General features: G+C 39.0%; 5 protein-coding genes and 1 non-coding gene across 7 annotated transcripts; 4 read left to right on the forward strand and 2 right to left on the reverse strand.

Annotated features, from left to right (window-relative positions):
* Positions 1 to 36318: 36318 nt before the first annotated feature.
* On the forward strand, positions 36319 to 39569 carry LOC133796892 (protein ABIL1). 2 transcript variants are annotated; one of them, XM_062234583.1, is made up of 9 exons: positions 36322 to 36682; positions 37373 to 37455; positions 37734 to 37884; positions 37975 to 38074; positions 38163 to 38255; positions 38351 to 38438; positions 38578 to 38630; positions 38750 to 38817; positions 39082 to 39569. In XM_062234583.1, the coding sequence occupies exons 1-9, from the start codon at positions 36590 to 36592 to the stop codon at positions 39235 to 39237; spliced, it is 885 nt and encodes a 294-aa protein (XP_062090567.1). In that variant the 5' UTR covers positions 36322 to 36589; the 3' UTR covers positions 39238 to 39569. The 2 variants fall into 2 exon arrangements, with proteins under 2 accessions (XP_062090568.1, XP_062090567.1); XM_062234584.1 differs by lacking the exon at positions 38163 to 38255 and having other exon boundaries at positions 36319 to 36682.
* Positions 39570 to 40188: 619 nt separating this feature from the next.
* On the forward strand, positions 40189 to 43458 carry LOC133796891 (UDP-D-xylose:L-fucose alpha-1,3-D-xylosyltransferase MGP4). The gene is made up of 4 exons (XM_062234582.1): positions 40189 to 41012; positions 41786 to 41947; positions 42362 to 42577; positions 42910 to 43458. The coding sequence occupies exons 1-4, from the start codon at positions 40536 to 40538 to the stop codon at positions 43117 to 43119; spliced, it is 1065 nt and encodes a 354-aa protein (XP_062090566.1). The 5' UTR covers positions 40189 to 40535; the 3' UTR covers positions 43120 to 43458.
* Positions 43459 to 43572: 114 nt separating this feature from the next.
* On the reverse strand, positions 43573 to 43644 carry TRNAG-UCC (transfer RNA glycine (anticodon UCC)). Its single transcript has one exon. It is a non-coding gene; the product is annotated as a tRNA-Gly (tRNA).
* Positions 43645 to 44609: 965 nt separating this feature from the next.
* On the forward strand, positions 44610 to 50719 carry LOC133796894 (uncharacterized). Its single transcript, XM_062234585.1, has 14 exons — positions 44610 to 45258; positions 45408 to 45494; positions 45791 to 45900; positions 46282 to 46332; positions 46516 to 46687; positions 46914 to 47228; positions 47313 to 47513; positions 48155 to 48640; positions 48736 to 48945; positions 49076 to 49264; positions 49341 to 49504; positions 49599 to 49751; positions 49842 to 49920; positions 50016 to 50719. Exons 1-14 carry the CDS (start codon positions 44824 to 44826, stop codon positions 50469 to 50471), a joined length of 3108 nt encoding a protein of 1035 aa, XP_062090569.1. The 5' UTR covers positions 44610 to 44823; the 3' UTR covers positions 50472 to 50719.
* Positions 50720 to 50935: 216 nt separating this feature from the next.
* On the forward strand, positions 50936 to 53793 carry LOC133796895 (uncharacterized). Its single transcript, XM_062234586.1, has 5 exons — positions 50936 to 51247; positions 51832 to 52103; positions 52181 to 52419; positions 52796 to 52944; positions 53264 to 53793. Exons 2-5 carry the CDS (start codon positions 51925 to 51927, stop codon positions 53516 to 53518), a joined length of 822 nt encoding a protein of 273 aa, XP_062090570.1. The 5' UTR covers positions 50936 to 51247; positions 51832 to 51924; the 3' UTR covers positions 53519 to 53793.
* Positions 53794 to 56324: 2531 nt separating this feature from the next.
* Positions 56325 to 57666, reverse strand: LOC133796896 (acidic endochitinase-like). Its single transcript, XM_062234587.1, has 2 exons — positions 57257 to 57666; positions 56325 to 57088 (listed from the first exon to the last, which is right to left on the reverse strand). The coding sequence occupies exons 1-2, from the start codon at positions 57610 to 57612 to the stop codon at positions 56560 to 56562; spliced, it is 885 nt and encodes a 294-aa protein (XP_062090571.1). The 5' UTR covers positions 57613 to 57666; the 3' UTR covers positions 56325 to 56559.
* Between the last annotated feature and the right edge of the window lie 13659 nt (positions 57667 to 71325).

A 71325-nucleotide genomic window follows, 5' to 3' on the forward strand; every position in this document is an offset into this window, starting at 1 on the left:
CCTGCGCGACGGGGACCCCCTGAGGGGCCTGCGCCGGGGGTCCCTATGCATACGCTCCCAGAGGTGGGTATTCTCGAGGCGTTCCCAGGACCGTGGGTTGTCCGGGGCTTACTGACAGGCCCGGGACTCCCACGGGCATCCTAACCCATTGGTGGAGGTGACCCAGCTTGATGAGATTTTCGATCTCATCCTTGAGCTATCAGCATTCATCGGTGGTGTGGCCCACATCCTTGTGATAGGCGCACCTTTTGCTGGTGTCCCTCGGATTCCTTCCCCCTTTGAACATGGGGCTAGGTTTCCGGTAGTGAACCGCCCTTTCTGTGGCCAGGTAGACATTCTCCCTGGTGTCCACCAGATTGGTGTATTCTGAATATTGGGGCTCGTAGCCCCTCTTTCCCTTCTTGACCGGCTCGGGCCGGTTCTGGCCTCTGCCAGATCGCTTCCCCTGAGAGAGGTTCACGCTCACCTCAGTCACTCGTGCCTGTGACTGCAGGGGCAATGCTGTGTCCTGCCGACGCGAAGCCATAACCGGAGAAGTGGGTGGATTGGCCAGGGGCATACCCTGAAGTGGCAGGGCCATACACCGTAGGAGTGTTGCTGACCCCGGGCGCGACGAGCGGTCCCGGGGCAATGGGGGGCGCGGTACAGGACTGCACCAGGAACTGTCCCCCATATCCCAGGAATGCCTGGGGGACGGGCTGCGAAGCCGGAGGCCACCTGAAAGCCTGGATCTGAGCTTCTTCCCAATTGATGAATCCTTGGGCCCTCCTAATGAACTCTTCCAGGGTAGTGGCCTTACTACGTTGCATGTCATCCCAAAGGGGGGACCCGGCCCAGATTCTGGACTGCAGTGCCACCAGACGCTGTCCGTCGTCCACTTTCATCTTGGAGGCTTCTTAAGTGAAGCGCTGGATGTAGGCCCTCAGTGTCTCCGCAGGGAGTTTCTTGATATTTGCGAGGGCGCTGATCTGCATATCCATCCTCATGGCGACCACGAACTGTTTGCGAAATGCCGACTGCAGCCCGGACCAGGATTGGATGGATCCCGACTTAAGTCTCTTCCACCACTCTTCGGCGGGACCACCCAAAGTGATCGAGAAACAGACGCACTTGCCGTCGTCGTTGACATGGGCCACTGTCATGAGCCGGTTGTATCGGGACAAATTGTCCCTGGGGTCGGTGTTTCCAGTATAGGCGGTGAGGCTTGGCATCTTGAACCCCTTGGGGAGTATGGCGTCCAGGATGTGCCTTGCGCAGGGCTCTTTATCCTCTTCATTAGAGTCGGTGTCCGCGCTTTCTTGCTTGCAGACCAGACGATCTGTGACCTTTTTCAAGCGGCCATCTGCTCCATGAGCTACCTGGCCGTGCCATCTTCTAGAGGGATTCTTTCGTTCCTCCTATCGTTGATGTTGTTTCTGAGGTCGCCGCCTCGGGGGAGGATCTTTTCCTTGCGGGCCCGCTCTTTCCGAGCGTTCAGTCCGTCGCGTAAGTCTATCCGGGACGTATCGTCCCCTGAACTGAGGGCATGCGAGGCCGCTCCCGACGGTTATTGTTAACTGAGGCACTTGGGTGAAAAGATCTTTCCCGCCCGTCTCGCCCTGGGGCGTGCCAGGGCTGTGCGTTCCGCGGCCACGTCCCCTACGGATCGATCGGGTGGCCTCGTCCTGGGATGGGGCGCACCTTCTCTTTCCTAGGGAACGGCCGGGAATGGGTCCCAGCCTTTGCGATGGGGGTGGTCTTTTCTCGGGTCTTTCCACCGGCCTTCTTTTTCTCCCTGTTCGGGTTTCCTGGAGCTGGCACAGGAAAAGGCTCCAGGGGAGGGGCTGGGCTTGCTCCTTCGGGGACCCCGGCTCGCGCTTGTGGAGCAGGCTACTGCGCTCCTGAAAGTGGGCCAGTTGCAGGATTGGCTGTCGGAACCTGTGCGGTTATGAATGCCTGTAGGGCCTGGAGAGACTCTTGCATCCGTCGATGCGCCTCCGCTTGCTCAGCGATCCTGGCTTCCTGGTCCAGGACTTGCTGCCTCAGTCTGGTCACCTCCAAGTCCTGCTGGTTGGGCTCTCCTTCGGGGATCTCGGGATCCACATCTTCGTTGTGGTATTCCCCCTCATTTTCCTCTTCATAATATTCCTCCTCGTTTTCCTCTTCGTATTCTGTCCCACCCTCGTAGTCTTGTGACTCGTCGTGGTGAGATGTTTGAGGAGGCACGTTCTCGGGCAGATTCTGAGGGAGATGTTGTGAAGGTAGCGGGTCTCTGTTGCCCTGCTCTGGATTGCTAGGGTCGAAGGTTGTGTGTCGTGTGTTCACCATTATAGTAAAGGCGTGACGTTAGCACTAGCTTCCTTTAGCTCTCAATGAAAACACCAAAATGTTTACCGAGATTTTCAGAAACTATGTTAACGAATATTATTTAAGAGTAACGATAAGAAAAGTAGAAGGTTAACACGGGATTTTTACGTAGTTGGGGCGTTAACGAGCCTTAGTCCATGAGTCAGTAGTATTAGAGCTTGGAAAGCTTTTTACAATGGAGTTTCTCTCTATATTTCGATAGAGTAACTGTATCTTAGTGGAAGAGATCTTTCTTTCCAGTGTTCTATAGCCTGTATTTATAGGCTTATGGGAACATTGGGTCTGGGCCGGGTGTGACCCCGGCCCATCAGAGATATGGATACTCTTGACCTTTCTAGTGGGAGCCCGAGATAAAAGATAAAACATACATGAAGTTCAGACCAGTTAAGGTCCAAGAGCTATATTTCGCCCGACAAAATGGTGCTTTTGGTCTGGACACTTCGAGTTACGAGGTAGATTCAAGGGACAAGACCAGTCAGAATACTTGGCAGCACAGATCTGAAACAACGGCTTGCAATCCCGAGGTGGCTCTTTTCGTAGGTGAAAAGTAGGGACAACGCCCACGCAGAGTGGGGCGTCTTCAGGGTCCTGGATGCTTGGTCCCACGAACCGGGGACGATGCGATCCGGGTTCGTTTACCTTTGTCCCTCTTCATTTACCACAGGCCCGGACTATTACCAGGGTCCGAGTCCAGGACGCGTATGTCATGGGGGTTCGAACTGTCTGCGCGTCTCCCGGACGACTGTCCCGGATGTCTGTCCCGGACACCATACCGGACCTCCTTGTGGGCCCGAAATTGCACCCAGACCCGTGCCCCCTTGGACATTCCCGTACCAAGAGGCCTTGGGCCGGGCCCACATTTGGAACAGCTCTTGACCATGGACCTGGACGAATATTTCTGGGTCCACGGAGGAAATGGGGATAACAAATATTTTCATGGAATTAATATGATTTATTTTATAAATGAAAATATTTGATTATGATTTAATTTATTATTATTTTGTAGGAATTAAAATTGTATTTTGATACTTTGAAATGAAAAGAAAAGAAAATAATTAAATCTGAAAAAAAAAAAGAGAAAATGGTATTTTTGAAGATCAAAGCCCAAGAAGGAAGCCCATTTTTTTGGCCCAAGCCCAGCAGCAAGATCCCTCTTCGCCAGGTGTCACCGCCCCAGCGCGCCACGTGTCCAGACACCCATTAGCTCCTTTCAGCCTTGACCCACGTGACCCTTCACACCAAACTTCTTCAGCATAGCTCTTCCCAGCAGTCACGCCCAACGCAGGTTTAAGCCTCCTTTCCCTTCAGCCAGCCGCCTACGTGGCAGCTTTTCATTGGCTAAAAATGGGTCAATGGACCAGCTGCCACCAGCCACCTTCAACCCATATTTTGTGGGTATTGGGCCTTGCAAAATTTCTATTTTGAGCTTTAAAGCTCATCTTTTTTTGTGCTTTTGAAAAATGGCATTTTGACCATACACCAAAATAACTAGGTTAATATTTATAAGAAGATTTGATTTTTTTTAAAATCATATTTTATTATTAATATTTCATATTTATTTTGTAAACCCCATTTTGTTGTTTAATTTCTTTTTAGTCATTTTCTCCCTTTATAAATAGGGACTCTTTCTTCACATTTTGTATGTAATTTTTAGGTAGCAAAAATCTACCAAATTTTAGTCTCATTTCTCATATTTTCTCTCTAGAATTTCATGAGAATGTATAGCATAATAAGCTAACCTTCTTATGAAGGTTAGGATGATCCTATATGCACTATGACTTTGTTTGGTATTTTTGATTCACCATGTGCTTAAAGTTTATATATTTGAGTGATTTATTTTCTTTCATCTCTATTTCTTCATCTTGTTATCTATATTTATGTTTACTAATAGTATATAGATTTTTTCAAGCACTTTCTATGTATTATCAAATTAGTAAAAATAATATAGATAATATATTTATCATTTTCTCCATAACATTCATATATATTTACTTTTGCTAAAATCTATATAGAATTAGTCATGCTCTTTCTATGTATTTTATAAATGGTAAAAGCAATATTTGTGTTAGGTTTTATGTCCAATATTTTATTGCATTATTGCTAATGGTATAATGTCATTTTTAGATTTCTCATAAGATTTATCTCATCTTTCCATATTAAAGAATAATAATCACTTGAATACATTTTTTGTAAAATATATTTGTGCATCAATGTTAAATCTTCCAAATGAATAGTTAGGATGTGAACTATCCATTTGTGTCATTTTTGTGAATCAAATATCCAAATAAATAAGTATGCATATTGGTGATTGTTGATCTTTCCTACTTGTTACCTATTGTTACATCACACTTTAATCTATCTTTATTTCTAATCTTTAAATTTCAAAAACAACAAAAATATCACTTGTTCTATTTTCTTCATATTATTTATCTCTGACATTTATTTATTGATTAACTTGTTTATTTACCTCCTTATGGAATCGACCGCCTATCTATACTACGACTACCGCTAAGTGGAAATCACGTTTGGACGTTAAACAAATTTTGGCGCCGTTGCCGGGGAGGTAATAGTGAAAAAAAAAGTTTTTCAATAAATTTTGCAAAGAGGTAAGTAATTCTATCATTTTTTTTTTGTATATTTCTCTAGGACTTTTTTTTTAGATTTATCTTATTTACTCTTAAAAAAAGAGAAAAAAATCACTATCATTATTTTTTTTATTGTTCTTTTAGTTTTTCATTTTTGTTGTCATTGTTGTGCCAAAAAAAAAATTTGTTATCCTTTCTTAGTTTATTTATTTTTGTTATTTTTCTTAGTTTATTTTGTTGTTATTTTGTTAGTTTTCTTTTTCTCTTTTTATTTATTATTGATGTAAAAAAAATTTAAAAAAAAAACTTGTTGTGTGTTTATTTAGTCTTTTTTCTTGTACCTTATTTTATTTAGTTTTTTTTTTCTTGTAACTTATTTTATTTTATTTTGTTGTTATTTTTTTTTAGATTTTCCATATTTACTCAAAAAAAAAAGTAAAAAAAAAAGATCACTATCATTATTTTCTTGTTCATTTTTAGTTAGTTTTTCATTTTTTTTTTCATTGTTGTGCTAAAAGAAAAAAAAAGAAAAAAATTGCTATTCTTTCTTTTCTAGGATTTGTTATTGTTCCTTTTGTTTTTTTAAAAAAAAATTTTTCTCTCTTTTTTATTTATTATTGTTGTAAAAAAAAATTAAAAAGAAAAAAAGCTTGTTGTGTGTATTTAGTATTTCTTGTTAATTTTTTTTTCTTTTAGCTTATTTCATTTTTTTAGTTTTAGTAAAAAAAAAAAAAATTGGATGTTTATCTTTTGCTAGTTTAGTCTTTATTTATTTATTTTAATTATTTGTCTTTAGGATTTGTTACATTTTTCTTTATCTTACCTTGTGTTTTTTTTTTTGTAGGATTACTTTAGATTTTACTTGTTTTTTTTTTTTTTTGTGTTGTAGGATTTTTTTTTCTATTGTTAGATTTGTATCTTTATTTTTTTTTATTTATTTATTTTCTATTTCTTGTTATTAGTTTTTATTTTTTATTTTTTAGGTTTTAAATCTTTAAAAAAAAATCATAAAATACAAAAAAAATAAAAACAAAGCTTGTTTTGTCAACATAAGCAATTTTTGCTTAAAGATCAATTTGAGTAAAGTTCCATCCATGCTTACATAGTAACCTTGGGGAGTTCTAGTAAGTGTTGGTTGTAAGAGGACCGATTTTATGAATTGTGACCCCTCCCCAATTATCTAGTAACCTCAGGGAGTTCTAGATAAAGTATGGGTTTTAAGTGGGACCGTTCTAAAAACCTCAAATCGACCTGGAAATAAGTAAAACAAAAAAAAAAAAAATCAAACAAACAAAAAAATCAAATAAAAAAATAACAAAAATCACACAAGCAAAATAAAAAAAAATATGAATGAAGAAGAAAATAAACGTTTCAAGATGTATTTTCCAATGTATTATTCTTCATTCGGAAATAATCGTAATTCTAGTGCTACTGAGGGTACTAGCCATTTTAGGAGTGCACGCAAACTTAGTGTAAGAGAATACCGAGAACTTGAGTTCTTAGAAACTAAGTTTGAAAGAGAAAGTTACGAGGTTCCCGAGGTAGATTATGATGAACATTATTGTAAGTTTGAACAATTCAACCATAGGAATTATAATTCTAGTTGGACCAACCCCGTAGATTTTAGTTGGAAGCCTGAGTACAACTACCATGCACCGCCTCACATGAATTTTGAGCAAAATTTTCCTAACTTCCCACATAAACCTCCATATAATGTCTGCATTAATACAAATTCCTTAAAGGACACTTTACACACATTTATAGAGGAGCAAAGAGGATTCAATAGACAATTTGTGGAAGATTTTAGGGAAACTAGTACTCAACTTTCAGAATTGACCAACGCTATTCTTTCACATAATTTAAGTCAATTCCCGTCCCAACCTGAGGCTATAACACCATCCCCTAATCCTAGTTCAAAACCCGATGAGGATGATGTTATTACCATTTTGATTGAAACTCTTTCCAATACCGAAATTCTTCCAACCACTCCAAAGAAAAATAGAAGCTATCATACTGATGTGATAGACTTAATCGTTGAGGAAATCATAAACATATTTGCAATGAAACTTTCACCCACTTTCCTTCACGATTTTGCACCTAAACATTTTCTTTATCCTGAAAATGTTCCTAACGCTTCTATTTTTGAGACGCATGATAAAAGAAAATTCATTTTTGATACAGGATAGTACGCAAATCTGCAGTTGGTAGACTTACCTGATAGCGATGCTTTTGTCTACCAAAGACTGATCAGGTTTTATCTTTCTTTTTAGTGTGTTTTCTTTTAATTTGTGTTTTTATTTTATGTTGCGAATTTTACTTTTTGGGGTTTTGTTGTTTTGTTTTTGTTGGTGATCATATTCCCTTTTTCTCGCACAATGCGCGTAACGTTAGACATTGAGGACAATGTCTCATTTAAAGTTGGGGGTAGTAGGCATATTCATGCGTTGACATATATTTTGAAATTTTGAGTTAAATTTTTACAAAATTCATGACAACAAAATCTTGGTGAGATAGTTTTTGCTATTTTTACTATTAGAAAGTAATTTTTGAGAGTAATTTCATGCACAACCAAACATTGAAAAAAAATTATTAACACATTCAATTGAGAAAAATCTCAAAGTTTAAAGCTTTTAATTTTGTGAGTTGTGAGAATGAGAAAACAACTTTGTAAACTTTTATTGATCATTTGACTTGGCAAATTTAATTTTTGGGATTTAAAACATGACATTTACTAGAGGGATAATTTTTGTTTTAAAGAGCCTTTGTTGTATTTTATTGTAATTTTCCTTCTAATTTCTTGTAATTTTTTTTTTTATTATTCTTATGTTGTCTCTTGTAAAAAAAATTATAAAAAAAAAGAAAAAAAATATATATAAAAAAAAGAGAGAAAGAAAAAATATATAAAAAAAAATAATAAAATGAAAAAAAAGAGAACAAGAGCAACATTTTTCATCTTCATCTTTTGTAGTATTATTGAAAAAAAAAATCAACATTACTACATTTGTTTTCAATTTATATCATAAAAAACAGAAAAAGAAAAAAGAAAAAAAAGTTTTTGTATTGTTTATTTTTATCTAATTTTGTTTTGTTCTCTATTTTGGCTCTTGATATCATTTTGAAAAATCCCGAAGGTTCTTATGTCATTTAGATTCCAATTAATTGATCAGCCTATCTTTTGATCAATATTCGTTAACATTGTTTGTCCTAAAACGATAACATCCATTTTTGAGTGTTAATTGATAAATTTCCAATTCCAAGAGTGTCACCCATCTCCCATAAAAATACTTTCAATACCTTTGTGAGGATTTGGAGTTGAGACCTTATTCTTTGGTGATTTTTTTCAATATTGTTTGTGTTGTAAATTTTGGAAAGAACGATATGGTTTGGTGCACACAAACAAAACTTTTGAATTACAACTTTGATAGTTTTAAATAGCATTTTCTAAATCCTCACTAAAAATTTTGTTAAATGATTTTGCATAATTTAGTTCACTAATTCATCTTTGTAATAATTTTATTCGCTTGAATTGCTAGGGACTAGCATTAAGCTAGTTGGGGGTTGTGATTAACGATGAAAAATACACATTTATTGATTTTAATAGTCAAAATAAATTAAGTTTTAATTAATATTTTCATGGAATTAATATGATTTATTTTATAAATGCAAATATTTGATTATGATTTAATTTATTATTATTTTGTAGGAATTAAAATTGTATTTTGATACTTTGAAATGAAGAGAAAAGAAAATAATTAAATCTGAAAAAAAGAGAAGAGAAAATGATATTTTTGAAGATCAAAGCCCAAGAAGGAAGCCCATTTTTTTGGCCCAAGCCCAGCAGCAAGATCCCTTTTCGCCAGGTGTCACCGCCCCCAGCGCGCCACGTGTCATCGCCTTAGTGCGCCATGTGTCCAGACACCCATCAGCTCCTTTCAGCCTTGACCCACGTGACCCTTCACACCAAGCTTCTTCAGCATAGCTCTTCCCAGCAGTCACGCCCAACGTAGGATCAAGCCTCCTTTCCCTTCAGCCAGCCGCCTACGTGGCAGCTTTTCATTGGCTGAAAATGGGTCAATGGACCAGCTGCCACCAGCCACCTTCAACTCATATTTTGTGGGTATTGGACCTTGCAAAATTGTCATTTTGAGCTTTAAAGCTCATCTTTTTTAGTGCTTTTGAAAAAGGGCATTTTGACCATACACCAAAATAACTAGGTTAATATTTATAATAAGATTTGATTTTTTTTAAAATCATATTTTATTATTAATATTTCATATTTATTTTGTAAACCCCATTTTGTTGTTTAATTTCTTTTTAGTCATTTTCTCCCTCTATAAATATGGACTCTTTCTTCACATTTTGTATGTAATTTTTAGGTAGCAAAAATCTACCAAATTTTAGTCTCATTTCTCATATTTTCTCTCTAGAATTTCATGAGAATGTCTAGCATAATAGGCTAACATTCTTAGGAAGATTAGGATGATCATATATGCACTATGACTTTGTTTGGTATTTTTGATTCACCATGTGCTTAAGTTTATATATTTGAGTGATTTATTTTCTTTCATCTCTATTTCTTCATCTTGTTATCTATATTTATGTTTACTAATAATATATAGATTTTGTCAAGCACTTTCTATGTATTATCAAATTAGTAAAAATAATATAGATAATATATTTATCATTTTCTCCATAACATTCATATATATTTATTTTTGCTAAAATCTATATAGAATTAGTCATGCTCTTTCTATGTATTTTATAAATGGTAAAAGTAATATTTGTGTTAGGTTTTATGTCTAATATTTTATTGTATTATTGCTAATGGTATAATGTCATTTTGAGATTTCTCATAAGATTTATCTCATATTTCCATATTAAAGAGTAATAATCACTTGAATACATTTTTTGTAAAATATATTTGTGCATCAATGTTAAATTTTCCAAATGAATAGTTGGGATGTGAACTATCCATTTGTGTAATTTTTGTGAATCAAATATCCAAATAAATAAGTATGCATATTGGTGATTCTTGATCCTTCCTACTTGTTACCTATTGTTACATCACACTTTAATCTATCTTTATTTCTAATCTTTAAATTTCAAAAACAACAAAAATATCACTTGTTCTATTTTCTTCATATTATTTATCTCTAACATTTATTTATTGATTAACTTGTTTCTTTACCTCTTTGTGGAATTGACCGTCCATCTATACTACGACTATCGCTAAGTGGAAGTCACGTTTGGGCGTTAAACAAGCATCGAAACACCATAAATTTTGCATCGAAATTGCATTGAAAAAGCATCATTTTTAGGCCAAAAATCAAGTTTTCATGATTGTATCGCAACATCATCGAAACACCATCGATTTTGCATCGTGATTAGTGGTAAAAATGCATATTTATTGATTTTAATGGTCAAAATAAATTTAGTTTAATTAATATTTTCATGGAATTAATATAATTTATTTTATAAATGAAAATATTTGATTATGATTTAATTTATTGTTATTTTGTAGGAATTAAAGTGCATTTTGGCATAGAGAAAAAGAAAGAAGAAATAAAGAGATGAATCTAAAAATCAATTGAAAAATGACATTCTTGAAGCCCAAAATAGGCCCAAGAATTCGGCCCAAAAGCTCAAGCCCAGCCTCATTTTCCCTCTCTCCTAGCGCCACTTGGCGTGCTCAAGTCTTGCCAAGCGTCCCAACAACTCCCTTGACCCGTGCCCCACCTGGCGACCCGCTCCACCCACGTGGTGACCCGCGAGCCTAGCTTCCTCTAGCGGCCCAATCCAAAGCACCCAAGCCATCTTTAGCAACCGAAACATCCTCCAGTAGACCCAACACCCCAAAGCTAGCCTTCTCCCTAACCCAACGTAATTCTCCTTCAGCCAACTTGTTGATGTGGCCTCCTCTGATTGGCTGGGCTTGGTCAATGGACCAGCTGCCACCAGTCACCTTTGGCCCAATTTTTTGTGCACTTTGGGCCTTGTTAATTGCCATTTTGAGCTTTAAAGCTCATCCTTTTTGGTGCTTTAGAAAAATTGCATATTGACCATACACCAAACTAACTAGGTTAATATTTATAATAAGATTTGATTTTTTAAAATTATATTTTATTATTAATATTTCAGATTTATTTTGTAAACCCCATTTTGTTGTTTGATTTCTTTTTAGTCATTTTCTCCCTCTATAAATAGGGACTCTCATTTCACATTTTGTATGTAATTTTTAGGTAGCAGAACTCTACCAAATTTTAGTCTCATTTCTCATATTTTCTCTCTAGAATTTCATGAGAATGCCTAACATAATAGGCTAACCTTCTTAGGAAGGTTAGGATGATCTTATATGCACTATGACTTTGTTTGTTATTTTTGATTCACCATGTGCTTAAAGTTTATATATTTGAGTGATTTATTTTCTTTCATCTCTATTTCTTCATATTGTTATCTATATTTATGTTTACTAATAGTATATAGATTTTGTCAAGCACTTTCTATGTATTATCAAATTAGTGAAAATAATATAGATAATATCTTTATCATTTTCTCCATCTCATTCATATATATTTAGTTTTGCTAAAATCGAATTAGTCATGCTCTTTCTATGTATTTTATAAATAGTAAAAGTAATATTTGTATTAGGTTTTATGTCCAATCTTTTATTGCATTATTGCCAATGGTATAATGTCATTTTTAGATTTCTCGTAAGATTTATCTCATCTTTCCATGATAAAGAATAATAATCACTTGAATACATTTTTGTAAAACATATTTGTGCTTCAATGTTAAATCTTCCAAATGAATAGTTGGGATGTGAACTTCTCATTTGTGTAATTTTTGTGAATCAAAGATCCAAATAAATAAGTATGCATATTGGTGATTCTTGATCCTTCCTACTTGTTACCTATTGTTACATCACACTTTAGTCTATCTTTATTTCTAATCTATAAATCTCAAAAACAACAAAAATATCACTTGTTCTATTTTCCCCATATTATTTATTTCTTAACATTATTTATTGATTAATCTTATTTATTTGTCTTCTCGTGGAATCAACTGCCCGATCTATACTACTACCACTGCTTAGTGGATGCACGTTTTGGGCGTTAAACACATCGAAAAAGCATCGTTTTAGCCAAAAAACAAGTTTTCATGATTGCATCGCAAGAACATCGAAACACAATCAATTTTGCATCGAAAAAACATCATTTTTGTCAAACATCAAGTTTCATGATTGCATCACAATAGCATCGAAATTGCATCGAAAAGACATTGTTTTGTTGCAATTTAGATGTTTATATGGTGTTTTGATGCAATTTTGATGCAAAATCGATGGTGTTTCGATGCTCTTAAGATGCAATCATGAAATCTTATTTTTTTGGCCAAAACTATATTTTTTTTATGTAAAATCGATAGTGTTTTGATGTCAAATCGATGGTGTTTAGATGCAATTATGAAAACTTGATTTTTGTCTGTTGACGCCGTTTTTCGTCAATCAGTGAAAGGAGAGCACGTAAACAATAACTGATTATGGCCAATTAAAATATAACAACACAAACACACGATTTTTACGTGGTTCAGCAGTTAAATCTGCCTAGTCCACGAGTCTCTGTTATTAAAACTCAAGATTATCTCTGAGAATTCTTCAAGGATGAATTCTTCAGAGTTTTCTCTCAAGGATCAGAATTTCGGTCCATTACAATGGTGCATGACCTCTCAATTTATAGAGAAGGCTGCAGAATACTATCCCACATATTTTGGGTAGTTACTCTTTTTGTGAATAAAATTAATGGCTTTAAATGCCTATAATCAGATATAAAAGGAAACGTCCCCTGAAGACCAGGGGACGTATAACTGACCAAATAATATCCCATGATATTATGGGATTTACAACAATAAATGCAGACTGCGTCTCTTATGGATAACACTCATAGATATTCTAGGATTTTACCATATATCTCCAAGGCCTTAGCTTCCCAGATTTCTCGTCAGCTTTCGAGCTAGAGACGTCTCCCGAGGTCACATGGCTTGCGAGATCGTATGTGCGTCGAGCTCGGGACCCCTGATCCGAGGTCATCCCTGAAGATGGATGCGTCTCCGGAGCTACCTTTCGAGATCATGAACACTCCGAGGTCACCATACTCGAGGTCGTCTATGTCTTGCAGGCTCGATACTCAATTCTGGAGCATACTTCAAACCTTATGAGTCCACTTGCTGCGAATCCACCTTTCGAGGTCATATTTAACATAGCTCGAAATCTGGGTATAACAACTTGCCCCCTCAAAAGTATTTGTTCGAATCCTAAGAGAAGGAAACTTTTGAACTGCTTTCTTTGAGAACTGTACCGTCATACACTTTTGAAAATGGACACGCCTCAGCTGGGTATTGCTCATTTTTGGTACTTGAGTACCTTGGAAACATGCCCACGATCATCCGTCTGCCACCTTTTCGGCGTCATCTTGTCATTGACCCCTGACCGTTGGATTTTACAAGGATTTCATTCAACGTCCCGGATTAATTCCATTTTTTCATCTATATATTTGAGACCCCACTCTTCATCTTCTTTTTTGCCTTCGTTTACCAGGAGCAAGAAAAAAGGAAAAACAGAACCAGAGACCTTCCTACAAAGCTTCTCTCCCGTGCATGTTTTCTCAGCCAAAGAAACAAAGAAACCCTGGTTTGTTCGAGTCCGTGAGTTCTTATTTGCAACCTCTCCTTCAATCAACGATCTCTCTGCAATCTCCATTATTGTGTAAGTGTGCAATCTTTGTTTTCCATTTTGTTATTTTTTGTTCATACTGTTCTTGTTGTGTATGTGTTTATGCTAGTTTACATCCTTAGCATAATATGATAGGAGGTTTCTATCCGATAGGTTCTTGTGCTTTATTTTTTTTTTTACTCCCAACACAGAATTTGCATCACTGGTTCATTCCCAGTTCTGATGTTTGAGCAAGATTCTTGTTTTCTGGGTTTCAAAATTTTAAGAGACGTTTCTTGTACACCAAGATTTCGGGTAAAAAACATGGGCCTTGACAAATGCACGAAACCCAAGGCTGTCTTTTCTGGTTAACCGCCACTCTTTTTTCCCTTGATTTTCGGGATTTTCAAAAAATTATCCACTCTCCTTCCTTTTTCGTGGAACGCACGTCCTGACTCTTTAATAAGGGTCTTAATATATAACTTGTTTTGTTCCTAAACCCCGAGCTCGTCTTTTCGACCTCGCAACTCTTGCATGCATGGCCCTCACCATTTTTTCTTTCTCGCTAGATGTCACAGAATCTGGAAAGACGGTGGGGGTCGTTGCTGGAAATCCCTTACGAGCCAAAAACCCCGAGCCCAGAATTGCTGTTCGCCCGGAATCAACGTCGGATAAGGGAATACGAGCTTGCGCGCGAGCAGGAAGACATTCGAGCTCATTACCGCCGCCAGATAGACGAGGTCATAGAGGGGAAGAAGAGAGTTCTTCGGGAGGCCCTCTATCCGGAATCCAATTCAGGACCTAGGCCGATTCCCCTCGACCCTGCATTAAGGGTAACTGTCACGTACCATCCAGGAGAGCTCCGTTTTTCACTAATGGGGGAACCTTCTTCCTCGCAGCCGAGGAGAGAAATGTTTGAGGCTGAGCACTATTGGAGCTCGGTTACCACAACTAGTCAGATAACTGACATCCTGGCTTTCCACGGCCTTAGCCTGTCAGGCTCCTTGAAGTGTCGAGCTCCGGTCGACCATGAACGAAGCTGCTTCGCCCCTGGGGGCCGTGACGCCAATGTGAAATACGCAGCCTGGAGCCAGGAACACATGAGGGCGGGAGCACTATTGCCCTTGAAGTATTTTTTCAAAGACTTCACGGATTTCGTTGGGTTGGCTCCGTTCCAACTTAACACCAATTCTTACAGGGTGCTGTTTGCCCTGAGGTCCTTATACCACGAGATGGGGTGGAAAGGACCTTCGCCTCTAGAGATCTTGTATCTCTTTTGTCTGAAAAGTAACCCCTCCTGAGCTCGGGGAGGGGATGGCTTTTATTATCTCTCGAGCTATCCCAAGGAGAAGAAGGTCTTTGAAGATCTTCCCAATCATCCGCCTGATTTCAAGAGGGCCTTCTTCTGGACAGACGGTCTGTCCCAATCTCGACACTACTCGTTCAGGCGGATTCGTAAGTATTCTTGTTATCTTTATTTTTGTGCTCGAGATTTTAGCTCTTAGATCCGTACTTAGTAGAAATCTGTTGTCTTTCAGCCAATTTTCAGCGTCCCACTCCTGACGAGACAATGAAGGAGCATAGAGAGACCCTGCTCCAACTCCCACATGGCAGGAGGTCTCTCTTATACCTTTTACACGAGGATAAGCTCCAAAAGTGTGGACTTTTGGGGGAGGGCCAGTCCACCTTTGACTGGTCCAACAAAAAATATGAACACTGGGAGCAGGTGCCACTGCCCACAGGCGCCCTTCCTCCGAGGAGAGAAACGAGGCCGCCACTTCCAGTTCGCCTAAGGAGTCCGCTGTCTGGGAATGAGGCTAATGATGAAGCCTCGAGCTCAGATTCGGATGAAGGTAAAGTCCTCCCTACCTCGATAATGTGGTCCCCCACCTTACTAAAACATAGGCCCAATAGGTTAGTCTCATGCCCACAGGATAGATACCACTTCTACATATGGAGTTGGGTAGATGACTGTGTCCATAGGTTTGATAGTGGGCTCGGGAAATACGACACCATGTATACCACGGACGAAGTGTGGAACGGGATAGCTGTTCAGTACGGGACCAACGATTATAGGGACCTTTCGAGGTTATCACCCACATATAGGGAAGGCACTCCCCCTGCCTCCTCTGAAGACGGGGAAATTTCATGGTCCCCAAGCTCGAGCTCGAGGGAGAGTTCCAGTTAGGTTTCTTCTATCATCACTTTATACGTCTGTGATACTGCAACAACTTGTATGCTTATATTTTATTAAGTCACTCTGTGTTGTGACTTGTGCAGGCAAGATGGAGTCCGACCTTGACAACATCATCGATGGTGCTGGCGCCAAGAGGAGCAAGCGTCCCAGAGCGGGGTCGCTGAAGACCGACCGGCCGGGCAAGGGCCCCAAGAGGTCCAAGAAAACCCCTCCTCCTGCTCCGCCGGTTTCGAGCTCCATCACTGCGGCGACTTCCCAAGCTGGCGCCGTCCTCGCAGGTCGTCGCCTCTGCAGTGGCGCCGACTTCGCTGGTCGGTCCCTCCGTTATGGCTGAGTCCCAACCTCCTGTGGTGGTTCAGTCATCCTTAGGTCCACCTTCTAGAAGGCCTTCTGCTTCTCGAGCTCAGAAGCTATCAGTTTCCACCCACATGGATGCCTATGTGGTCGACAATGCCGCTGGGTCCCATGGATCTACGCTGGTCTCGGATGTCATGTCCCGGATCGGCCAGAGCTTTGGCAGTCTCGAAGCTCCCCAATGGCAATGTTTGAACGATACTCAAGACTGCACTGTCCTCTATGAGAAGAGTATCGAGCTCGCTGCCGTGGTAAGTATCCTTTTATAGTCCTTCTTCTTGGTTATAATCACACAGACTTGGTGTTAATGATGACTTTTTTCTTTTTCAGTCTCTTGCCTTTACCGCCCAGCTCAATTATAAGTTGAACAACGAGATTCATTCGAGCAATTCTCATGCTCAAGAGGCGAAGAATCTCCACCTCAAGGCGAGCAATGATCTGAAGGCGGCAAATGCGAAGCTTGAGGCAGGAGTTAAGGAACGTGAGGACATGGTCACCGAGCTCGGGAAGCTGAAGGCTGAGCTCGAGGAGCATAAGAAGGAGATCACCCAGCTCCAGGAGACCAACAAGAAGCTTGAAGAGGAAAAGGCTGCCACCTTTGACATCATGGAGGATGAAAAAGCTCGTCTCCTTGCTGAGTACAAAGAGAAGAAGGATCAAGCGGTTGACTCGGCCATGTACCGAATGTGGGCCTACAATGAAGATCTGGACACCAGCTTCTTAGGTCCTCACGAGGCGACACTCCTTGACAGGTGGAATGCTCGGCTCGAGAAGGAAGAGGCTGATCAGCTCGAGAAGGAAAAGGCTGCTCGGGATGCCGTTTCGGAGGGAGCCCAAGAGGGTAGCCATGCTATTCGTCCTGAGGAATCCGGTGCTGCTGATGTTGGGAAGGCCAAAGAGACTCCTCTTCCTTAAATCTGATCTCGGGGAAACCATTTATCGGGGCTGTGCCCCCTTATTTTTGTAATTATTTATGCCCTCGGGGCTGATACAATTCCTTTAAATATTCCTTATATATGCTTTACATTTCTTCGATCGAAATATTTTGCGCATTTTTTATGAATGAATCATTTATGTTTATTTATCATACAAACATATTGTGGATTTAGGTTCGAAGCTCAATGCATTCATGCACAGTTTGTTCAAATTATCCGCTTCCGACCTCGTTATTTTTCAAAGTCGGATATTACTTTAACCATGGACCCAAAAGTACTTATATGGTATGTAATGTGAATGATTTGGTTATATCTTATTTGCTTAGTCACTTTTCCTCATCCTCAGTCTTTGCTCCAAGGCTAAGAGTTCGAAACTATTTTTCTTTAAGATATTCCAGCCTCGATCTCGACTTATTTCGAAATAGGTTTAGGTTCCTGCTTATCATCGATTAGTTTTTTGGCTGGTTTGTTCCAAACCTGTTACGTTTGCACATCTGGTTAACTCCAAACGTTTTTTGTTTTTGATAATTCGGTTATGTCCGAACTATCTAAGCTCGCGTATCTGGTTACATCCAAATACTTTATATGTTTTTGATAATTCAGTTATGTCCGAACTATCTAAGCTAGCGTATCTGGTTACATCCAAATATTTTATATGTTTTTGATAATTCGGTTATGTCCGAACTATCTAAGCTCGCGTATCTGGTTATATCCAAATACTTTGTATGTTTTTGATAATTCGGTTATGTTCGAACTATCTAAGCTCGCGTATCTGGTTATATCCAAATACTTTGTATGTTTTTGATAATTCGGTTATGTCCGAACTATCTAAGCTCACGTATCTGGTTACATCCAAATACTTTATATGTTTTTGATAATTCGGTTATGTCTGAGCTATCTAAGCTCGCGTATTTGGTTATATCCAAGTACTTTATATGAGCTCGCGTATTTGGTTATATCCAAGTACTTTATATGTTTTTGTATATGTTATTTTATTTTTTAAGCTGATGGTATATGTACCAATGATGCCCCCTTAATATCCTATGAGTGTGACCATAGGTTATTAAATTAAGAGAGATTGCAAAAATAAAAAGAAATAACATATTTGGACGAAATGGATCTTTTATTTGATGAAATTCACAAACAGACGAGCTAATACAAATAGAAATTCATGGTTACAAGCAACACTTTTCCTACACTACTGATAGTAAGGTCTAAGGTGTTCGCCATTCCATGCTCGCGGTACCATGCTCCCATCTAATCTCGCAAGTTTGTATACACCAGGTCGGATGATTGACTCTATCTGGTATGGTCCTTCCCAATTCGGCCCGAGCAATCCAGCTGCTGGATCTCGAGTTGCCAAGAATACGCGTCTCAACACCAGGTCTCCCATTCCGAATTTTCGATCTCGAACCCTTTTGTTGAAATATCTGGTAGTTCGTTGCTGGTAGGCAACATTTCTCAGCTGAGCCTCTTCTCTTTTTTATTCAATCAAGTCTAAGGTTTCTTCGAGCTGAGTATGGTTTGAACTTTGGTCGTAAATCTGAGTTCGGATCGTTGGGATTTCAACTTCTATGGGCAACATTGCTTCGCAGCCGTATGCTAGAGAGAACGGGGTATGTCCTGTTGAGGTTCGAGCTGTGGTCCTGTATCCCGAAAGGACTTGGGGAAATTCTTCGGGCCACCGTCCCTTTGCTTCCTCCAACTTTTTCTTTAGAGAACTCTTGAGAGTTTTGTTCACAGCTTCGACCTGGCCATTCGCTTGAGGGTGAGCCACTGATGAAAAACTCTTTATTATGCCGTTCTTTGCACAAAAGTTGGTGAACAAATCGCAATCGAACTGGGTTCCGTTGTAACGCCCCAAACTCCAGGGACCGTTACGGTGTGCCTTGAAAACAGTGCTAAACTCGTTAATCGAGTCATTTGGCCAAAACGTGTAACTAAGTATGATTAGCGGTTTAGGGTCTAAACATTTTTGGTTAAGATGTAACGTTTCACTAGAACGTTTAATATATACATTGGGATCCTGAAAATATAATTTCAGAGTCTATTACAGAAAACATTTACAACAGGCCGTTCTAAGCGGCAAAACAGGGTTCAACCCTAGTTCCACTTTAAACCTCGGCCGTGGCGGACGAGCAGCTGCATATGTACACATCATCACCTAAGCTCTCCAACTCAAGGATGGTCCAGCTTCCTTTTGCCTTTACCTGCACCACGTAGCACCACGTAGCACCCGTGAGCCGAAGCCCAGCAAGAAAACACAATAAAGCATGATATAATATCAACAACGATCATAATAACCATTTAGGACTATCAGTCCAAGCAAATAGGTGACAATAGCCAAAAGTCACAATAATGAGCATCGCTCCTTCAAGCCATGTGACGATAGGGTCACCAGGGCTTAACTGATACATGATCCTTTCATAAGTTTGATTAGGACAGGTGCAAGGTGATTAGTCACCAACATAACCTTCCTCACGACTCTAGAGTCGAAGCTATGGACAACGTCCCTTAGCCATGTGACAAACGGTCACCGGGGTCAATACCTTGGCTATAGTCATCTGGTCGTAGACCAGGCAAGCGCTTATAAGTTCTTCGACCCTTTGGGTCGGTCTAGCATTAATACCCCATATGAGTCATTCAATGCGTAATTCTCGACTTAAGCTTGTTTAGGACAGGTGCAAGGTGATTAGTCACCAACATAACCTTCCTCACGACTCTAGAGTCGAAACTATGGACAACGTCCCTTAGCCATGTGACAAACGGTCACCGGGGTCAATACCTTGGCTATAGTCATCTGGTCGTAGAACAGGCAAGCGCTTATAGTTCTCATTGACCTTCCGATCGGTCCAGCACTAATACCCCATATGAGTCATTCAATGCCGACCTCGATTAGATCTAATCTTTATTTGGCCCGGCGTTCACAACGCACTGCCACCTCTGACCCTTAGGTCGATAAAACATGACCAGTGCTCAGCCCGTGGTGAACTTAACTAATAAGTCACAGCTTCACAGACGGACCTGACACCATTGTCGATTCTGACTAATAAGTCAGCGCCATACACAGGTAAGCCATGCCACCAAACATATATCACATGTCCAATATCCATAGACAAGGTATTCAGCATGCTTACTTAACAGATATTAGTACAATTAGGACTATGCATTAACACAGAGGCTCAAGCTCTGAACGATATCACACCCAGTATACAAGCATGTCCTAATCACATGTTTCTTATGCATCATATGCAATATATTCAACAATCCAACATGCACCAATAATAGCCATGCATGTCACGTTTAATAGCCAGCCTACATGCATCAAGAATAACCACGCATGTCATACCCAGTAATCAACCAACATGCATCATAATAGCCATGCATGTCACATATACACAGGGTGCAGTTTTCTTACCTCAAATCCGAGCTAGAACCAATATAAGAACGACCCTTGAGAACGGTCAACCTTTAACCCCTTAGCGGTCACCTAATCATAACCAAACATGGAACACCATCAATAACATGATAACCCAAAGGTTTCCAAACCAATATCTAGCCTCCAAGAGATCAATCCAAACTAATCCAAGTAGTAGGGACACTCTCGAGGCCCGTAGCTAAGTTCCTGGGGTCAAAACAAGCAAACGGGGTGAAAACAGGGCAAGGGCTGCGGCCCTAGCACCTTGGGCCGCAGCCCCCAGAATTTCCAGAGGCAAGCGCCGCGGCGCCCCACACAAGGGCCGCGGCGCCCAGCGAAACAGAAGGGCCACCTGCTAACTCGAGCTAGGGCCGCGGCGCCCAAGAACAGGGCCGCGACGCCCAACCCAGAACCATTCTCCAACGTGTTTTCAACACTTCAAAGTCCTCAAAAACACACCTAAACATTCCCCAATCATCAAAACAAAGTTCCCAAGCTTCCCAATACCTCAAAACCCTCAAAACCCAAGGTTCAAACAAACCGAAAACTCAACGATTCACAAAATCAATTCAAAGCTTAGAAACTCGAAATAACTCAAAACTTAAACTTCAATTACCTTTGATTGGGTTGTTTTCTGTCAAATCCTTCGGCTAAGAAGCTTCTATTCTTTCCTAGGATCGCTATGCTTCGACCCTCGCTTGATTCCGACTCCTAGAACTCAAGATATCTTCGAAAACTCTCAAACGGTAAAACGGACCGTCCTTGAGAGAAAACGAGAGGTTTCTAACGTACGTTCTTATCTGACAAGCTACTTCAAGCTTAAGTAACCTCAAATAAAACCTAGTGCTCGGGGTCCCGAAAACACCCCCGGGGACACTATAGTCAAAACTCCCAGAATTTCACCCTGATCTCAAATATTCCCAATCTATCACCAAATAAACATTTCTATTACCCCAAAATTGACCCCGTTATGACAAAACCGCTAATCCATTATATATGACCGTCTCATGTCGAATAGCTCGAATATATCTCCATAATAATTAAATCTCATTCACAAATTACGATATGCACCTAATTTACAAATATGCCCTCAATAGGCCAAATTACCAAAATGCCCTTATCATTATAAATACACCCATATGCATGCATTTACCATCATATAATAATATAATTCACGTAAACATGCATATAATCATTAAATACAATAATAAATCAATTATGGCCCTCCCGGCCTCCTAATCAAGGTCCTAAACCTTATTAGGAAATTTGGGGCATTACATCCGTTGTCGGATACGATCTTCCTCGGCACTCCGTATCGGCACACGATGCTCCTTACTACGAAATCAAGCATCTTCTTTGAAGTTATAGTTGCCAATGGTTCAGCCTCCATCCATTTTGTGAAGTAATCCACGGCGACTACAACATATTTCACTCCGCCTTTGCCAGTCGGGAGAGAGCCTATGAGGTCGATGCCCCATACCGCGAAAGGCCATGGGGATGTCAACATGGTCAGCTCGGATGGTGGGGCTCGGGGCATCATGGTGAATCTCTGGCATTTGTCGCATTTCTTCACATACTCGAAAGAATTTGTTTTAATGGTTGGCCAGAAATATCCCTGGTGTATTATCTTCTTGGATATGCTATGCCCCCCGGTGTGATCTCCGCAGAACCCTCCATGAATTTCTTCAATGATTTTCTTAGCTTCGGGAGGGGTTACGCACCTGAGTAACGGCATGGAATATCCCCTTCGGTATAGCCTTCCATCCAAAGTTGTGTAACGGGGAAGTTGATACATCAACTTTCGAGCTTGGTTCCGATCTTTTGGAAGAACTCCGTTTTTGAGATAATCAACTATGGGGGTCATCCAGGTCGGCTCTGTTTCGATCATACACACATCTTCCTCTTCTAGCTCGTTAATGCTAGGTGCTGATAGGTGTTCTATGGGTACAACATTCAACTCTTCGTTTTCGGTGGACGTGGCGAGTCGAGCTAAGGCATCTGCATTTGAGTTCCGTTCTCGGGGAACCTGTTCGATTGCATAAAACTCGAAATGCTCTATTGCGGATTTTGCCTTCTCCAAATAAGTTGCCATTCTAGTGCCACGAGCCTGGTATTCTCCTAGGATTTGATTAACCACGAGCTGGGAGTCACTGTAGCAATGTATAACTTTAGCTTTGCGCTCCTTTGCTATACGAAGTCCCGCGAGTAAAGCCTCGTATTTGGGCTCATTATTCGATGCTTTAAAGCCAAATCTTAGGGCAGAATGAAATCTGCTTCCTGCGGGGGTAACCAAAATGACCCCTGCCCCTGCTCCATTTTCATTTGACGAGCCGTCGACGTAAAGTTTCCACAGCTCGTGGGCCGTGGTTATTACCTCGTTGTCGGCTATACCCGTACATTCCACTATAAAGTCCGCCAATGCCTGTGCCTTAATGGTCGTTCTTGGGTGGTAGGTGATCTCAAACTGTCCGAGCTCAACAACCCATTTAAGAAGTCGACCTGAAGCTTCTGGTTTAGACAGGACTTGTCTAAGTGGTTGATCAGTCAGCACATGGATGGGATGTGCCTGAAAGTAGGGGCGGAGCTTACGGGATGAATGAATCAGGCTGAGCGCGAGTTTCTCCATCAGTGGATATCTTGACTCTGCCCCCAGTAATCTTTTACTGATGTAGTAAACGGGTCTTTGCACCCTTTCTTCTTCTCGGATGAGCACTGCACTTATCACGTGTTCGGTAGTCGAAAGGTATAGATACAATATTTCCCCCGTTTCAGGTTTTGACAGGATGGGTGGTTCCGCAAGGTGCTTTTTGAGCTCCTGAAAGGCCAGCTCACATTCTTCTGTCCATTCAAACTTCTTACCTCATCTCAGTAAGTTGAAAAATGGAAGACCACGATCCGTAGATTTCGAGATGAATCTGCTTAGGGCTGCCATCCTACCAGTCAGACTTTGGACATCTTTGTGCCTTCGAGGCGAGGGCATGTCAATCAGGGCCTTGATCTTGTCGGGGTTAGCCTCGATTCCATGAGAGTTCACAATGAAGCCCAGAAATTTTCCTGAAGATACCCCGAAAGTGCACTTCTGAGGATTTAGCTTCATGTTGTACTTCCTGAGCACGCCGAAGCACTCTTCGAGATCATCAACATGGTTCTTGTTGAGTCGAGACTTTACAAGCATGTCATCAACATAAACCTCCATGTTGTTCCCTATTTGTTCTGAAAACATCATGTTTACGAGCCGCTGGTATGTGGCTCCAGCATTCTTGAGCCCGAATGGCATGACATTATAGCAATATAGCCCTTTATCCGTGATGAAGCTCGTATGTTCTTGGTCGGGGGCATGCATGGGAATCTGGTTATATCTAGAATAAGCATCCATGAACGACATCAGGTCGTGCCCCGCCGTGGCATCCACGAGCTGGTCAATCCTTGGTAACGGAAAACAGTCTTTTGGGCAAGCTTTGTTGAGATCTGAGTAGTCAATACAGGTTCGCCACGTCCCATTGGGCTTCGGGACCAAAACCGGATTGGCTACCCAGTCAGGGTAAAAGGCGTCCCTAATGAAATGGTTTGCCTTTAACCTGTCAACCTCCTCCTTCAGTGCTTTCTTTCTGTTTTCGTCCAGGTGTCTTTGCTTTTGTTGCTTTGGGGGAAAGCTTTTGTCTATGTTTAGAGCGTGGCTTGCTACATTCGGGCTTATCCCTACCATGTCTGAGTGCGACCACGCGAAGACATCCTGGTTTTTCTTCAGAAAGCAAATTAATTGCTATTTTGCCTCATCTTGGAGGTGTTTTCCGACCTTCACTTTCTTCGAGGTATCAGTTTCTTCGAGCTGAATTTCTTCGAGCTCCTCTAAAGGTTTGAGGTCAGCTTTCTCCTCAATCCTCGGATCAATCTCCTCGTCAACTTCTAAAACTGTTTCGTCTTTGTTTTGTATGATAACGAGTGCTTGAGCGTTCGTTTGTTTCTTTCCCCTCAAGGAGATGCTATAGCATTCTCTCCCTGCCAACTGGTCTCCTTTTAATGTCCCGATTCCGCTAGGGGTCGGGAACTTAAGGGCTAGATGCCTTACTGATGAAACTGCCCCCAGCCCGACCAGGGCGGGTCTCCCGAGCAACACATTGTAGGCAGATGGTAAATCTACTACCACGAACTCCATTATCTTGGTCACCGAGACTGGATAGTCTCCCAAGGTCACGGGGAGCTCAATGGATCCCATACAAGCAGTTCCTTCTCCTGAAAAGCCGTACAAAGTAGTTGCACATGCTTTCAGGTCGCGAAGGGAGAGTCCCATCTTCTCGAGGGTTGCTTTATAAAGGATGTTGACTGAGCTCCCATTATCTATGAGAACTCGGTTGACCCTTTTATTGGCCAACTGAAGAGTAATGACCAGCGGATCATGATGAGGGAACTGAACATGGGAGGCGTCCTCCTCCGTGAAGGTTATTGGCTGTGTTTCAATCCTCTGGCTTTTTGGTGCCCTAGGTTCGGGTTCATAAGGAGACCCGTCCCCTGTCTTTAACTCGTTAACATACCTCTTTTGGGCATTCCTGCCCCCTCCTGCGAGGTGAGGCCCTCCCGAGATGGTTATTACATCCTCTCCATTAATCGGCGGAGGCCTGTCCTCTTCCCGAGCTCGGGGGTTATTGTTTTGTGTCGTCGGTGGCACGGCTACTTTCTGGCTCGTGGCTGTCTGACCAGTACTCTGGTTTTTGACATATTGCCGGAAGTAACCTCTCGAGATCAACCCTTCGATTTCGTCCTTCAATTGTCGACATTCATCTGTTGTATGCCCGGTGTCTCTGTGGAACCGACAATATTTACTGGAATCCCTCTTGGATTTTTGATTTCTCATTGGGTCCGGACGCCTAAAGGGGACCTGGTTTTCATTAGCTAGGTATATGCTCTCCCGAGACTCATTGAGCTCGGTGTATACTCTATACACGGAGAAATATCTTTCCCCTTTCTTCTTCTTTCCTCCCTCGGCTTCGGGGTTACTTCCCTCGTTCTTTTTTCTCTTGGAGGGATTCTCCGTGGCAGGCTTTGGAGCTGCTAGGTCCGCCGAGGTTGATGCAGAGTTGATGTTTATCGTTGTAGTTTCGGACTGGGCAGTCGCTTTGAGCGTCGACCTCGCTTCCTCTACATTGACAAACCTCTGCGCTCGTCTGTTAAACTCGGTTATTGACCTTACTGGTTTCCCTTGCATGTCGTCCCAAAGGGCACTTCTTGGTAATACACCAGCTCAGATAGCCATTAGGTGCCCACTGTCATCCACGTCCCGAGCTCGGGCTACTTCCAGATTAAATCTCGTCAGGTAACTTTTTAGTGTTTCGCCCGGTTGTTGTCGGACGTTAGTTAAGGTGGATGCCTCTGGCCTGACCCCCATCATTGCTCTGAACTGCTTCTTAAAGTCTTTAGACAACTGCTCCCATGAGGCTATTGAATGTCTCTTATATTTTTCGAACCAAATTTTGGCAGGTCCTGCCAATGATGTTGGAAACAACATACACCTGAGCTCGTAACCCACGTTACTGGCTCTCATGATAGTATTGAACGTGCTCAGGTGACTACACGGGTCGGTTTTTTCTTCAAACGTTGGGACGTGAGGAATCCGAAACCCTGAGGAAATTGAGTGTTGGAAATATGAGGAGCAAACGGCTCGAGCTCCTCATCAGAGTCCTCATATCGAACATTTCCTCGTTCATTCTTTAAAAGCCTAAAGGCTCTTTCGAGCTGATCGATTCTTTCTTGGACTGGGTCAGTAGGAGGTGCTGTCTTGAATTGATTGTCATCGATCGTGATTCCAGGATCGCGTCTCCGCAAGGGATCTCTACGCCTATTCAAGCGATCCCTTAGGTCCGGATTTGTTTGCTCTCCATTACCCCGACTCTGGTTCAGGTGATTTCGCAGGTCGGGACGATTCTTGCGGCTTCCAGTATTATTACGACCTCGGTCATGTTTACTAACGGACCTGGTCTCTCCGGACTCATCACTGGTGAAGCTCATTGCTCGATTATTCCGTGATGGATTCTTTCTATGTCGCCTCGTCTCCGCCGTGCGAGACTGAGACGTTTGACTTTTCTCAGATGGAGTGCCTCTCCGCTCCTGAAAAATCTCCCTGTTTCCTTGTCTTTCCCCCGCACGCCCTTCATTCTGATCTCGAACAGGTTAAGCGTTCCTGCGGGGGGGGTGAAGGATATCTTATGGGTGACGGAGGAAACCGTATAGGCTACGGTGGCTGCCACCCTTGTCGCGGCCTAGAGGGTCCGGAATTCGCCCGAGATGGGTCGGTCGCATTTGGTGCGCTCCCAGGTACCTGAGTCCGAGACTCTGCAGGGGTTCGGTTATTCTCAGCTCCTGCAGGCACTTCCACAGGCGGGTTAGCCGGGGCCCGAGCTCGAGTACTCCTCTGGGGCCTAGGTGGAGCGGATGGTTCTGCTGGTGCCGGAGGTTGAGTCGGCCTCCTTGTGGCAGCATCCTTTCGTGGGCGCCCGCGGGGCCTCCGGGGCGGAACATGCACGTCCCTTGGAGGAGGGACTTGGTTTTCGCGTGGTGGCGGGGGCTGAGCGACCTGCGCCTCTGCGGCTATCCTTGTCAACTCCTCATTCCGTTTGTTGGCCTCTGCCAACAGCTGCTTCAATTGCCGGTTTTCAAGTTCTACAATAGGAACGTACCGCTCCGGATTGTAGTACATGTCCTCATCCCTTGGTGGAGGAGGTGGTCCCCGGGAATCAGAGGACCCACTTCTCTCCTCAACATCCGGGTTTTCCATTGGTTGTTTTCCAGGACGTCTTGGGTAATTTTTTTCAGGTGTGTTCTGATTGTTCGTGGCCGTGATTTTATCAGGGATGAATGCTTAAGGCTCTCAATGAAAGCACCAAACTGTTGACGCCGTTTTTCGTCAATCAGTGAAAGGAGAGCACGTAAACAATAACTGATTATGGCCAATTAAAATATAACAACACAAACACACGATTTTTACGTGGTTCAGCAGTTAAATCTGCCTAGTCCACGAGTCTCTGTTATTAATACTCAAGATTATCTCTGAGAATTCTTCAAGGATGAATTCTTCAGAGTTTTCTCTCAAGGATCAGAATTTCGGTCCATTACAATGGTGCATGACCTCTCAATTTATAGAGAAGGCTGCAGAATACTATCCCACATATTTTGGGTAGTTACTCTTTTTGTGAATAAAATTAATGGCTTTAAATGTCTATAATCAGATATAAAAGGAAACGTCCCCTGAAGACCAGGGGACGTATAACTGACCAAATAATATCCCATGATATTATGGGATTTACAACAATAAATGCAGACTGCGTCTCTTATGGATAACACTCATAGATATTCTAGGTTTTTATCATATATCTCCAAGGCCTTAGCTTCCCAGGTTTCTCGTCAGCTTTCGAGCTAGAGACGCCTCCTGAGGTCACATGGCTTGCGAGATCGTATGTGCGTCGAGCTCGGGACCCCTGATCCGAGGTCATCCCTGAAGATGGATGCGTCTCCGGAGCTACCTTTCGAGATCATGAACACTCCGAGGTCACCATACTCGAGGTCGTCTATGTCTTGCAGGCTCGATACTCAATCCTGGAGCATACTTCAAACTTTATGAGTCCACTTGCTGCGAATCCACCTTTCGAGGTCATATTTAACATAGCTCGAAATCTGGGTATAACATTGTCCAAAACGATGCTTTTTTGTTGCAATTTTGATGCTCTGCACTGAAATTTGACGAAAACTTTAGAGGTTCATATTTTTTCACTCAAATGTCGATTTAAGATGATTTTTTTTTTTAATTTTGGTATTTTTTTCGAGATCTACAAGATTATAATGATAGTGTTGATCGCGTTTTTGGCCAACGACGTGAGAACGTAAAAAACGATGAAACCTTCAAGAGAAATAAAACGACACAGACGGGTTTGAAAAGAAAATAAATAACACGCGCAATTTTCATAGTGTTTCAGCCCCAATATGTTGGTAATAGCCTAATCCACTTAGAGTTGTGATTATAGATCTGTACTCAAGATCAGATGAACTGAGCCAACTGAGTTTCTTCAGTACAGATTACAAGAATACAAGAATTCTTTCAGATACAAGCACTTTCTCTCTCTAGAAAACTCAGACCCAAAATTTCCCAAAAGTCTCCAAAGAAGAAGAAAAAGACCCCCTTCTGATCTCATAAGCCATGTATTTATAGGCTTAGGATCATACATCTGATATCCCCTAGAATCGAGATATTTTATTATTCTTATTATATTTAAATTACAAAAATATTCAAAATGTAACAGAACACCAAATTTGTGGGAAGAATGAGAGATTCCCGCGTATGCCAAGATCGGTTCTTGTTAAAGCCGTTTATGGGAATCTTGACTTAGTCCTCCTCTATCTGGTCGACCCATATCTCCTTCAAGCTGGTCGAACACACCTCTACTGGACAGTCACACACTTGGCTGGTAGGACACGTGTAACGCCCCAAACTCTAGGGACCGTTACGGTGTGCCTTGTAAACAGTGCTAAACTCGCTAATCGAGTCATTTGGCCAAAATCGTGAACCAAGTATGATTAGCGGTTTAGGGATTAAATATTTTGGTTAAGGTGTAACGTTTCAATAGAACGTTTAATATATACATTGGGATCCCGAAAATAAAGTTTCAGAGTTTATTACAGAAAATGTCTACAACAGGCCGTTCTAAGCGGCAAAACAAGGTTCAACCCTAGTTCCACTTTAAACCTCGGCCATGGCGGACGAGCAGCTGCATATGTACACGTCATCACCTAAGCTCTCCAACTCAAGGATGGTCCAGCTTCCTCTTGCCTTTACCTGCACCACGTAGCACCCGTGAGCCAAAGCCCAGCAAGAAAACACAATAAAGTATGATATAGTGTCAACAACGATCATAATAACCATTCAGGACTATCAGTCCAAGCAAATAGGTGACAATAGCCAAAATTCACAATAATGAGCATCGCTCCTTCTAGCCATGTGACGATAGGGTCACCAGGGCTTAACTGATAAGTGATCATTTCATAGGTTTGATTAGGATAGATGCATGGTGAATGGTCACCAACATAACCTTCCTCCCGACTCTAGAGTCGTGCCATGGACAGCGTCCCTTGGCCGTGTGACAAACAGTCACCGGGGTCATATACCTTGGCCATAAACATCTGGTCATAGACCAGGCAAGCGCTTATAGTTCTCATTGACCTTCCGGTCGGTCCAGCATTAATACCCCATATGAGTCATTCAATGCCGACCTTGATTGGATCCAATCTTTATTTGGCACGGCGTTCACAATGCACTGCCACTTCTGACCCCTTGGGTCGGTGAAACACGACCAGTGCTCAGCCCGTGGTGAACTTAACTAATAAGTCATAGCTTCACAGACGGATCTGACACCATTGTCGATTCTGACTAATAAGTCAGCGCCATACACAGGTAAGCCATGCCACCAAACATATATCACATGTCCAATATCCATAAACAAGGTATTTAGCATGCTTACTAAACAGATACCAGTACAATTAGGACCATGCGCAACCACAGAGGCTCAAGCTCTGAACAATATCATACCCAGTATACCAAGCATGTTCTAATCACATGTTTCTCATGCACCATATGCAGTATATCCAGCAATCCAACATGCACCAATAACAGCCATGCATGTCACGTTTAATAGTCAGCTAACATGCACCAAGAATAGCCATGCACGTCATACATAATAATCAACCGACATGCATCAATAATAACCACGCATGTCATACCCAGTAATCAACCAACATGCATCATAATAGCCATGCATGTCACATATACACAGGGTGCAGTTTTCTTACCTCAAAGTCGAGCTAGAACGATTTAAAGAACGACCCTTGAGAACGATCAACTTTTAGTCCTTTAGCGGTCACCTAGCCATAACCAAATATAAGGTACCATTAATAAATATGATCAACATAAGTTCCCAAATCAATATCTAGCCTCCGGGACATCAATCCCCACTTAACCGGGTACTAGGTACAACCCCGAGGCCTATGGCTTGAATCCCCAAGCTTAAAAACATGTTTTTGGTCAAAATGGCCTTAAGGGCCGCGACCCTCCCCTGCTGCGCCGCGGCGCGCCTCCAAACAGAAAGGCTCCCCCCCTGCCAGACGCCAAGGGCCGCGGCGCACCACAGCTGCGCCGCGGCGCCCAGCCCAGACCAAGCAAAAACCAGCACGCGAACTTAGAATTTGCCCCTGCGTTTTCCCTTAGAACCAGCCCCTCAAATTAGCCCAAAACCTCTTCCAAACACTCATTCAAACCTCTAGACATCATCCATAACCTCCCCTCATCAAAACCCAATCTTACCACCCATCAAAACCCCTTTAAATCCAAACTTCCAACAAGAAATCAAAGCTGAAAAACCAAAGAAGGAAACAGAGTATCACCTGAAACCAAAGTCTAAAACTCACCTTGAAACCTGTTTTGAATCCCCTTTAATGGTTGAAACAAGTCCCCTAGCTGCCACCTTTGATTTCCTAACTCAAAACCCCAAAGTGGCTCTCAAAATTTGGAAGAGAAATGGAGGAGAGTTTTGTATGGGAGAGAGAGAGAAGAGGATGAGGATGGCTCTGTTTTAACTCTGTTTTCTACAGCCTACTAAACCTCATGTATATCCAAACCAAATGACCTAAATGCCCCTAGGTCATTTAAAGGCTTCTAAGCACTCCCAAGGGTAAAATCGTCCTTTTCAACCTATACCGTTAATCATAATTAACACTCTCCAATTCCCGCTATTCTCAAATACCATTAAATCATATCCCGTTACCCTAAAATCCCCGGTAACGCTCTAATCATTAAATTCACCCCGAGACTCACCCCGAGCCCCGAACTTAAACCCGTTATGACTAGACCGAACACCTACATCCCATGATCGTCTAATATTGATTAGCTCGAACCAATCCACCTTATAATGTGGCTATATTAATTAATCACATTCATGCACCCAACACATACAATTACGCCCACAGTGGCCAAATTACCAAAATGCCCTTGCATTATAAATATGAGCCCATATGCATGCATTCACCATCATATAATAATATAATTCACATAACACATGCATATAATCATTAAATATCATAATAAATCATTTATGGCCCTCCCGGCCTCCTAATCAAGGTCCTAAACCTTATTAGGAAATTTGGGGCATTACAACACGCATTCCTTTGGTCTAACATGGCACTCTGGTCTAGCATGCCATATCTCTCGTCTAACATAGCACTCTGGTCTAGCATGCCATATCTCTACTTGGACAGTTATGCACTTGCTGGTAGGACATGCACTTGCTGGTAGGACATGCAAGTGTTGGTTAGACATATGCATGCTGGTAGGACAAGCAAGTGCTGGTCGGACATATGCATGCTGGTAGGACATGCCAGTGCTGGTCGGACACATGCATGCTGGTAGGACATGCCAGTGCTGGTCGGACACATGCATGCTGGACATATGCAAGTGGCAGGACATGCAAGTGCTGGTCGGACACATGCATGTTGGACATATGCAAGTGGTAGGACATGCAAGTGCTGGTCGGACACATGCATGCTGGACATATGCATACAGACCAGGCCTTTGTCTCTCCTCGGATGCATGGTGTCCGACCGGACATGCATCGGGCTCCTCGGGTGCACTTGGCTCGGACATGCCAGTGCTGGACAGCAAAGTCACTCCTGGTCGGATGCAACTTACTCGGTCGGTCATGCACCTCTCAAGCAGTCAAAACTCTTCATTGATGTACTGGGCCACTTCTAAGCCAGATCACCCCAACCATTCCTTGCCACTTGCCATTTCTATTGCCACATCATCATTTTCAATTTTTGGGGATAACAGATAGAGAGAGTGAGAGTGAGAGAATGAGAGATGTTAGAGAGAGAAAGTTCAGATTGAGAGAGAAAATGAGCGTTTGAATGTTAGGGGTATTTTTTTTTCTAAAAAATTGAAATTGTCATATATTCGGGATAGTAGCTTATGTTGGCATATTAAAAAATTTTACTAAGTTATCATGCATATAACTTAATTTTTTAAAAACCCAACACACACTCGATTTGTTACCTACATGCCCCATCCTAGTGATGGAGGACCACGTCTAGTAACTATAACCCCTAGTGACAGTGTTAGACTACTTGTGGCAAATATGGTGGAACAAGTCATGGAACAAGTGGTACAAGATCCACAACGACGTGAAGCGAGTGCCAAATGAGGTCCTCAAGTCAGTTTGGAAAAACACATTGTTTGCCTGAAAGGAGGTTGGAAGACTCTAATATGAGGTGGTGTGAACTCGCTTAACATACAATTGAGAAAATATTTTGAGGGTGTTTGACTCCTTAACTAAAAAATTGTTTTTTTTTTGTTTTTAAAAGCTAAAATCTATTTTTTGAAACAAGTTGGGATGTTTGATATTGTTTTCAGAAAACAATTTTTAAAAACAAAGTTACAAAAAACAGAAATTTTAAGAACAACAAAAAGTTGTTTTTTGTTGTTCTCAAATTTTTTTTGTACCTCTTTTTTTTCTCACATCACTTTTTTAATTATTATTATCTAACATCATTTATTGTCACATCATTTTCTCTCCCATTAGTTTCTCTCTTTTTACTTTCTCTCTCATCACTTTCTATCTCATTACCTTTTATCTCTTCACTTTATCTTTCGCTATTTTCTATCTTCTCACTTTCTATCTTTTCATTTTCTCTTTCATCATTTTCTATCTCCTTATTTTCTCTTGCATCACTTATTATGTCATAATTTTCTCTTTCATCACTTACTATATCCTCACTTTCTCTCTCATCACTTAATATATCATCATTTTCTCTCTCATCATTTTTTTTCTCTCGCGATTTCATCTCTCGTCACTTTTTCTCTACTCACTTCTCTTTTTTCACTTTATTTCTTATCACATTCTCTCTCATTTTTTCTTGCATTAATTTCTCTCTTTTTAATTTCTATTTCTTCAAATTTTATATTCTTACTTTCCCAGTCCTTATTTTTCGTAATTTTTTCTTTCAAATTATTTTATCTCATTATTTATTACAAACTTTTAAAAGTTCTTTTTCTTTGTAAATATATTTGTTAATTTTTTTATTTAAGATTTTAAAAAAAATAAAACTAAAAAAATGTTTTTAGAAAATATTAACCAAATACCTCTTATTTTTTGAAAACTACAAAAATCATTTTTTGTTTTCATATTCGTGATAACAAAATTTTGAAAACAAAAATCAGAAAATAATATCAAACAAGCCCTTTGTTTCCCATTGTGTTTCCTAGTTTAACTTTTGATATTGGAATATATGAAGGAAGAGACTATTGGCACTCCGTTTTTTAATTATTATTTATTACTAAATATATCATTTTGTGAAATTGACATAAATATCCTCTTTAAATATTAGCAAGTAAATATCAATTATTTATCACCTTCAAAATATATATTATATCACTTAAGTATTAATTAATGTATTATTTTTTAAAGAAATAATTTTTATAAATATGATCATTTTTATAAGAATAAAAATATCTAATATTGTTATTTTACAAATGATTTTGATTGTATTAGAATAATATTTTAATTTATTTTTATTTTGAGAAAAAAAGTATGATTAGGTTTTTTTATTATTAAAATTATTATTTTTTTAGTTAAGAGTGTTAATAATGATTTTTTTGATAAATAAATATTTATAGAGGTGGAAGTAATTTCTTTTTTGAATAATGAGTAAATTTATATATATAAAAAAAATAAAATTAGTAAATTCCTATAATAAATGTGAAATTTCTCATAGTTAATGTCATTAATTTGTTTCATATTTCCTCTCCCGAAAATGGTGGCAGAGTACACCGGCGGCGCGCACTAACAACCATATGAATTAGTTCTGAGCAAAAAAAAAAAAAACTATATGAATTTGTTGTGTGGCCCCTCCTCATCAACTCCAATAAGCAAGCAAGTCATGATAAATGTCCTTGATGACACACAAAGATAAATAAGTTAAAAATAAAAAACACGGAAATGAATGAATACAATAATTGTGAAACAAAAAAAAGCTGTAATAAGTAGGAGCACATGGCGAAGGAGAAAAGAGCCTCCTATCCTTTGTCAATGTAGCTAATATATCATGATATAATCATGTATGGTGATTATTGAAGAGTTGTAAATGACATGATTGAATGAAAACTTGGTTTTCATCACCACTAAACTTGAATGGGAATGGACAGACAGTTTGGTCCCATGCCAATAATACCATTTCATTCATTACTATATCATCCTAAATATATGACCACCATCATCATTACTTCGTAATGGATATAGGATATTGCCTATTTTTTTCCTTATTTTTAAATAGGTTTTTCTTTTGTATCAATTTTGGTGCTCACCGAAAGACCCAAAAACCTCTGTGGCATTATCAATGCCATGATTCTTGGCTCAGTGTCATGCATGGAACGTATTTAGTGGAACTAAAGTCTCATTAATTTACATGAAAATTTATTACTTCTATGTTCATAGATTCATTTTTGAGCAGCTAAGCTAATCAGTCTATTCTAATACTTTTGTGTATACCACTTTGATTTATTGTGGTATGCAAAGCAAATGCAATACGTAGAGGCACCTCAATATAAAATTCATTGTCTATACTATAGGGTGACTAAGACAATTAACCGTAGCATTTATGTTAATATGACAATTCATTTAGTCTGAAGTCTAAAACAGTCGCGAAACTGTTTACCTAATTTTCCAACTTTTACATGAACAACTCACGTTTATAATTTATTAAAATTTTCCCTTGAGTTAAAGAGTTTGTGACAAATCTTGTCATATGACAAAGAGTAGTTGTTATAGCCAGTCATATTTGTCAATTTTAAGACGAATCTTAAAGTTCAGTTTTGTAAATACATTCAATAATTTACCATCATAAATAGATAATTATACAAGAATCATGAGGTTTCCTTTCCCCATTGAGAAAAAGTTTAGTGTAACAAGACTAGCATCAATTAAAGTTGCGGTATTTCTTTGCCTTGCCTTTCGGCTTGTTTTGATTACTATATTAAATAACCATTAGCTTTTTATTTTTTTCCCTCTAAATTAAGACAAAAGAGCATGAAATTTTCCCAAACAACTTCCAATTTGGAGCTTTTTTTTAGAAAATCATAGATCAGATTTACTAAAATAACCAGAATCTCCCACCTTAATCAAGGGCATTTTTGTTATTTCAAAATCCACCTTCCGAAACCGAAAGCCACTGAAACCACCACCGTTTGCCAACTACCCAAAATTATATAAAGATATAAAACCGTGGCAATAAATGCAAGTCATTTTCCCTTACAATTAACTCCAATAGCCATTAATTTTTGAGTAGAAAATAAATAACTCCAATAGGTTTCCTTTCCCCATTGAGAAAAAGTTTAGTGTAACAAGACTAGCATCAATTAAAGTTGCGGTATTTCTTTGCCTTGCCTTTCGGCTTGTTTTGATTACTATATTAAATAACCATTAGCTTTTTATTTTTTTCCCTCTAAATTAAGACAAAAGAGCATGAAATTTTCCCAAACAACTTCCAATTTGGAGCTTTTTTTTAGAAAATCATAGATCAGATTTACTAAAATAACCAGAATCTCCCACCTTAATCAAGGGCATTTTTGTTATTTCAAAATCCACCTTCCGAAACCGAAAGCCACTGAAACCACCACCGTTTGCCAACTACCCAAAATTATATAAAGATATAAAACCGTGGCAATAAATGCAAGTCATTTTCCCTTACAATTAACTCCAATAGCCATTAATTTTTGAGTAGAAAATAAATAAATAAATAATAATAACTCACATTTCCCGGAATTGCTTCAACTACACTCCCAGTTCTGGTCTCTCTTTGTCTCACCAAAAACCTAACCCCCAAATCTATAATCCCATTTACATTAGTTTTAATTATCTTTCTATATATATATATGCATACAAATTATTAATTATCTGGCTCTAGGGCTTGTGCATTTTTCTGGTGATCGCATCGTTCAGATTCAGCAGTGGGTATTGGTTCGACATGGAATTGGAGGGGCCGAGGTCGGTCAATCCGGCCATGACCTTCGATGAGGTCTCCATGGAGCGCAGCAAGAACTTCGTTAAGGCTTTACAGGTTCAAAAATTTTTTATCGAAAAAACTTCTATTCCGTGACTCACGTGCCCGCACGCGCGCACGCGCTTACTGTTTTTATCTCTTGGAATTTCGGGGTTCAGATCTGATATTAATTTCTTGTTTTTTTTAGCTTTTGGATTTTTCGTGCATGGTATGCTGAATTTGTAGTTTACTTTCGGATTTTGTTTCTGCTGTTGTTAGTTGACTTAATATTTGTTGTTAGTTGACTTAATGTTGTGGACTGCATTTATGAATTGGTTTTGGAAGAATGGAAATGTAAGAAATAGTTGTGTTGATTCTTTGAACTAATGTGTTTTGATGTCTATCACAGGATGAAGTTTATGATGATAAATTTTTGAAAGTGTCTTAAAAGTTTACCTGTGGAACATTTATTCAAGATTAGTATTGGTTGCTAAAGTTTAGCATTTAATTGCTTTTGATGTCTAGTTGAGGTTCTTTATGTTAAGTCACTGATGTCTATGTCATATATAGATTTGGTTGTTGAAAATATAGAATATATTATTGTTGTTGGACTTTGGGTATTCTGGGAAGAATTGGATAAACTGAAAATTGTTGTATCCTACCTTTTTCTTCCACCCTTGTTTTAAAAATTATGTTGGTGCGCTCCTGTTAATTTTCCTTTCTGCAACATGGTTATTCTGTTTGAAGAGCTAAGTCGGTTTATTTCAGGAACTCAAGAACTTAAGGCCCCAGCTTTATTCGGCTGCAGAATATTGTGAGAAGTCTTATCTTCACAGCGAGCAGAAGCAAATGTATGATTCTTTTCTTATTGTTTAATATTTTCTGTTGCAAACTGTAATAGATGTCCATTTTGTCTTTATTTTATTGTTCGAGTGTCATGGGATGTGCAAGCTGATCTTACGTAGGTCTAGATTTATACAAAAATATGGGTGACTTCATTTATAGTAAATTAGTCAATGCTCTTGTAAGACAGAAATTTTGCCTGGCTGCTTGGATTTGTAGTGAACTAGTGATAATATATGGATAATGCAATCTCTGTTTGATGAAAGTTACCAAAATTACGTAATAGGGTGCTGGACAACCTGAAAGATTATGCTGTACGGGCCCTTGTTAATGCTGTTGATCATCTTGGCACTGTGGCTTACAAGTTAACTGACCTTCTTGAACAGCAAACATTAGACGTCTCAACCATGGATCTTAAAGTTAATTGTATAAATCAGGTGAGAACTTCATATGGTTCTTTGTAGTCCTAGTAACAATATCAAATGGACATATGGCATGTCTGAACAAGCTTGAACTTTTGATGTCAGCAACTTCTTACTTGCCAAACTTACACGGATAAAGAAGGTCTTAGGAAGCAGCAGTTGTTGGCATTCATTCCAAGACATCACAAGCACTATGTTTTACCAAGTAAGTTTACTTATCATTGCTTTTTATAGAATTTGATTTTGGCGCAATGATGTGACAGTTTTCTGTCGCTTGTATTCATATAAACCAGATTCTGCCAATAAGAAGGTCCATTTTAGTCCGCTTGTACAGACAGATGCTAGGCAACATAATTTTCAAGCTAGAGCTCGTCTTCAGCCTTCAAGTATAGATTGCAGTTGATCCAAATATCTGCATTCCAGTTCTAAGCTGCTATAATTTTGTTTCTGTTATTCACATTGTTTTTGTTTATTTCATAAGGTTCTCCTGCATCAAAAACACTTTCCTGGCATTTAGCCTCCTCAGAAACGAAGACTACTTTAAAAGGGACCTTACATTCTCCAGCAAAGTGAGTGAAAATTTTGATATGAGAAAATGTTAAAAAGCTTCTACAATGGTTTTTGAAATTCGTCTGTGCATTTTTCTTTCTTATTTGATGCTCCCGCTCTCTATTTTAATTCCTTAATGGGTTGTTTTCTTATTTGCAGCACCGAGGATAGCAAAAATTTTGGAAAATCCTCTGCACCATTTCGTCTTTTAGGTATGTAGATCAGAGCATTGCCAGTCAAATGACCTAGTATTATAAATGAGCTTCGGTTGTATAAGATTTTTCTTCTGCCTGATTCTTCAACCCCATTTTATTCTTTTATTCTTTCTCAGATGATGAAAATGGTCTCCCAATAAATGGAGGTCCAGGCTCCATGCAAATATTGGGTGCTACGCGCAGGGTATATACATGCTTACATTTTTGTAAAAGAATGATTATTATTAGTTTGTGAAAGAACATAATTTTCAGTTGATATGTATATTAGAGGGATTTTTTTTTTCATTGATATCTTTTGATTGAAATTTGTTATAGGTATATGGTATGCTTATCCTTGATATTAGATGATATTGCTTTGCATACTATTTGTCTTCCAAATCCCTTTATTCCTGATTTTCTTTTCAGAACAGAGAATATCAGATACTTAATATGATGTCCCTTTTTGCAGGATGCGTTAGAGGGGTCCAAACCTTTGACAGCTTTCAGGTCTTTTGACAACCAAAATCGACAAATTGTCCGTGCCCCTGTACGTAGTAAAAGTGTATTATCAGCTTTCTTTGTCAAACAGAAAACATCGAAGCTGAAAGCTGGTTCTGTTTCGTGATACCCCTGCAAAGTTTCGACCTCTGTGGGTCGAGTAATGAGTTTTTCATACTGCCACACTACCTTTTTGCAGATGAGAGATTCTTACATGGCTAATTATCATATCAACACCTTGGAAATCAATTTTATCTTTCCTTCTACCCTCGTTTTGCTGCTTAATAATAAGAAAATTGTGCATATAAGTCCTGTAATGTTGATGGTTGGTGGGTATTAGTTCTTGTTAAAGATTTAATTAATTTCTTTGTGCAGATTACTGCATCTTCTGAAACCGTTGTTTATGTACTTTTATGTATAAATATGTCTTGTCCTTATCGAAAGTTTTCATGTTGATTATACCTGGCTGTGTTGGTTGCATTTACTGTGTCAGATTTTTTAACCACAATCTAGTTTTTTGGTTTTTTAAAAAAAAGTAAACCACACTCTAGTTTGTTATTTTTAGTGTTGATGAAAAGAAAGGGTTAAAAATGCATCTGGAAATATCTCTATAACAATTATTTGGAGAGAAGAGCAGAAGACAATACCAAAACGTGCCCCCTATGTCTAAATTTAAAGTGTAGAAGCATATATTTGTTCCCCAAATTAAACAAATTATACCATCTTAAATCAATTAAAGTTGTTTTAATAATAATTACACTTATTTGGAGAGCAAGAGCAGAAGACAATACCAAAACATGCCCTCTATGTCTACATTTATAGTGTAGAAGCATATATATGTTCCCCAAATTTAACAAATTTTTGTCACCTCGTAAACTAGTTTTAATTTAGAACAGCATTAATATTGGCTCCAACCAAATTAATAACACGAAAGATCCAAATATGGGAGTGTAATAACTATAGTAGTATTATTTTCTGAACGGTTTTATACATTCATTTTTTAGTAATTCTTACCAAGGTCTGAATGAGTTGTCACTCATTCACTGTGGAACATAGAGATTTTAATCCCACCAGTTCACTTCAGCACCGACTATACTCCAAATCTGAAAAATAGCCTAATCCCATCCCAAGAAAAAATAAAGCTTTCTCATCGTGTAGCATGAACCGTCTGATGTACTGACTTGGAGTCCGTTTGACTTGAAGATCCGATCTAAATTACAAAAGTCCCATTTATCAAGCTCATTTTTTTTTTCAATTCTAATTCTATAGCTCAATTGCTGTGACCTGCTTATCAAATAGAAGAAAGCTCTTCGCGCGAATTTGGCTCATTTTGCTTTACGGTAACTTCGAAAGTTGGCAAATACTGAGTGACCCATCTCGAATTTCAGCCATAATTTACTAAAGATTACATCTTTTTTTGGGGCAATGTCGTTCTTGCACCAGAGATCGATTCACAACCCACTTTCGATTCCATATCCACTTTCCCCTCGTTCTTCATCGTCTTCGCACAGATCCTTCTCGCTTTTCAACCCCATTACCCTTTTCGTTCTCTTATCTCTTCTGGTGATCCTCGGTGTCTTCTTGCCATGGGCGGACATGAATGAGGGACTCTTTTCAACCGTTAGGCCCTCATTAACCAAGTGGCACAGCTACACACTGGCTCAAGCGGCGTCGTTTGTTGCGAAGAATGGGACTGTGATCGTCTGCGCTGTGAGCCAGCCTTACTTGCCATTCCTCAACAACTGGCTGATTAGTATTTCTCGGCAGAAGCATCAGGACAAGGTGCTTGTGATCGCCGAGGACTATGCCACGCTTTATAAGGTGAATGAGCGCTGGCCTGGCCATGCCGTGCTCGTCCCTCCTGCACCAGATTCCCAAACTGCTCATAAATTTGGTTCTCAGGTATGGTCGTTTTCTTTAATATGAACTTGGTTTTGGAAGTTTTATGCTTTTCCTTACATAATATTATCGACATGATCACAGACTTGCTATTGAATTGTGAACTATTAGTATTGGGTCATCTAATATGAGCTCGAGTTACTTTTTACCAACCTCATCTTGGCAGACCACTGTAAAATGTCACTCAATTGTAGTTATGCATACCATTGTTGGAATAATAGGGTGTAGACTATTGAGAAACTTTAGAAATGAGGAAATGAACTAATTCTCATTAATTAGCAATAGGGGATTACAGTGCTATAAATAGAGTTGCCAAGCTAAGCAACTAAGCCGACTAAGAACATTAGCATAACAAACTTTACAACTGAACAAATAACAGAATTCTAACATCTACAAGTACAACAACTAATTATCAAAAGAATACAAACTAACTTCTAAGATAGACATCCTATAATTTCTTCCTGTAATCATTTGTTGTCCATTTTTTATGTTAGCACCAACAGTACAAGGAAGAAGGTACGAGAGTTTCAATGATCTCAGTCTTAGTAATTTTGTGTATCTAGTTTGTTCCTTATGTTTACTTAGTTGGAATCGGGATTTGTTAATACTAGGGAAAAAAATACTTATAAAAGGAGATAATCTTCACAAGGTTTTATATAGATGTTTGTTCTCGTATATTATTGCTAGAGATTAATTATAAATGGAGTTTATTGGTTTGAATGGCTTCTCTCTCATGCTCCTCAAAATTTACACAAATTCTGTACCCTTTCATGTAGGGATTTTTCAACTTTACTTCCCGTAGGCCGCGCCATTTGCTGCATATTTTGGAGCTTGGTTACAACGTTATGTACAATGATGTTGATATGGTGTGGTTGGCTGATCCATTCCCTTATTTGGAAGGGAACCATGATGTTTACTTCACGGATGATATGCCTCAAGTAAGTCCACGAATTTTGCTCTGAGAGTTTGAGGTCTGCTAGTTTCAGGTATTAGTAGGATCATTTGGAAACCTGTGATGTCTTCCATTTGAACTCTAGTCATTAACTCATTAGGGAGTTGATGCTCATGTGCTCTTCTTTTGTAGATATGCTACTCTGCTACTTTTGAACAAGTACATGTATATTGACTTGTAAATATAATTTTTACTGCCGCACTACAGTTTTCATTGTGCGGAGATCAGTGTGAACTTTTTCCCATCGTGAAAACTTTGATATCTTTAGCTGTTGATCAACTTGATCTCTTGTGTGCAAGTGATAAGGAAGGCTTTTGGTTTTTAGTTTTTTATTTTATTTTAGGACTATTAAATAAAAAATTGCATGTCCATCAGATACTTATTCCTTGTTGTATTTCAGGTGAAACCTCTGATGCATTCTCATGCTTTGCCTCCTCCTGGGAAGAAAGGACGCACTTACATATGCAGCTGCATGATTTTCCTCCGTTCCACAAATGGAGCAAAGTTGGTCATGAAGAAATGGATTGATGAGCTTCAAGAACAGCCTTGGTCCAAAGCCAAGAAAGCGAATGATCAGCCTGCTTTCAACTGGGCATTAAACAAAACTGCCGGAGAGGTTAATATTTCTTTTGCCTTCCTAATTTACTTTACCAATCTTTCCCAACTATCCAGGACTACTGAAGGTTCTAGCTTCAGTTCCTCTTTTCCTTCAATTCTCAGTTTACATATCTATTTTCAGATTTATATCGCGTAGAATACTATAAGGTACATTTAAATTTATAGGGTTGTCAACAGATCTTTATAATCAGCTGTAGTGGGGTTTTGTTTTAGGTGGTACACTACATAAATTTCAAAACCTTCTTTAACTTCTGTAGTTTGCCTTGATAGACTCTTTGATATGGTGTTCAACTGTACGCAATTATGACATTATGTTGATAATTAATACAGGTGGATCTGTACCTGCTTCCCCAGACAGCATTTCCAACAGGAGGATTATACTTCAAGAACCAAACTTGGGCACAAGAAACTAAAAGCAAGCATGTCATTATCCATAACAATTACATCACGGGTTTTGAGAAGAAGATAAAGCGATTCCGCGACTTTGGTCTCTGGTTGGTAGACGATCATGCGGATGAGTCTCCACTTGGTAGATTATGAGATTACAAATACGTGTTCTAATATCAATGCCTTTTTGCTGAAGTAATTAAATCCCTTTCTGTCCCATAATTACTGGTTTGAAGGACACCTCTCTCCTGACATGAGTGACACTAGTGGCACATTGGCAAAATGGAAATGGTGCTGCCAAATTTGTTTTAGTTGCATTTCTGAAAGTTTTGTAGGGGATAAAATACCCTCAGTGAACCATGCCAAGTGGTTGTACCCGTTAATATAGTCATATCATATTGATTATTTGTAGTTCAGTCCACTTTTGATTAATTATTTTCTTCAACTTTGTTTTTGGTTTGCCTCACGGCGGACTTGCTCTCTATTTGTTCACACCTGAGTGTCTTCTTTGATTTTATTTTGATATATCATATATAAAATCCAATACTAGAAAAAGGTTATATTAAGTTTAACTAAAAGTATGATGATATTAAAATTAGAAAAGGATGCGTCTGCCGGGAGTCGAACCCGGGTCTATTGCTTGGAAGGCAATTATCCTAACCGTTGGACTACAAACGCTACATGTAAGCAAAATTAACTATATATATACTTATAAAATAAAATCATCAAATGTCGGCAGCTCCATGGCTAATTCAATAATTTATTGGTCATTACATAATATGCAAACAAAATTGGGTAAATAATTTTCAGCTAGGAAACATAGATTAATCCATAGGCCCAAAAGTACTTGAGAGAGTTTTGGTTTGGGGGCACTATATGTGGGCTATGTGCATTATTCTGTTGGCCAGGCCAGGCCACCAGGCCATCTTAAGAATGAACCATGTGTGGTGTGTGGTGTGTGGTGTGTGGTGTGTGGTTGTCCAAAGCTGTTAAATAATCCAGTTTACGAACTGAGATTCCTTCTTTAATTTTGTTTATGACCCAAATTAGCCACTTGTCAGTAATTACAGAAGGAACAAATGCATGTTGTCAGGTATATATATATATTCACATCGCTTGATATGTCTTTTTTTTATTTATTTCTATTGTAACTTGTAAGAGAAAAGATTTAAAAGGTATATACAATTACCCTACAAAAAAAAAGTATATACAATTACACATGCTATTTGTATTTAGCTTTTATAATTCAAACAATGCAAAAATTTCTCATTGTAAAAGCGGAATGTTAGTCATCTACACTCAAACAAATCCACTACTTCCTTACTAAATACCAAAATGATATCTCAACTAATAAAATTAGTATTGCATGCATATAAATTATATTTATAAATTCATAAATATATATTAAATCAAACTAATACAAAAAACTGAAAAATTATTAATAACTAAGTAGGGAAAGTGAAGTAGTTGATCACATAAAAGGATAAATGAATATTAGAGCAAATAAATAATAATTGACTATTTTTTTTGTTAGTAGCGAACCATAAAAAAGGGGTTTTTTTTTTTTTCTCCCATTAGTTGGGTAATAAATAAAATAAAAATGTGTAAAAATCTAATTTAAGAAACAAGACCCACGTCAAATTATTACCTCCCTAAACTCTCTCTGAGACCCTCTCTGACTTCCCTTTTACTCTCTTCACAAGCAAACTGAGAAGGAAAGGAAGCTCAATCCGGGAAACAAAAAGATCTCCATTAAAGAATTGCTTGAAAAGCTTTTCCGGGTCTTCTGTACTGGTTGGATTTAGCTGTAACTGAATCAAAGTTGAAGTTTTTCTTTTCTTTTTCATGGGAAGCTAAATGGGTTCTTTGGAAGTTGGGTCTATAGTCAAGAGGGACCCTCTTCTTCGGTCTTTAACAGGTAGAGCTGAAAAGAACCCATTTTTACAGAGGCAAAGATCGAGGTTCTCAAGGTTTTTTCTCTTCAAGAAGCTTGATTACATTCAATGGATTTGCACTGTTGGGGTATTCCTCTTCTTCGTGGTTCTCTTCCAGATGTACTTACCTGGGTCAGTCGTGGAAGAGTCAATAAAGACTTTGAAAGAGGATGAATTCAGTTCTGGAGATTTGATGTATCTAAAACAGTATGGAATGTTGGATTTTGGTGAAGACATTAGATTTGAGCCTTCAAAGATTTTGGAAAAGTTCAAGAAAGAAAATAAAGAAGTGAATCTATGTAATGCTTTCAACCGGACCCGACTGCGTTATCCACATAGAAAGCCCCAGCTTGCTTTGGTATAAATATTTTCAATTATCTTCTTCATTTTACTGCACTTTTGTTTTGAATTACTTCTCGTTCAGAAATGGGTTCATTTTTATTCATTTCGGTACTAGACTTTGTAAATACGTTACTATTTGATTGATTTCGACTCTTTACTTTAAAGGTATTTGCAGATCTCTTAGTTGACTCTCAACAGTTAATGATGGTGACTGTTGCAGCTGCATTGCAAGAACTTGGCTATGAAATTCAGGTGATTTTATTTTCTTTTGTTGAATTTCTCTCGTCGTTGACTTCTACTTGGATAAAACATCAATACTTGATTCCAGTAAGATATATTGCTGGGGAAAAGATGAATTCTGGTAACACTGTCATATCAAGAAATGATATAAAGGATCCTCTTCAAGGTTGTGGTAGAGGTGGCATTGGAATATAGATTTTGTATTTTTGTCTTGAACTATTTCCATGGCTAGTTGACTTCGAGAATTCATAATTGGTTAGGACATACCACATGAGTTTTTATATTTATAGTTTTAAATGTATTTGCAGGTTTATTCACATGAAGGTGGCCCTATGCATGATATTTGGAGAAAATTAGGAGTTCCAGTTAGCATTGTTCAAACATGTGACCGAGCAGATATTACTGTGGACTGGCTAACGTAAAGCATATTACTCTAATTTTCTTATACACTGAATTTGCATAGCTAGTTTTTAAAGAAGCATAACTAGTTTATCTAATTCTTCGTGTTGGATATCAGTTAAAGATATTGGTTTTAAAGGTCCCAATATTTTTCGAACATATAATTAGTTAAGTGATATATCTTTGATGCATTATGCTTAAAAAGTTTAATTATATAAAACTTTTTTTACAGTTTTTGACCGCAACATGTATAATGTTGTATTTAAATTTTTCTGGATGACCTTAACCAACCATACTTTTTTATTATATGATCCTAACTTGTACTAATGGCTGGAATTTAGACCGATAGTTTATATGTACGATTACTTTCAATTTGATTAATATGATTGCTTCCTTGCAGCTTTGATGGAATACTTGTGAATTCCCTTGAAGCAGAAGGCATGTTTTCCTGGTAATATTATCATTTTCAATAGCATCCAATTACCTATGCTTCTCATCCAATTACTTACTAAGATGAAAGCTTTTTGCAATAGGACGGTAGATGGGCATGGAACCTGCATTCTTACAAGATTATTGGTCCTTTTCTATTAGAAAATTCCTAATCAATTAAACTGAATGACTTTACTTGTTACAGTTTTGTGCAGGAACCTTTCAAATCTTTACCTCTTGTATGGACCATCCACGATGGAGCACTTGCTACTCGTTTGCTAAAGTACACATCAAATAAGCACATTGAAATTTTAAATGATTGGAAAAGAGCCTTCAACCGCTCTACTGTTGTTGTCTTCCCAAACTACGTCTTGCCGGTAATATGAATGACACACTTTTAGTTGGACACTGCACTTCCTATCACAATATTGTGCACATAATTTTCTTGCTTTTATATTTACAAAATTATAGAGCTATGAGTTTACAACAGGGTATTATTTTAACTAGTGAAAGTGGACCAATGACATGACCTCGTGGTTATTCTTCTTCTGAATTTGTGGTTGGCATTGTTTCTAGTCATATGATACATCTATAATTACGCAGATGCTTTACTCAAGTTTTGATGCTGGAACCTTTTTCGTTATTCCGGGTTCTCCAGCTGAAGTATGGAAGGACAGTCTTGTGGCATCAGAAAATAATATTCTGCGTTCCAAGATGGGATATAGTCCTGAAGACATTGTAATTACAGTAGTTGGAAGTGAACTTTTGTACAGGGGTTTGTGGCTGGAGCATTCTATTGTTTTACGGGCTTTGTTACCGCTTCTTGACCACCTTTCATCAAATAGTGATTCAATTTCTCATCTTAAAATCATTGTTCTAAGTGCACATTCAACAAGTAACTACAGTTTGGCCATTGAGGTACTAATCCAAAGAAATTGTGGTGCAATTTGTTTCTGATTAAATCACTTGATACTTCTTATCTAATAATCTGGTCCTTCTTAGGCCATTGCTCTCAACTTGAAGTACCCACATGGAATTGTGAAACACCTACCAATGGATGATGCAGAGAACTTTCTCATCACATCTGATGTTGTGCTTTACGGATCTTTCCTTGAAGAGCAAATTTTTCCAGAGATTTTGATCAAAGCCATGAGTCTTGGGAAACCAATCATAGCTCCTGATATCTCCATAATAAAGAAATATGTAAGCTTCTTTATACTGCTTTTGGAACACAAATGGCCTGGATAATGCAAAATGAAAGATTCTTTATGAAGGACTGGATTATTATGAAGATTTACTCACTCACAACCTTCACCTTAGCTCTATCTTTAGTCATTAGGAAAATCCAGACAATTCCACCTTGCCTACTATCTTCACATTGAACCTGCCCTTATATTCTTTTGTTAACATATGATTGTTGTTTGTTTTTTACTTGGACGTCAATAGTGATAGCTTTGAAAATAAAATACAAAAGATCATGCTGCTACTTTTTGCCCTATTGTTTTAAATTATTTTCATATTTTATTATCTTTTTGGCATATATTTGGTATGATAATCTCCAGATAATTCCACCTTGTTTATGATCTCCTCATTGAACCCACCCTCATTTTCGTTTGTTATTATATAGTTTAATTGACCACCGTTGTGCCTATTACTGCTGTTTGTATTACTTTGACATCAATCATGATACCTATGAAAATAAAATTAAAATGATGATGCAGCGACCATTTTTTTTTGCCCTATTGTATTATTTTGTTTCTGTGTTATTATTATTATCATCATTATGGCATATGTTTGATAAGGCTTTCTTGTCAAATTACTGACTATAATGCAATGACATTTAGGTTAATGACAAGGTGAATGGCTTCCTTTTTCCAAAGGGTAACGTTAAGGTTCTGTCACAAGTCTTATTGCAAGTTATCTCAAAGGGAGAGTTATCACCTTTAGCTCGCAATATGGCTTTGGCAGAAAGAAGTACTGCTAAAAATCTGATGGTGTCAGAATGTGTTGAAGGATATGCGTTGCTTCTTGAAAATATTCTGAAGCTCCCATCAGAAGTTGCACTTCCAAAAGCTGTATCAGAAATTCCTCTCAATTTAAAAGATAAATGGCAATGGCATTTGTTTGAATCAGTCTCAAACTTGACGAACTGGAATAAATCATTGAGAACATACACTGTTCTGGACAAATTTGAGGAGCAGTTGAACCGTAGTCAACTAGAAAAATCTGGTTCTGTATCTGCAAACGACGATTCATTTATATACAGCCTATGGCAAGAAGAGAAAAACATTGAGATTGCTAATGCTAGAAAAAGAAGAGAGGATGAAGAGGTAAGGAGCGCGCCCTTGTTGGAGTTGTGAAGTAACATGTTACTACATGTTTCCTAAAATGTTCATCATAGAATCATCTTTGAAATTTTATGCAGCTGAAGGATAGAGCTGATCAATCTCATGGAACTTGGGAAGAGGTATATCGAAATGCCAAAAGGGCTGATCGAGCTAAGAATGATTTGCATGAAAGAGATGACAGGGAGCTTGAAAGAACAGGACAACCCCTTTGCATATATGAACCTTACTTTGGTGAAGGAGCCTGGCCCTTCCTTCACCGTACTTCTCTTTATCGAGGAATTGGGTTGGTGAGTTATCAGTCAGTTCTTGGTGTTTTTTTTATATATATTTTTTTCTAATGTAGTCGATCACTCCATAGTTCTTCCTTTTAACTTATAATGTTATTGACTTAACGCCATATAACTGAATGCTTTGAAGTCATCCAAAGGACGAAGACGTGGGGCTGATGATATAGATGCATCTTCTCGTCTTTCACTTCTCAACAATGCTTACTATCGAGATGTACTAGGTGAATATGGAGCTTTCTTTGCAATAGCAAATCGGATTGACCGAATACACAAGAATGCTTGGATTGGATTTGAATCTTGGAGAGTCAGGGCAAGGATGGTAATGCAATGGTTCATTGCATCTTTCATGACAGCTTATCTTAATTTGGATTTAACATTGTCATTTGCTTAAGCAGGCATCGTTGTCTGGTGTTGCTGAAAATGCATTGTTGCATGCCGTTCAAACGCGAAGACATGGAGATGCCCTCTACTTTTGGGTGCGAATGGACACGGATCCACGGAATCCTTTGAAACTGGATTTCTGGTCCTTCTGTGATGCTATAAATGCTGGAAACTGCAAGTAATAACCCATCACTATTTGCATTTGGTTCTGTTTTTATATTTTTCTATTCTCTGCTCATGACTTCATACATTTTGTTTGCTTTTGATTGAAGGTTTGCCTTCTCCGAAGCTTTCAAGAAAATGTACGGCTTAAAACATGATTTGACATCTTTACCACCGATGCCACAAGATGGGGATGCGTGGTCCGTCATGCATAGTTGGGCTTTGCCAACCAAGTCCTTCCTCGAGTTTGTCATGTTTTCTAGGTATACTTTGAGAACCGTTTATTGTTACAATGACTTTATTTGAACAATAGTTTTAAGTTCTGTTCTCTAAAGAAATGTTCCATTTTGCAGAATGTTTGTGAATGCACTGGATTCTCAAATGTACGACCAACATCATTCAACTGGACATTGTTATCTCAGTTTGTCCAAAGTATGTTTCTCAGAAAACCTAAACTAAAATTTGAAGTGACTTTTGTTTTGGTTCTGCTGTGTTTTAATTGCATGCTTAACACATCGTTATCTCAGGACAAGCATTGCTACTCACGGCTTCTCGAACTACTTGTTAACGTGTGGGCCTACCACAGCTCTCGAAGGATGGTTTACGTGAACCCTGAGAGTGGTGCCATGAACGAACAACACAGGTTCAAAAGTCGGAGAGGTCACATGTGGATCAAATGGTTCTCCTACTCTACCCTCAAGAGCATGGATGAGGACTTGGCTGAGGAAGCTGACATGGACCAGCCCGTAAAAAGGTGGTTGTGGCCGTCGACAGGTGAGGTGTTTTGGCAAGGCATGTACGAGCGAGAAAGAAACTTACGGCATCAGCAAAAGGAAAAGAGAAAGCAGAAGAGTAGGGAGAAGTTGGATAGAATGAGGCGAAGAAATAGACAAAAGGTTATAGGGAAGTATGTGAAGCCCCCACCTGACGAGATGATGGGAGGTTTAAATAATACCACAGTGTCTACAGCAAAGTCTCGATGAATATTATTAACTTAGTGGTGGTGGGATTTGGAGTAGAAAAGTTCATTTGGTAATTCTTTCTTCAATTTTTTTTTTTAGAATTCTATTCCTTTAATTTTTTCAATTTTTATGAGGGAAGGAAGGATGCATGTGATTTGTAATGTGTACGTGAGGTTTTTGTATGTAAAAAGTGCATCATTCATCTCTGGTCCATTGATGATGGTGAATAGCGTTAAAGTGTATATTACTTCTTTTTTGTGTTTTTTCCATTCTAATTCTAGCATTGCATAGATTAAATGCCTTGAGCTTTTAACAGATATCTTACCTAACAATGTACTTCTCTTCAATTTTAGCAATTTTTTCCCCCTTAAAGAAAACATGAAATTTTAGTAGTTTAACAATATATGATGAACAAAGCACTTGAATACTTGTAAAAACACGAACAGTAATAATTTTTAACGGCAAAAAAAAAACCAACGACTTCACGAGAGCCATTAATGGTTTAAAGTAACGACCCAAAAAAAAGAAGAAGAAGAAGAAGAAGAAAAACAGTCTCAGCCTAAAACGATTTCTCGTTATGAAAGAACAAAAAGGCTAGTCGCCTAGACGGCTGACGGCGCAACCGCAATCTAACCATCTAAAGACAATGACTTTATAGAAAGCCTTCAATGTATATTTAACGAAAAGAAGAAGGAAAATTATAAAGGCTTTTTAATACTAAAACCTCTCTCTTGCATATTTTCCTCGATCTCTCTGAGTGTGACGACCATCTCTTCCGGCGCCGACCATCTCATGTGGTAACATTTTTTCTTATCTGAATTTCTCATCTTATCTTCTTTGATTTTGTTCTCTTCAGTAACTGTAAATATCATATAATTTACTTTTCAAATCTCTCACCATAGCTGGAAAGCTACTGTAATTAGTTTTGGATTTATATAATGTTAAACTATAGAAAATTATAATTCTATTTAGGGATAGCTGCCACCTGCTTGATAAAACTCCTCAATGAACTCTATAGTTCTATTTAGTGTGTAAATATGGATTTGAAGCTTAAAAGTTTCTGGGCATCAATTGTTATGGTGGAAATGAATATTTGTCTGTATAAATATATATACATATAGGATAGGATAGGATGATGGGTAATGAGCAATGAAGACTTTAATAGTAAACACATGCATAGAACTAAAAAGAAAAATGTATGTGCAAAGAGAAAGAAAGAGTTACAATAAGCAGCTGAACCATTTCGTATGGATGCTAAATGCTTGAATTGCATTCCACTTTCAAGCAAATGCAAAAAAAATATTTATTTGGATTATTATCTGCTACAGTTTGCCTTGTTTTTGTGACACTATAAACTAATTCAACTTGAACTCATTTACAGGTACTTCCTTTCCATGCCCATTAACCAATGGCATCAATTCAAACTCTCAGCAAATTAGTTTAAGCTTGCTGACAGACGTACTTCTACAATACAATGAGTGCACCTCCGAGCAGAAATATTGGGCTTCCGTTGATAAATTTGGTCAGATTTAAAGGACTTTCCATTTTGAAGCAACTTCATTTGGAAGAACAACTGCTTCGAACCACATCAGAGAATTGGTGCATTGTGAACGATGGAACTGACGATCCTACCATTGTCATGGGTATCTCTGGGTAATTTGTGTTTTACGTTTCTTCTGAATATTCTTGTTGGAAATGTTAAAGAATATTATTTTAAATTGTCTGAGCAGGTCAGCTGCAGAGCTACTCGATGTCAAGTCAGTGCTACGAGATGGAGTTTCTGTAATCAGGAGGTTTACTGGAGGTGGTACTGTTATTGTTGATGGTGGCACAATATTTGTTACTTTGATATGCAACAAGGAGGCTGTTGCTGGCTTGCAGCCCTATCCTCGGCCTATTATGTCCTGGAGTGGCGTTCTTTATGACAAAGTGTTTCAAGGAATTGGTGATTTCCATCTTCGTGAAAATGGTATCAAAATAAAACCCACTAATTAACATTAGTATTTTGCACTAGTATTTATAGCAATCACTTAGTTGACTCATATTGCATCCATGTAAATCTGAAGAGAACTTTTGTTTTTACTTGGCAGATCCTTAATAATTTAGCACCTATATATTGGTTTTTTATCAGTTTACTTCTCTTTTACGTTTGTCCTTTTTTACCACAATTTTTTCTCTGATCTTTTGGGATTACATAGTTCATATTTAATATTTTAACTTTACATTTATCTATTTTAGTGATGCTATGTGGGCTTGTGTATCATTTTTATTATTATTTGGATACAGCAACACTTAGGACGAAACATGTTCTCAAAGTGTACTTGGTTGGTGCTATGTGGTTTTAGATTATGTATTTGGCACTCGCAAGTTTGGCGGGAATGCTCAATCTATTACAAAAGATCGGTGGGTCCACCACACATCTTTTTTGTGGGACTACGATGTTAGCAACATGGCCTACCTCAAACACCCTAAACGGGTTCCAGAATATCGTCTGGTATGTTATTTTAATTAATCTTCTGTTATTTAGTTTAGATCTCATCCACTTTGTTTACCACATTTACATATACACTCAAGATGTTGTGATACAATCTTGTTCAATGTTTAGAAGCTGGGGCTAATGTAATGAAAATTTGAGTTGTTAGATGAATTTATGAAGGTTGTGTGTTTGGCCAAGTGATATATGTCAATCTTTGAAATGTTTGAACTTTACTGGTTTAACTTGCATTTTGCAATGTTTTTTGTTTGTTTGAGTAATGTTGTCAACATGTTTGAAGATTTTATAAGATTGTTTAAGCAATTTATGGTGGTGTCAGGCAAGAGACCATTTGGAATTTATATGCCGAATGAAGGACTATATGCCAAGATCAGTGTTTATAGACAAAACAGTGGAGGCGCTTGAAACTGATTTCAGTGTGAGATCCATAGAGCCAAATGGTTTGTTGTCTTTATTGAATACAAACTTTTGTCCCTCAACTCGGCTCTTGACCAGAAAAGAGTTGGACGCTGCAGCTTTTGCTTCGCAAACTGAGAGCTCTCTCCCTCACTCTAATGAGCTTCGTGAATTCTAGAGTTGGTTAGTTGTCAATCACCCCATTGGTGCTGAATTCAAGTGAAGCACCTTGATTTTTAACAATTTTTTTATTAAAAAATATCGATTGTACTTGCAATAATAAGTAGATGGCTAAAGAAGATACTAGCCCTATTTTTTTGGTCACTAGTCAATTTGATCGAAAAGACTTGACATTCATGTTGAGTTTTATATTTATCGAATTGAAGTGAAAAGAACTTTGCTAATTGAATATTTCTTGTCGTTTATAATGAGGAATGCATGGTTGATTGTATATTTTTTTTTTCCAGATTTTAATTGGTATTTCTTATATCAGTAAATTGAGGGTTTTTTTTTTTTGAAGATTCTATGGATGCTTCTTATGTTTTAGGCACTTTACTTATGAAATGAGCTTTACTACACAAGATTATATAAATTTATAGAGTTCTGACCGACTTGGATTGGATATTGTCGCTTGTGCTATTCGGTTATGATAACAGGTTTTATACAAAACTAATTTATGATGAGTGGATGATAAATATTTCCATACACTTTTTTATGTGAAACACCATAACATTACATGACTTTAAAAGTTATAGATTTCTTGAGTTAGCTTTAATAAACGTCAAAGAATATTCTCCATTTAACCAACTCTCAAAGTTACACATCTTTCTATCAAGATGGGAGGGGAAAAGTAAATGACTAAAAATAATGAGATTAAAAGATAAAAAATATTAATTTCAAAATCAAACTTTATCATTATTACAAAAAAAAAAAAGTCTGATGATAAACATTGATTAGAGCATTTATACCTCTGTAATCACTTTTGCTAAGCTAATGAGAATTAGAGTATTTTCTCCAATTTCTTGTTTCGTGATAGAGTACCCGAGCTTTGGAAAAAAGGATCAGGTTCACATCACAATAAGATTTCACTTGAATATCTCGCAATGAACGTGGGTGACGAGAACCTTTACACGATGTACCAACTTAAATTTTTTTATAAATAGGGAGATCTGTAATACAAAGAATTATTCATTTAATACTATAATTGTGGATTAGATCATTTCTGAACCGAATCATGTTAAAAAGATCACTACAATACAAGTGTCTGCATTACAATTTTTATGATTTTTGTCATGGAACTATGACCTATACATTATTGTGCCCCATAATTTTTTTTTGGCCGTTTAAAATTCTCTCGAATTATTCACAGTAACATAAAGTGGTAATTCTGTTAAGTTTGATCCTATGTGGCTAATAGAATGCTAGCATGGCCATTTAGTCGTTGATGTGACATTGCCACTTCAGCACCACATGTGTAATTCAAATAAAAAATTAATTAAAATTTTAAAATATGAAAAATAATTTAACAAAAACTTTAAATAAATTAAAAAATATATTATCTTATTAAAACTATAAAAGTTATTTTTAATTAATTAAAAATAATTAAATTAATTCATATATTTACATAATTAAAATATTTATGAAATTAGGTTATTAATAGTTTTAATACACACATTTACATTATATCAAATTGGTTTTTTGTTAAAAAAACACATATTTACATAATTAAAATTGTATTTTTGAATTAATCCTTGTGTTCTTGAGTTCACATCGACCATTATCAAGTTGAAGAAAAATAAATTATTCAATATAAAAAATCAATCATAACCAACAACTCCCTCAATTTCTTGATTCCTAGAACCTGTACAAATCTTTCTGATGAAGAACATAGGAGCACAACTATAGATATTCTATTTTGAAACATATTATTTCAACCTAAGAATACAAAAACACAAATCCAGATTTCAGAGTCCAAATTTGAAACAAAATTCATACAAACACAAAAGCTCAAGCAAATACCCAAATCCTTCAACCTCATCTAACCCCAAAGCCCAGTCTTGAAGCCCTCCACCTGCCTCGCCTGCGACCCTTAAGCCCAAATCCAACCTTCTGTTTAACACCAAAATGCCTAAATCCGACTACCACCTTCGTCTGAAAGCAAGAGTCTTGCCTTGTTAGATCTGTAGCAGGAAAAATAAAGACGATGGGGCATCCCCGTCCGCGAGCATAGCCCTAAATCTACGACCGCCATCTCCGTCTGCGATCACCATCTCCATCTGCAAGCACCCCAAATCCAACCCCCCGCCAGCACTTCGACTTCACCTGGGAAGAAAGAAACAGATAAAGAAGAGAGGAGACCGGGCGAAGAAGAAGAGAGAGATTAAATAAGAAGAAGAAGATTGGAGAAAAAAAAAATAATAATTTAGGGTTTTTTTAATTTAGTTTTTGATGTTTTTTTTTTAATTTTTCATGTTTAAAAAAAATAATTATGTAGTAGGAGGGTTGAAATTTAAATATATTTTGAAGGTTTTTTTTGGTTAATTTTTAAGTTTTTTAATTAATTTATTAAGTTTTAATAAGAAAATAGATTTTAAAAAATTTGAATTACACATGTGGTGCTGATGTAGCAATGACACATCAACGAGTAAATAGACATGTCAGCATTCTCATAGCCACACGAGATGAAACTTAATAGAAGTATCATTTACATCAATGTGAATGTTTCAGTAAGAATTTTAAACGGCCAGAAAAAATTAGGAGGCACGATAATGTATAGGTCATAGTTCGGGGTTAAAAATCCTAAATAGCCTTATTTTTAATAACACCAACATTATTTTATCAGTTGACTAACATAACTTAATTAATAATGCGTTAGTTCTAGCTGCGCTGCCTAACTATATAGAGAAGAAATAAGAGACAGGAGGATCCGTCCAATATGAGATTCAAAGTTACTAAAAGAAATATTGGAAGTACTTCTTTGATGCATGCATGACTATTAGAATTAGCCAGCCACCTTATGTATAAATGTTTAGTACAAATGGAGTAGATATGCGTTGCATATAATCCATACATACAAGTAAAGTACTACTTAATTATACAAACACACACATGTAGCTATGATACCGCGGATAAATTTAGCTTTTATTATATTATAAGTAGGGTAGAGTAGACGCCGCCACTGAAATCTTTCAGTCAATATATATGTAGGCTCTTTATAAATCAAACGTTAGGCTTAATAGCTGCGCTGTAGCTTTGGTCATATTGCCTAGACCAAAGCATAACACCGCCGTACTTGGAAGAACCTTTGATTGTTGGTAGCACTTCAGATGAGAGAACATCAGGCGCCACGTAGCCACTTCCGGCGGCATCAGGCGATGCAGGCAACCCTAAAAATATTTGTCCGGCAGAGATTGATGATGTCCATTGGTTCCAATAATTCTTCAAATTGTCAGCGTTTCCAGAGTACTCGCAAGGTTGGTTGTTATAAAATTGGACCCAGACATAGTCAAATAGACCAGTATTAAGTGCACCACTTAGCCAGGCGTCTGGGAAGGGACATTGTGGAGCTGCAGTTAAGTAAACCTTCCTTTGCTGGCTGAACTCGTTCAAAGCCTTGGCCAGTTCATCCCAGTGTTGAGTTGTGCCTCCCTCGATATCAAAATCAATCCCATCAAGAATTGCATCACCTAGAGGCCTAGAACTTGATTGTCCTCCCAGAAAATTGTCCCATAGATATTGTGCAACTCCTCTGTAGTGCATATATAGTAGTAGTTAAATATATATATTAGCTATCACATTTACACTATATATAATAGAGTAATTAGTGCAAAATAGTTTCTTTTGATATAATATAAAATAGCCTTTTTAACAAATGTCGAACGTGTCTAGAAGACTATTAGAGGAAAACGAAGCTTACCGGGCGTCATCGGCGGAGGTAAGGAAGTAGCTACCAGCACCACCACCAATGGATAGCATGACCTTGATGCCCTGGCTTTGGCAAGCTTTGATGTCATTGCTTAAGAAAGTGCAACCATTACTGGCGGGGTCACAGTGACCAGCAAGGTTGAGCGCCGGGCTCTGGTTATTGCCAAAGGTGACTAGAAAAGCAATGTTAACTATTCCATAGTTGCCTGTAGCACAAGTATCCTCCAAGCTGCCTTCGTTACCGTTCTGACCCCAGTAGACCACGATTGTACCAGCATAAGAGAATCTGGTCAAAACAGAGAGCAGAAGGCAGACTAGTGCTAATGGGGCTGAGAACTTGCATGCCATGGTGAAACAATATTGAATAATACTATAGTTGATAATTGCTGCTTGTAGCTGATAATATATGAGTTTTACAATCCCTTTTTATAGGCTAATTTTAAGAAAGAAATTTCTTCCCAAGTGTTTAGCCCAATTCAGACGTTTACGTGGTATTTTAAAAATTCTGGTACCATTGCGTGTCTTAGTTGTGTATAATATAAATGCGTAGACTATTTCCACGAAAATTTAAGTGATATTGCTAAATTTCAGTATAAAAACATGAAAGAGGAGAAGATATTAATTTTTGTAATGTGAATCAGTGTGTTTGTCAAGTGTACCGAAAACGTCAAAATGGAAAAAATTTACGCCGCTAGTGGAATTTTAATGTCTTGGCTATCTAGTTTTTTTTGACTCTGAGTCGTTTCACTAGGATTAATCAATTGTGACTTTAGAAATTGACTACCGAGTAGTGCTTATAACATATGTAAATTTTGCGAAAAATTTTGCATAAAAAATAATAATTAAATATTTTATTTAGGCTACCTTAGGTTTTTTCAAAGTATCATCTTGTTACTCTGTATTTACAAATAATGCTCATTTACTATATTGCATTTTGAAATTGTACATATTTGATACCCTACATTTTAAAATTATACATATTCGATATCTTATATTTTAAAATTGTACATATTTGGTACCCTAAACTCAAATTTAATTAATAAAATTTTACCAATTTAATCAAATTACTCTCAATCATACGAGGTATAAATTATATATAACTACTGACAGTTTGGTCATATTGACAAAATTTTATCATTTAAGATACCAAATATTTATGTTTTCAAAATAGAAGGTACCATATGAGTATTATTGAAAAGAGATGATAACACAACGTTACTTTGCAAAAACAAAAGGTACCAAATAAGTAAATTATCTTTTATTTATTTTAATATTTATAATTGTATTTTAGTGCATAATATACAAATTAACTAAAAAATTATTAAATTAAATATTTATTGATAATATACAATTTTTTTTTCATTTTTTATTGTCTAAAATAAAATAAAAATAATAATGTGTTTACTCATTAATTATTAATTAATAAATTATAATAATTAGTGGCAATACTATAAATAGAAAAGTGAAATTTATTGTTGTGCCAAATTTAGATCATGTTATATTTTGTGCTAAATTTGACAAAATCATTTAACACACTTTTTAGAACTCTGATAGAGTAATATTTTTGCTAAAATGTACTAAGAGCACTCTCAATGTATTTTTCTATTTTAGCTCTAAGTTTTACATTACACCACACATCAGATTCTCTATATATTTCTTTATATCATTTAAATATTATATTTTTAAACATATTTTATTAATTAAAGTAAAATAAAATAATTAAAAAATAAAAAATAAAAAATAAATATATATACTAAATGGGAGAGAGAGAGAAAGCTTATAAAGAAAAATAATAATATTAAAATATTATATTAAGGATATGTAAATGTTATATAAATGTAGATATGAATTAATTGGAGTTTGTGCATAGCTATTATAAATATATGTATAAAGGAGTTGATGGAAGATGTTTTTGTGAGTTTTAGCTAAATATTATAGAGAAAGTATATTACAAAATACACCACCAAAACATATTTTTTTTATAATTTACCTCAAACTTTTACATTATACCATACATCAGCTTCTCTAATTTTTCTCTACATCATTTAAATATTTTATTCATTTTAAGAAATAAAATAATTAAATATAATAGTATCACACTCAAATATATACAAAAGTTTATAAAAAATAATAAAATATTTATAGCTTGATAAATAGTGTTTCGCTATTGTTGACGCGGTTTTTCAGCAACAGATAATTATATGAATAAGGAGAGGGATTAGTGCTAAGTGATGAACCGTAATAGATGAATGATCTCAAAGGAAGATTATAACTCGAATACTTTTTTAGGTGGTTCAAATGTTAAAATCCTTATAGTCCACCAACCAATATTATTGATATATCTCTGATATTCCTTACAGGGTATTTTTTTACAAATTAGAAGCCAACCCTTTGCAACTCCCGGGGTCTCCATATTTATAGGGAGAGGACACCTGGGTGTTGGCAAAGGAGGTCATCCCGTGACCTTCTTACCCATCATGTCACTTCTGCGACATTCATGATTAATTCCTAAAACTTGACAATGAAGTGTGGTCTAATCAATAGGTAAAGGGGGATAATGGGCTGCATGGCTCAAAGCAATCGTGGGGTGTCTGAACACGCACGTTTCTGCTGCGTGTCCGAGAATTCAGGAATGGAGTAGACACGTGATGTCTGATATATGCACGTTTACATTGCGTGGTTGACTTTATAAAGGGTCAGAGGTGTCAACTCAAGCTCGTACCCCGAGCTTGATGTAGTCTCAGCCCGTGGTGCCCACACTACTGTTCCGATGCCTTACTAATCTCACTAAACCTTTGGCTATCTCGAGCTAAAGAGGTAGAGACTTGTAACAGCAGCTCCGGGTAGGTGGCTTCCACGTGGCTGATAGAATTATGCAATTTTCCAGCTCGCTAATAACCCGTGGATATTTAGGGCGTACACTTGCCCCCCAAGCCTCTGCTCGTGGCATATGACATCACCTGTGGCCATAGTGGGGGCTTTTAGGCTTCTTTGTGGACTCTTCATATCCCGCCCATTACACTGGTATCGGATACGTGGAGCATTGTGATTGGTGACGGTCCGTCTTCCGAGAACCGCATTAAATGGCCTAGCCTATCTTCGACCGTCGTTTCGTCTTTCAAGTTGTGATCCTCGTATCCCACATCAAGACAATCGAACGGCCCTCATCCTCTGGCCTTTTACGTATATATAAGGCTGGCCACTTTTCGCATGAGCCACCCTTTTATTTGAGATTTTTCAGCTCTTTTTTCTTCTTTCTTCTCAGTTTCAAAACCTTTTCTTCTTTGTTTCAGACGAGGAGATGTCGCAGCCCGGGGGTAACGATATGCGATCTATGTTCCAGGGGGAAACCCTTCCTCCGAGCCGCCCGGGCCCTTGGTGAAGAGGCTCCGGTTGGCGAAGAAAGCTGTCGGGACTTCCTCCAAGTCCCCGGCCAAGGGGAAAAACCAGGATCCCCTCGCCATGGAGAAAGTGCCTCCACCCCCTCCTACAGTAGAGAAGATGGCTCCACCTCCCCCGCGACCTCCTGTCCCTGCTCGATAAAAGGAGGTACCAACCAGGACCTTGGGAGCTCCGGCTCCCACTGTGCGCATCTCGGTCCACACTCAGGCCCTAGAGAAAATCCCTGAGGCCTTTCGAGGGACGGTTTACGAAATTGCGAGCTATACGGTGGATCATTACTACAATGCCACCCCAAGGGACTTGCGGGAGATCGAGACGAGGAGCCCCGAGAACGTGATGGAGTCTTCACTGGGGATGACCCTCACGGTAAGTTCGCTTTACCACTGGTTCTTTCTGCTTAATTTTCTAAGGCACTCACCTCACATCTTTTTCGTCTTGCAGGCGGCTTTGGCCCTCCATCGGAGCATATCCCGGTCCAAGGCCAGGCTTGCAGAGATCAGGGGCGAGCATCAAGCTGTCCAGGCTGCCCTCGCGTCCACTCAGCAACGAGAGCAGGATGCTAAAGTCGCCCTGGCGACTGTGCAGGTCGAGCTGGAGGCATCTCGGACCAAACTGCTGGAGGCCGAGGCTACCAAGGTTGCCCTGGATGCCGTGAAGGTGGAACTTGAAGAAGCCAAGGCTGCCCTTGTGGCGGAGAGGGCATCCTCCATGGAGGCCATGTTGTACCATTGCTGGGTCTTCAACCCGGATGGTGACTTATCCTTTCTGGGGCCGGACGTGTGGGAGTCCTTCTTGGAGAAGTTCAAAGCTCGCCTTCAACAAGAGGCGCCCTCCGAGACCAGGGAGACTTCCACCGCAACCGAGCAGGATGCCGAGGGGGTGACTTCATCGGAGCAGCCTGCCAGGGCTTAGGATTTTTGCTCCTTTCTTCGTTATTTTCATTTGTAACTTTATATTATGAGGTTTTTTATCCTCGAAACAATTGATTTCCTTAGATTTATTTCAATCTATTTACATATTTTTGCGTCGACCTTACTGTTACTTCTCTTTAATGCATTTGGTGAGAACTTAGTTTCTGTTGGTGTTGTGATTGACACCTCATGCTTTTTAGGAAAAAAAATATGTTAATCAATTTGAACCAACTTCTAAGTTTTAGGACCTGGTTGTATCTAGGACATTAATTTTAAAACTTAGTTCGCATCAATCCTTTATCGATATCTCGTGCTTTTTAAGAAAAACATCGATCAATCAATTTGAACTAACTTATAAGTTTTAGGACCTGGTTGTATCCAGGATATTAATTTTAAAACTTAGTTCGCGTCAATCCTTTATTGATATCTCATGCTTTTTAAGAAAAACATCGATCAATCAATTTGAACTAACTTATAAGTTTTAGGACCTGGTTGTATCCAGGATATTAATTTTAAAACTTAGTTCGCGTCAATCCTTTATCGATATCTCGTGCTTTTTAAGAAAAAAATCGATCAATCAATTTGAACTAACTTCTAAGTTTTAGGACCTAGTTGTATATCCAAGATATTAATTTTAAAAACTTAGTTCGTGTCAATTCTTTATCGATATCTCGTGCTCTTTGACAAAAACATCGATCAATCAATTTGATCTAACTTCTAAGTTTTAGGACCTGGTTATAACCAGGATATATGCCCCCCAAGTAAGTAGGAAAGGGTCTTTCATGGTTACTTGAGTTTACACCCACAAACATATACAATAATGTAAAAGATTAGCTGTCATTACTTAATAAACAAAAGATGGCCTTTCCAATTAAGCCTTACAAAGAAATTATTGATAATATTTCTTCAAGTGGATAGCGTTCCAAGTCCGTGGAACTGCTTCTCCATTAATTCGAGCTAGCTTGTAGGTTCCTTCTTTCACGACCTCAGTTATATGGTAGGGCCCTTCCCAATTTGGTCCCAACACTCCATCCTTGAGATCTTTACTGGCTAGGAAGACTCTTCTGAGTACCAGGTCGCCAACGCTAAAGACGCGTTTCTTGACCTTTGAGTTAAAATAACGTGTGACCTTTTGTTTATAATGCGCGAGCTGCAGCTGTGAATTTTCTCGTTTTTCGTCAATCAGGTCGAGGGACGCGCAGAGAAATTTGTCATTCCGGTCTTGGTCAAATGCCTGGACTCTATGCAAGGCTACCTTTGCTTCGATAGGAAGGACTGCCTCACTCCCGAAAGCCAAGGAGAAAGGAGTATGACCCGTCGGCGTTCGATGTGAGGTCCGGTATGCCCACAGTACCTGGGGGAGCTGTTCTGTCCAGACTCCCTTGGCTTCATCCAACCTTTTCTCAAGGCTTGCCTTTAGCGTCTTATTGACGGCCTCGACATGCCCATTGGTCTGGGGATAGGCCACGGAGGAGAAGCTTTTAACAATGTCGTGCCTCTCACAGAATTCGATGAAGAGGCACTATCGAACTGCGTTCCATTATCGGACACGATCTTCTTTGGCAGCCCGAATCGGCAGATAATGCTCTTGACCACGAAGTCGAGGACTCTTTTTGAAGTGATCGTTGCCAGGGGCTCTGCTTCTGCCCACTTGGTGAAGTAGTCGATAGCCACCACCGCGTAACGAACTCCTCCTTTTCCAGTGGGGAGGGCACCAACCAAGTCAATTCCCCAGATCGCGAATGGCCACGGGGACGAGATCATCTTCAGCTCGACCGGGGGAGCTCGTGTTGGAAATGTGCCCTGAAAGCATATGTAGTAGACATTGTTTTTATGAAATAAATAAATGAATTGAATTTGTTATGCATATATTTTATGGACTATATTATTCTGTGATGATATTAAGTAAATATCAAGAAAATTCCTAAGTTCATATATGTGATCTCAAACACGTATTGGTACGGGAGGATTATATTTGAGATAAATGAACTTGAATAGTTCGCAGTAAAATAAAGTTATGGAATCTTTAGATTAATTACTGCAAGTATGGTCCACTAGTATTATGAATACATGTGATCTAGATCCGGATCACTAGTGTGGTAGGACACTTTAGGGGAGGTGCTTTATATATTAGAGAATATATAGAACTGGACCAGATATGTTTATTAATACTTAGTTAAATACCGTTTCGAAGTATTAATTAAATATATCAACTGATGATCATATACAAATAGATCTTAATCCTGAAGTTGCTATGAACTCCTGTTTATGTTATATGAGTTCTTTGATTCACTTGTTAGGGTCTGTCAGAATGATCAGGCTAGAAACTTTTGTTTTGGGAACTCATTAATGTAGATGGCTGGGGACATAGTATACAGATATGAGATCTATGCCTTCTCGCAAGAGATTGAATTATGGTTCTCTTAAAGGTGGACTTTTGGGACTGAAAGGTTATTGAGCTCAAATTCATAATTTAGTTATGAATTAACCTTCACTAGTAGAGTCAATGGTACTTAAGGAAACAAGAGATAATTAAAAGGGTAAAACGATAATTTTATTCCCGATTAATTATGAACCATTATTAGAGGGTCAAGTTGTATGCAATGATTATATCAATGGACGCTTTATGATTATAAAGTACTCAGTAAATGAAATGTCTATAATTAAAAGAGTGCAGTCTCATATTTATAGTGGAATAATCATGAGATTAATAAATTAAGATTATTTAATTAAAGAGTTTAATTAATAATCTCAAATTTATTGGAGCTTGGAATTATAGGTCCATAGGTCCCCATAGCGGCTCTATCAACATTGTTCAAGGTAAAAGTTTATATGAAGGGAAAATAGTTTAAAGACATATTAAAGAAGAAACTTGTTCTTCAGGCCAAATATGCAATTATATGATAATAGTGATTAATTAATTAATTACAAATTAGTTGTAGTTAACAAAATTAATTAATATTTAATTATTGTATTGTTGATTGTGTTTTTAGCCAACGACGTGAGAACGTAAAAAACGATAAACCTTCAAGAGAATTTAAACGACACAGACAGTTTTATCAAAGAAAGTAAATAACACACAAGATTTTTATAGTGGTTCAGCCCCGATCAGTCGGTAATAACCTAATCCACTTAGAGATTTGATTACTTTATCTACACTCAAGATCAGATGAACCAGTGTCAACTGAGTTTCTTCAGTGTAAATTCTTAGAATACAAAAAGGGTTCTCTCAAAAGGAAAACGCACTTTCTCTCTCTAGAAACTCAGACCAAATTTCAAATTGTCAAAAGGTCCTCTTTTGATCCCATCAACCCTCTATTTATAGGCTTGGGATCAACAACCGATATCCTCTCAGGATCGGGATATTTTATTACTCATATTATATGTAAATTACACACAATATTCAAAATACAACAGAATCCTCAATTTGAGCAAAAAATGAGAGATTCCCGCGCGTGCCCAGACCGATTCTTGTTGAAGCCGTTTCTGGGAATTTGACGTAGTCTGATCCATTTGTTTGATGAATATCTTCTTCTGGTCGAACACATGCATGCTGGACACACACAAGTGCTGGTCGGACATATGCATGCTGGACACATGCATATGGACCATACCCCTTAGACTCTCCTCGGACCAAGATCCGACCACACCCTCCTTGGTTCTCCCCAGACCAAGGTCCGACCACCCCTTATGGGTGCTCCTCGGATCAAGGTCCAAACACACCCTTGGCTCTCCTCGGACTAAGGTCCGAACACACCTCTTAGGGCTTTCCTCGAACTAAGGTCCGACCGGACCTCTTATGGGTGCTCCTCGGACAAAGGTCCGAGCCACACTTCTTATGGGTGCTCCTCGGACCAAGGTCCGAGCCACACTTTGGCTCTCCTCGGATCAAGGTCCGAGCCACACCTTCCTTGGCTCTCCTCGGATCAAGGTCCGAGCCACACTTTCCTTGGCTCTGCTCGGATCAAGGTCCGAGCCACACCTTCCTTGGCTCTCCTCAGATCAAGGTCCGAACACACCACTTGGACTCCTCGAACTAAGGTCCGAGCACACCACTTGGACTCCTCGGACTAAGGTCCGACCGGACCTCTTGGGGCTTCTCTTCGGACCAAGGTCCGTTCACATCCCTTGGAGTGCTTTCCTTAGACCAAGGTCCGACCGGGCACACCCTAGCCCAAGTACTCTCCTCGGGTGCACTTGGCTTGGTTATGACATCTCTCAAGCAGTCCAAACTCTTCACTGATGTATTGGGCTACTGCTAAGCCAGATCACCCAACTATTCCATGCCACTTGTCAATTCAATTGCCACATCATCATTTTCAAATTTTGGGATAACATTTGCCCCCTAAGTTTATTATATGATACTTTCACATAATAAACTTTTTTCTCCACAATTGACGGCATTATATAAAAAATAACTGTTCATCTTCCCTCCATGCAGCAAACCACAACTTATAGGCCACGATCACTGCAAAAAACTGTCCGTGATCGTGGGGAGAAAAAATAGCCCCGGAATGCCACGGGTCCAAAAATAAATAATAACTCCCACTTTTTTTCTTTAAATAACTCTACTCTTACATATTTTTCTTTACACAGGAAAATCACATTTTTTTAAAAACCTTTCTCCTTCTTTCTTCTCTCTTGGCCGAAACTCCAAAGTTTCTCCTTCTCTTTGGCCGAATCTTTAAGGGACTTCAAGGGAAGCTCTCCATTTCTTCAAGCAATCTCCAAGCAAGTCAAAGGTTCTCCAACCTTGAGTAAGTCTTCTTCTCCATGCCTTTACATTGTTGTTATTTTCAAAAAATTTCATGAAAAACCCATGCCATGGCCGAAACCCCATTGATAGCTTTTTTCTTGAATTTTTTCATGAATCTCATAAGAATGCTTGTATAATGTGTTGGTTTGTTGGGTTTTGAGGATGTTTGTGCTATAGGTAACCCAACATTACCCTTAATTTCATAGGAATTTCAAGAAAAATAGGTCAATTTGATATAAATCATGATTATGGGTTTTGGGGTTTTTGATAGCATAGAGGGTTTTCAAGAACATGAAAAAACTTTTCCACTTCCATGTTTTGATCTTGTATTTGTATGTTTGGATGAAGAAATGTGTTTATGTTAGGGAACCTAGGACCATGCTTTTTCGGATTGGGTTTTATGGTTAGAGTTGGGGTATGAACAATGGGTATTTTTAGGGAAGTGGCCGATCGGCCACTGAATTTTCTGGGTAAAAATGTGGTTCGATCGGACCACATATGTACTCCCCAAACTACACGGATCCACCTCCTCGGACACCCATGTCTGATCGGACATCTTGGGCTGTTGGTGCTGGGTTCCTCGGACGCATTCGGCTCGGGTGCAAGGCGTGACCCGCCTCTCCTCGGACGTAAGGCTTGCTTCTCCTCGGACGCCTCTCCGCTTGGACGCTTTGGCCCTTCGCGTGCCTGGAGCTGCTACTGGTCGGATGCCTCTACGCTCGGACGCACATGCCCAAAGCACTAGACGCATCATTCGACACTAGGCACCCCTTGGCTCCTCTTCGGTCACATGGTATCCGATTGGATACCTAATGACTTTGCACACGCTGGCCAAGCGTTTCCTCGGACACTCTTTTAGCCCAGGTTCACACCTGGATATATGCGGCTGGGGCATACCTCTCCTCGGACCTTTGGTGCCCGATCGGACACACTCGCCTAGCCTTCACACGCGTCTCGTCGGATGTACAAGCTCACTAGGCGCAATTTTAAGACCAATTATGGAATTCTTCATGCTATATTTTTTAAACATTTCTTAAGCACCTTTAAGCACTAAAAATCTTTTTTTCATGCATGGTATACTTTTTCCACTTAGATAAATTTTTCTAAGTGTAAAGAAAATTTTTATTCTTGTTGAATTTTCTTTGTATGGTTACTCACCTCCCCATTTATTTATTTATTTTTGTAGATGAATCGCTCTGATTATAGGGGAGGTGACAACCATACGGACTCCGATACATCCATCCCGCAGTCAATCGAGACTCCTCAAAACAGCGATTCCTCATCAAAATCTTCCACCAGTTGCACTCCCGAGGATCGCCTTCGTCACTTCAAGCGGATCCTTCCTCGCTTAGCCTTGTACCTTCTCCACGAGGAACCGTTTCTTCAACAAGCTTCACAGTCGACAATGAGGGTGAAGAAATCTAACAGACTTCCCTAGGACCAAGATCCACAAGTTGCCCGCAGAGCGATGCAGAAGGTGGTGGAACGCAGTGATGCTCGCACTGCAACTCCTTCAGGATCACCTTCTCAGAAGTTTGCCACCGTGATCCAGAACTTGGCCATTCAAAAGCCACAGAAGGGGAGAGAAGAAGAACCTTCCTGGTTCACTGCCCAACCCTCAAAACTTAACCCTGGGTCGTTCCATAAACACATCGAGGCTTTAGGTTTGAGTGGGGCGAACGTGATATGCCCGGGCTCTCATCAGAGAGCCAATAGGCCTGGTGGAGCATACTGTGCTTGGTCCAGGCATCATGTCCACGCAGAAGCGACACTCCCATTACATCCATACTTCCGATCTATAGCAGATTATTTCAATGTCTCCCCATTCCAGATCGCACCAAATGGGATCCAGGCATTGTCTGCACTGTATATTCTCTACTTCCTGCAAGGTTGGGACGAGCCCACCCCTCACGAGGTGCACTATTTATTTGACTTCAGGACCAATCCCACCCATAGCAACACGGGCTTCTTTCACCTCTACCACAGGCAAAGGGGGACTACATACCTTAGTGGTATCTCTCATAAGTCGAACCCCGGGAAGTATTACAGAGAATATTTCCTCACATCGGACATCAAGGCCAACAACTTGGCCTTTACACATGCGGGTCCATTCCAACGACCCTTGCCTACTGAAGGGATGTTCAAACAAGCGGAGGCGTTGGCCAGCATGAGTACTGAGGAGAAAGACGTGAAAATATTGGTCACTGTAGACTACCTTCAGATGGTGGGCCTGATACCGTGTGGCCAAGATATGGCGGTGGAAAGTACCACTGGGGAGAACAACACAACTGATCAGTCCAATGCGGGCACGGAGATAGTGACTGAGCAGTTTTCTCCTGGACCCTCTCCGCTTTCTCATAGACCTGGTGACCTTGTCATTAGGGAGCCTCAGCCTCAGCGCAGATCTGCTATTCCCGCTCGGTCTGGGAAAGGAAAGGCCATCCAGATTGAGAGAGAACTCAGCTCATATTTGGACGACGAGGATGAGTTCATTGACCAGATTCTCAACTCAGGTCTAGTAACCATAGGAATACGTTTAATAACTTGGTGATTCGAGACTAACAAAGTTGTAGTAGTAATATACTTATCTACATTTTATTATGTTTATATTTCTAAAAATTTTGTGTTTTCCTCTTTTGCAGATCCAGATATGTTCAGGCAGTGCATCGCTTCTTCTGCTCCAAAGAGGAAAGCTGGCGATGGAAGTGGCTCCACGCCCCTGAGGAAGATTCCGAAGGCAGTGCCGCCCAGCCGAGGGAGACAACCCGAGGGGTCGACTACACTCCCACCGTTAACTCCTTCGTCACTTCCTCCATCAGCGAGCCTAACTCCCTCAGGCCCGTCTGGCCTGAGCGAGGCACTCCGAGCTGCTGATACCAAGCTCAGGGGGGCAGCTGATCAGACCCTCCATGACTCATCAACGATTCAAGGCTTTGAATCTTTTCCTCGACTCAGTGTTGATGCTGTCTTAGATAGAGGGATTGCTCAGCTGACAAATGTAAGTACTTTACCACAAGATAGATTGTTACTTACGTTAATGCTTTGTAGTAACTTTTCGTTTTTCATGCAGACGCTTATGACCTTCTGTCATGCCCATCAGCGATCAGTCGATTACAAGGAGTTGATCAAGGTACTAAATGATCAACTCGTGGAGGCCCAAGCTAAAGTAGAGATTCTAACTGCCTCGGAAAAAGACTCCAAATCCAAGTTGGAGCAGGCAGAGAAGACCGTGGCTGAACAGGATGAGTCTCTTAGGAGACTATCTGATGAGAATCAGCAGCAAGTTCAAACCAACAATTCCTTGACCGCTCAACTGGAGAAGCTGACCCTTGAGAACAAGGAGTTAGCTTGTGAGAATGAGGGACTAATCAGCGAGAATGAAGAGTTGAAACAAGAGAATGAGGTTGGTTTAACCCGTTACGAGGAGGCTTGCTTCGACTGCTTTTATCAGGTATGGAAACTGAATAAACCTCTCAAGCTCGATTTTTTCACCGATGAGGTTCAGGCAGAGGAGCTTGCTAGATGTGAAGCAAGGGCTGCTGAGGAAGCTGCCAATCCTCCTGGCCCTACACCCGCCTCCTCTACATTATCATTCCGAGCGAGAGGAGCAGCTGAAGCCGAGGAGGGGGTTGATCAACCCACCAGAGCAGCACGCCAGTGACTCCTCATCCTGCTAGAGCACACCTGCATGACTAGTTGTAGTCTTACTAGTTTTTATCATAGTTTGTTTTATTTTGTATACTTTTGCTCATGTGATTGAGCAGTTTGACACTTGCACTTTACTTTTCTTTTTTGACTTTTGACACTTGCACTTTACTTTTCTTTTTTGACTAGCTTTAAACTTTTAAGTCTTTATTGTGAATAGTAAAGTTCCTATATGCCTTAAATTCCACATGAGTATTTAGTTTTCTAACTTAGGAATTCTAAACATTTCATAAGTCCATACTAAATATACTTCCTCATGCTCTTATTGCTCTAACTTTTTATGAGCATAACTTTTATTATTACACGAATATCTGTTTCTAACTTAAAATTTTAAAAATTCTAAGTTACTTAAGCTTTGTCAAACAAGTTAGCTTAATGGCCTTTTTAGACTTCCAAATTTACAAGTCAGCCCAAAAACAGATATCTTTGCTCGTGCTCTTATTGCCTGTGTTGAAGTACACACCAGTATACTCTATGTGCTCCCCAAGTGGTTGAGGGTTGAAAAATCCTTGATCACTTGCTACTTGACCGAATTTGTCCAAGCAGTTACTACTCGTGAAACACATAAAATATACAAACATATTTCAGTAGTTGACCACTACAAAAACATGCAATTATTTAAACGTTGGTCATTCATCTCATGATACCGACCAGTTGAACACTGTTCGGTATATATTTACACTTAGTTTTAGAAGACCTGTTTTGTTTAAATCATAATGACAGTTGAACACTGCCAAGCAAGAATAATCAACACATATGCAAAATTTGTAGCAAGATTCGACCACGCTGCGCGTGATCTCTTTTATTACTCGTAATAATAAATGACAAAACGTGTCTGACAACGAGTTTAAAACAAAATAACATTGTTCAAAATAACATGACTGGTTAGCAAATAGCCAGTCTACAAACAAAAACTTAAATAACAAGTTAAGCACTTGATACAAAGCCACTACTCTGTAAGCAGTATTTATTGATAATATTTCCTCAAGTGCTCGCCGTTCCAGTAATTCCTTATTATCTCTCCATTCAACTGAGCCAGCTTGTAGGTGCCGGGTGGCAAGACTTGCTCAATTTGATATGGTCCTTCCCAGTTTGGTCCTAGCACACCAGCTGCTGGGTCTCTGACAAACACCTTTCTGAGGACCAAATCTCTGACCTGGAACTTTCGATCTCGGACTTTGGAATTGAAGTAGCGCGCCACTTTTTGTTGGTGAGCAGCAACTCTCAGGTTTGCCTCATCTCTTCTCTCCTCGAGGAAGTCCAAGGATTCTGCTAGCAACTGATGAT

The sequence above is a fragment of the Humulus lupulus genome, chromosome 8, assembly GCF_963169125.1.
Source record: "Humulus lupulus chromosome 8, drHumLupu1.1, whole genome shotgun sequence".
Taxonomy (NCBI): domain Eukaryota; kingdom Viridiplantae; phylum Streptophyta; class Magnoliopsida; order Rosales; family Cannabaceae; genus Humulus; species Humulus lupulus.

Bases quoted from the DNA above. Each gene is read 5' to 3' on its own strand.
- LOC133796895 (XM_062234586.1), top strand. From the start codon at position 51,925: ATGAGTGCACCTCCGAGCAGAAATATTGGGCTTCCGTTGATAAATTTG. The intron at 52,420-52,795 runs GTATCAAAATAA...ATGTGGTTTTAG, and splicing joins TTTCCATCTTCGTGAAAATG to ATTATGTATTTGGCACTCGC. The intron at 52,945-53,263 runs GTATGTTATTTT...TGGTGGTGTCAG, and splicing joins GGGTTCCAGAATATCGTCTG to GCAAGAGACCATTTGGAATT.
- LOC133796896 (XM_062234587.1), bottom strand. From the start codon at position 57,612: ATGGCATGCAAGTTCTCAGCCCCATTAGCACTAGTCTGCCTTCTGCTC. The intron at 57,089-57,256 runs GTAAGCTTCGTT...TATGCACTACAG, and splicing joins ACCTCCGCCGATGACGCCCG to AGGAGTTGCACAATATCTAT.
- LOC133796891 (XM_062234582.1), top strand. From the start codon at position 40,536: ATGTCGTTCTTGCACCAGAGATCGATTCACAACCCACTTTCGATTCCA. The intron at 41,948-42,361 runs GTAAGTCCACGA...GTTGTATTTCAG, and splicing joins TCACGGATGATATGCCTCAA to GTGAAACCTCTGATGCATTC. The intron at 42,578-42,909 runs GTTAATATTTCT...TAATTAATACAG, and splicing joins TAAACAAAACTGCCGGAGAG to GTGGATCTGTACCTGCTTCC.
- LOC133796894 (XM_062234585.1), top strand. From the start codon at position 44,824: ATGGGTTCTTTGGAAGTTGGGTCTATAGTCAAGAGGGACCCTCTTCTT. The intron at 46,333-46,515 runs GTAATATTATCA...TACTTGTTACAG, and splicing joins GCAGAAGGCATGTTTTCCTG to TTTTGTGCAGGAACCTTTCA. The intron at 49,265-49,340 runs GTAATGCAATGG...TTGCTTAAGCAG, and splicing joins GGAGAGTCAGGGCAAGGATG to GCATCGTTGTCTGGTGTTGC.
- LOC133796892 (XM_062234583.1), top strand. From the start codon at position 36,590: ATGGAATTGGAGGGGCCGAGGTCGGTCAATCCGGCCATGACCTTCGAT. The intron at 37,456-37,733 runs GTATGATTCTTT...ATTACGTAATAG, and splicing joins CACAGCGAGCAGAAGCAAAT to GGTGCTGGACAACCTGAAAG. The intron at 37,885-37,974 runs GTGAGAACTTCA...TTTTGATGTCAG, and splicing joins AAGTTAATTGTATAAATCAG to CAACTTCTTACTTGCCAAAC.